A 72,089-nucleotide genomic window follows, 5' to 3' on the forward strand; every position below is an offset into this window, starting at 1 on the left:
TTGAATACCTCCCAGGGAGAAGGCAGCCACAACCTCCTCGTCTAACCCTGCTCTCCCTCACTTTAAAGCCATTCACAATAGTCCTGCCTCTAGACCCTCACGAAAAATCCCTCTACAGCATTCCTCTAGGATCCATCAGGTACTGGAAGGCAGCTTATCTAAGGTCCCTCCAGAGACTTCTCTTCTCCAGGCTGAGCAACCCCAGCTCCCTCAACCTGTCCTCACAGCAGAGGTGCTCCAGCCCTTGGATCATTTTTGTGGCCTCCTCTGGACTCATTCCAACATCTCTGTGTCCTTCTTCTGATGGGGACACCAGAACTGGACACAGTATTGGAGGTGGGGTCTCAGCAGAGGAGAGTAAAGGGGCAGAATTCCCTCTCTTGCCCTGCTGGTCACACTTCTCTGGGTGCAGCCTAGGATAGGATGATGATGTTTATTCCTTCAGAAGCCAGGCTAAAATCAAAATCAGCCGAATGGAAAATTCAAATTTGGTAACACAAAATCCAAGTTTTGGGATCTGTGCAGCAGAAATAAAGATCACTCCTTTCATCTACCCAGCCTAGCAAAACAAGGTTGTGGGTTTTGGTTTGTTTTTTTTTTTTTTTTTTTCATTGCTGCTCACAATGATTGGATCTTTGTATAAATTAATTTGACTAAATCTCCAGTGAGACCACATTTGACATTTTTTCACTAATGTGTTTCCTGCTGAGCAGGAAGACGAGCATATTAAGAACAGAATATGTCTTAAACACCACCCCATGGCTGCCAGTATTTCCTTCTTTTGTCTGAATACAAACTGGAGAGGCATTTGTAGGCTACTCAATTACTTGACATCTCTGCCTCTTGCTTCAGTGACCATTGCCTTTTTTCTTTCTTCATTCTCTCGTTTATTTTGATTGGAAAGTATGATCTTTTTGAATGCACTTTAGTGTGTCTTACAGCATAGAATAGCTGCTGCAGAGTATTGACTTCATTTCAGTCTAGGAAGGGCTCCAACTGAGCCCATTATCACAAATCCCCTCTTGATCACTGAAGTTCTGGTCAATGTAGTTAAAGGTAAGTGGGATTGTCTCTTTGCTGCAGCAGGACAGATGATTTACACCTTAGAAAAAGTATCTTTCTTTCCTGACAGTAACATTAAATGGTGATTTGTAAAGTTTTTAAGTGTCTTTAATACAATTTTCTAAAATTAGGTGAGAGGAATTCTACTCCCTTAGGCCACTCTAAGAATTCCTTGGATGAGTTATGTTAATCCATTTCCACAGTGCTTTAATCTAGAAAACGTAATTCGTAGCATGAGTTCTGTATTTCAACAGGGATGAGGAATTTTGCTCAAAATGTAAGATTTAGCACTTTCTCTATTAATTTCCTTCTGCTGATAAGCAATTAGGGTAATCCCACTACAGATATACAATTCAGCTATTAAATTTTTGGAGACCTTCAAGCTATTGACATAATGTCTGCTGTAAAATTGGATGCTCCAAAGTCTTGAATTTATATAGGTATATAGATATAGATATATAGATATATATATTTGGTTTCTCATACTTGGATTATGTACAAAATTTTATCAGAAGGCATCTTGCAGACAGCATTATAGGATGGTCATAAATCTGTCAAGGATTAGGGCTGGGCTGGCCACTAAAAAAGTGGCAGACACACTATATTAAGAGCTTCTTTCCCAAAAGGGAAAGAAAGGGATTTAAGGCAGAGAGACTTATGGTTTGGAAAAGAAAAGTAGAGCTGCTTTAATGAAGATTATAACAATAAAATGCAATCTATACAAATATATGCAAAACAAATATTGAGCTTGACCCTCTGATGGTAGTTAGTCACTGTCACCACTGATGCTGTGGCAGAAGTCCCAGACAGGACTCAGTGGCAGACAGGAATCACATTCAGGAGATGGATTCAGAAACTGATTCAGGGTGGATTGAGATCGAAGGCAGAACAGACAGAGCCCTTCTCAGATGCCTGCCTCTGAAGAAGAAGAGGCCCTCATGATCCTTCAGTTCTATACCAATATGACAGAATGGAGTCCCTTGTTGGTGAATTTAGGGTCACACCTCCTGTCTGCTCCTCCCCACAGGTGCAGCCTTTTAATCTGCACCCCCAACACAGTACACAAGATTTAGCAGTGACCTTGGTCTCCATGCCAATCCTTGGTACTACCTAAAACCATGGAATGTTATCACTGTTGGAAGCAGATCCTGTGACACTGCCTGTGGAACAATGCTATTCATTTCAGAAAGTGCAGTTCCTTAGGAGAGACTGAACTGAAAAATAAAGTCCCTGAGCAGAATTGGTGCTGTTCTCACTCAAACCAGGACATTCTAGTAGGAGTATCTGTACTTTCCAGTACCACCATTCACAGTCACAAGGGGGACTGAAGGTTTATCTTTATGCCAACTTGGAATCTGCAGATAGATTTTCTATGAAGAGAAACCCTGCAAAACTGAGACCTACAGATTTCTCTCTTAAGAGTCTTTTTCCTACATTCTTCTCAGCTTGGTCTTATCCCACTGCCATAGGATGTAGTGGGTGCAGAAGGCATAAACAGGTTTTTTGGTTGTTTGTTTGTTTTTTAATGTTAACAAAATATGGGTTTTACCAGAACAGATTGATCAAAAAGAGCATGACTGTTTATGTTACTGAATAAAGGCATAAAATTGAACTAACTGGCAGATGAAATTCTGTGTTCATTAATGCAAAGTAGTACATTTGCTAAAAAACCTAACAATATAAAAAAATACAGATAGTCTCTATATTGCAGATTGCAATGTGGGAAAAAAAGATGTCAGAGTTGTAGTTGACAGTTTTATGAAAATAACAGCTCCACACCGAACAGCAATCAAAAGAGCAAACCAAATGTTAGGAATCACTAAGAAGCACCAAACAATCATGAGCACTACACAAAACAGAAAAAGTTTTTATGCCACAATAATGCTCAATTATTTGCCCACTCTGAGTATCTCTGTACAGTTCTAGTGTTCCTAAGTATCTATGTCACTTTATTTGTTTGCAGTTTACACACTAATTTTGAAATTCACTCATCTGCTGCACTGAGCATTGAAACATGCCCACAATAAGTTCTGTTTCAGAGATCTCTCTATCATTCCTGAGTTATCCTTTGCAACGATGTTGAACCCTCCTGTTACACCTTTCCCTCTTTCCCTGCTTCCTCAATACTCTGTCTCCTTTCACAGTAATCTCTCCATTCCTGTTATTTTCTAGCCCACTCAGGACATTCCCACAGTATTACAAGTTCCAGAAGTGTGTATGCTGTCATATGCTGCCAGCTTTCTTGGTTTGGCTGCTAAGGTCTCTCCATCCATATATAAACACTTTAATAACTCTCTTCTATTCCTTTTTTTTAATGATTTTTTTTTCTTTATATTAGTGCTCATAAATCCCAGAGTTAATCTGGCCTTCCCTTTAACTCCTTTTGTGTAAACATGATTTATTTCTTCCCTTTCTATTTATTATCTTATGTTCCCCTTTTTGTTTTCTTTGTATTCTGGCACCTCTTCTGCAACCCAGTGTTCTCTCATCTCCCCTTCAGCTTTAGACTGTAATTATTTATAAAGGGAGATCAGTGATTGTCAGAGTGACTATAATAATGGTTGTTGCTTTCCAGCACTTCTCATTCAAATCTCTCCAACCCTGGGATTTCCTGAACACTGTGTTTCTTGTATGACTGCTCAGTGCTTTACGTTCAGTGTTTCAGTATTCCTAATACAATTCCTGAATTAAAGGTACAAAAGACAGGACAGCAACATTATGGTATGTTGTGAGTGAAGATGACCTTAATACTTATAGCAGAACAGCAGAAAAGACACATACTGCAACTTTCTGTCCAGCCCAAAGAGTCATGTCCTCTATTGCAGTCAGTCAAAATTAAAAGATATTGAAAAGAATTGCTGAAAAGTCAAAAAATGTTATGGGAGGGACATGAAAACCATGCAGGGATTAAGTGCTCAAGAGTGTATGGGCTACCGTATTGATTGCTAAAGTGTACTGAATCATTACATGAAAAGTCTACTCAAATTGTTGAAAAATGCCTTAGTTTGATGGAAAAAAAACCCTAGAATCACAGACACTGAGAGATGACAAATGCATGGGCAGGAATGAAGACAGAGTCTCCATGGCAGATGATCATTATTTCTTTCCCTTGGTGGCTGTTTGTCTGGCTTTAATTACCAAGAATTATTCTACCTTAGCACATTTTTAAAATTAAAGACTGACTTACACTGTCCTGAATATCTGGAAGGTCATTTCTGTTATTGTGCAGCTATGAAAAGGATTTGGATCTGAAATCGGTGTTATTTCCAGGAGCTATGAGCCCAACACAGGTTTTCAGTCATGCCAGCAGCAGGAAACATTGGGTGTCTCTTGCCTGGTGACAGTGGCAGGCAGGGCAGGTAGGAGGAGGAGGATTGTGAAGAGGAAAGGCACAGCTTTGCTAGGCCCTGAGGCCATTTCAGTGCCTCAGCTTTCTGCAGGGGTGGAAAAGACCTTTGCCATCATGTCCTCCTAGGTCTCTCTGGAGCTTTCTCTTCTCCAGGCCGAACACCCCCAGCTCCCTCAGCCTGTCCTCGTAGCAGAGATGCTCCAACCCCCTGATCATTTTCATGGCCCTCCTCTGGACCTGCTCCATCAGGTCCGTGTCCTTCTTTTGTTGAAGGCACCAGAGCTGGATGCCCTGGGGAGACCTTATAGCAGCCTTCCAGTACCTACAAGCCCTGCAAGGCCCACAAGAAGGCTGCAGAGAGCTTGTTTGCAAAGGCTTGCAATGACAGGACAAGGGGCAATGCTTTGAAATGCGAGAAGAGCAGATGTAGATTGGATGTGAGGAACAAGTTCTGCACTGTGAGGGTGATGGAACATTGAAAGAGGTTGCCCAGGGAGGTAGTTGAGGATCCATCCCTGGAGATATTCAAGGTGAGGCTCAGCAAGGCTCTGAGCAACCTGATCCAGTGGAGGATGTCCCTACTGACTGCAGATAGGGTCAGACTGGGTGATCATTGGAGGTGCCTTCCATTTTTTTCTGATGAAAATTGAGCAAGAACTGCTACCCCATGTTACCAAGGATTGTAATTTTCATTTGTTTTTTCCTGTAAGAGTTCCAGGGTTTAGTTGCGTTCGGCTCGAGTGTTTTTGTTTTAACTGATAAAACCTAGAGTCTCTTTCAGGTTTTAGAGACTTCCTGTTAAAAAACCTCAGTTAGAAATGCACATGAAACTGATATTTTCTTACAGCTATTTTTCAACTAAGTATTTTCTAACATTCTTGCTGAGAATGACAGGGAATAATTTCTCTAACCTAAGTATCACATCTCAGTACTTACTTGTCCTTCTTTCAGACTCTTCAGGAAATTGCTGCCAGGAGTAAAAAGACAGAAGCCTACACTGATCTCTTATGCAGAGAAGAAGGTTCTTCAGCTGTAATTTAGCTGAAAGCAGTATCTGTGACACTGGTAGATCTTAGAATTAATCCAAACCAAAAATTATACAGGTAAGAGAGATCAGTAATTTCTTATGATGTATGTGGATTAGGTATATGGCTTTGAGTTATTTCAGGCTTCGTATTGCTGTGGTTTGAAGAAGTGCAAGTGCAAAAATATTTAGCCTTATGTTTATTTATTGTAATGTTGTTTTCTTAGCACTCTTTATACTACTTCATTGTGTGTAAGCATTAGAATTGCTGTATGATAGGTGTGGAATCAGTATTGCATAGCTGTAAGAAAAGAAAATTCATGAAAGAAATTGCAGTTTAATGTCCAATTCACAATGGAAAATATTTCAGAGTCATTTTTCACAGAAAATTAGTAATGCCTTTATCACCCTACATTAGGCATCCTTCCTGGTAAGCCCTAATAAACATCATAAACAAAGGCTCCATACTCAGTGTCAGACAAAAAAAAACCTTTTTTTTTTTTTTTTTTTTTTTTTTTTGGGCCTCAGGAACTAAGCTGGGTATTGCTCCCAGATTGGCTGTTTTTAACAGCACCATTGCAGTTCCAGCCAACAACATTTTCTTTCCCTATCTAAACTGATACAAAGGCACCTTTCCATTCATCTATCTTTCTTTTTTTTTTTTTTTCCCTAGGCAATAACCTAAATCTGTCCTATTTACTTCTAAACAGGTTGCATTCACAAAATGGTACTCCACTAAATCTAAAAATGCCCTTCGTCCACCCTGAGGGGCTCCAACACAGAGAGCTCATTAGCAGCATTGGACATAACCCCTAACCTTAGCCCTGCAATGCTGCAGAATGCAAAACAACCTCCTTAGCTCATGGAGATTACTCTCTTGTTATAAAACCACAGATTTCTAAACTATTGACATTTTCCTGATGCATAGCTTTAAGAAAAGTCAAGAAAGATCCAGCCTTTGCTGCCAGGACCTACATTTATGTCCTACATAGTTTCATTATAAATAACTCTAACGTGTCCTTTAGCAGATAGTCCTCCTAAAACAGTCCTAAAAATTGGTAAAGACCAGGGCTACATTTTTTACCTTGTCTCCTCTGAACCCTCCTTTGTATATTTTTTCCTATTAATTTTACTGTTGTCTGGCATTGCACAAATAGAGTCAGAGCAGATAGTTGAGATTCCTCTGCTGTTACAACATGGTAGAACTCAGCTCATCCCTTCTGTGCTGATGACATCGCATCAGGCTGTGTCCATTTCTTTCAGCTGATCCCACTCTGAGGACAACAGCTTTGACACATGGGGACTGCCTCCCATCTCATAGGTGAATGTGGCATACTCTGGCAGGGGCAAGACTAAGATTGATTGTCCTAGTGAAAACTAAAAGATGCATTCACTGCAGAAGAGCTGACCATATTATATTTTCATTGTAGCCTTTAATTTTTGCTCCACATTTACCAAATACAAATGTTCACAGGCAGGTTTATGCACAATGCTAAGACAATTTGTTGTACCTCTGATGAGTGTGCCATAAAAATTATGTCACCTGTGCGTGCAACATTACCTCCAGAAATCAGTAAAAGCAAGTTGTCTCCCAGTGTGTTTCAACTAGCTAACAAGTCTTATAATAGAAAACAGTAAGTTGTGTGGTTTTTTTCCTTTCTGCACCCTAGACTTAAACTCTGTCAGAGTAAATCTTTCACATATGCTGCCGTACCCAATATCTTTTGCTAATTACTGTCTATCTTATTTCACCAGTAAAGTGAAAACAGAATGATTTGTTTTAGAAATGTTTAAAATATTTTGTCTTTGTTTATCAGAACAAGGTTATAAAAGAGCTCTTTTACATAAATGAAATGCTGCAGAACCAACTTTATCCGTTTCTCTCCTTCCGCTTTACATTACTGATGGCATATTTTTCATTATGCATTTTCCCACACTTCATAGGAATTCATAAAACATTTCTTATCTGAAAGAAACAATATGTTCTTTGCACTACTTCCACTTGCATTTTTTCTCCCCGTGATCTACATAACTAAATGCTGAGTAAACCCATAAAAAATATGTCCTCATTTCTAAGTTTATTCACCCAACTATTCTGGGAGCTCTGCATTATAAGCCTAAGTTGGAAGAAAAGATAAAAATAGTTGCTCTTCCTTTGCTGGGGTTTCTCATCTGCAAGGTGAGCATTCAGTACAATATGGTTCAGTAGGAGAGTGGTGAGGCTCTGGAACCAGCTGCCTACTCCCTGGGGGTGTTCAAGGCAAGGATGGATGAGACCTTGGGCAGCCACGTCTAGTTGAGAAGTGTCCCTGCCCATGGTAGGGAGGTTGCAGTAGTTGATCTCTGAGGTGCCTTCCAACCTGAGCCATTCTAGGATTCTATGATTGTTTAGGCACAATCCTGCCTCTTCTAAGCTCCCTCGAGATCCACACGAGCTCTGTTTAACATTTACTTGGTATTTACCAGTAAGCCGAGAACTTGCTTCCCTGCTGTAATTTCATTACATTTTACTGCTAAAACCTAATGCAATTTTTTAAATTGCTTGTTAGTAACAGGAAAAATAAAGGCTTTACTTTGTTTCCTACATCTTCATTAACAAATGATGAATTAGCTCTGGAATCACTAACTACCTCTGTTTGCTGTTGTATTGATGGAATATGTGTACCACAGACACAATTATCTCTCTTAATTAGTCTTCTAAAAGTTCACTAGTCCTAACTAGCTTTCCCTGTGCGAGGAAGAATTAACTCAAAAAAGCAATTCAGCCCCCAAATCTTTCATGCCTGTCTTCAGGTGGGATACATGGTCCTTTGGAGGTGCCTGCCTTCAGAAAACCTGACTAGTAGGGAAGATAGGACATATTCTGGGCTAGTTAGCACCCTGTTTTCACTCCATCTCTATTAAGGAAAGTGAGCTGGGGCACAATGGATGAATTTTGTAGAATATGGAACACATATCCTTGATTTTTTTTTTTTTTACACTTTCTAAACAGCATTTTAAAATTTAATTTTGATGCCAGGAGTCTCAAAGACTTGATACATGCTTCTTGATACAACAGAATGAAGTTGCAATGAGATGAGCTTTTGAAACTTGGCTTTCAAAAGATGAGAAGTAGAAATGTTTGGGGGTTTTGTCAAAAACAATTCTTAATTTAGGGAAACACTGCAATGTTTGGACTTTTAAGGAATCTGTGTTAATGGTGGTTATTTATATATTAATTTCTTCTGTTCTTTTGATTTGTTTTTTGTTTGGTTGGTTGTTTTTTCTTTTGTTTGGCTCTTTTCCCTTCTGTTCCACTCCCTCTACGCATAGCTCAAATGTTTGGGCCTTCAGAAACTGTTTGGATCTTAATCCAAAGGAAATGACTTAATCTGTCAGTTCTTGAATTTAAGGAAGCTTTTACCATCTGTCCTCAATCTATCATCACCTATTAAGTAACTCCTGCATTGTAAATCCTAGCTTGCCTTGGTAATAGATGACAGGCAGCTCTTAGCATTTAATTGAGAGGTGTCCCTGCCTGTGGCAGGGAGGTTGGAGCAGATGATCTCCAAGGTCCTTTCCAACCTATGCCACTCTATGATTCTATGATGGTGATTCTATGGATTTACCCAAGTTCAAGTAAATTTATCCACTTACCCCACCTCAGATGTGTGATACCCTAGAAAGAATAAATGCACCTGATTCACGGCTAAAATGAGAGAAAGATTACAAAATCACAAAAGCACAAAATAGGTATTAAAGTGTACTGTAAGTAGTCATTTGGGCTCAGCTCATGAACTAACTTCACATAGACATGTGTGGAACTTGACCTATATCCAGGCATGGTGTCCATTCATGCATGATGGCTTTTTGGGGGGTTGTCTATACTTTGCCACACTGTGGGCATGTGCTGGTAGAGCACTTGAAGTATTTTGCTGTCACCCTGATAAGCAAGTTTCACGCTTACTTAGACTGGCCTAACAACTGTTGTCTAACCTAACTTTGAATTGCAAGACCTTGGTGTTTGGGGTTTTTTTTAATGTTTGGGTATTTGCCTTTGCTGAGAAGAGTTCTGTGTATGCAAAAGCTGGATAGAAGGCAGGTATGGAAGGAATTAATTTCTCTCTACTTAAAAAAAAAAAAGGACAGAAAACTTCAGAGCCATTTAGTTCTGCAGGTTTTACTTGCATTGCTGGTATGACTGCAGTATCTGCTCAAGTACTGATTTCTCGCAGAGTTGTTTTTTCTTATTCTCAGTGCAGTTTTCCCTCTCTTAAAAGCCTGCCTAGCAATTTCCCTAACCTTTCTGCGTTGCCAAAGGAATTTTTGAATCTCTCTGTTGTTCTCTTTGTCCTCTTCTCAGTCCTCATTTGTGTCATTTTACTTTTAAAATACAGTGACCAGATATAGAAATGTTTGCTTGTGGTAACATTGCACTGTATGAATAATTTCTTCATATTTACATTTGCATTTGACATCTCTGTCTGCATACAGGAATTTTATTTGCCTCTACAAATTGCTCTTAGGTACTCTAGCAGAGGGCTTTCATCTACCACAACTTGCATTCAGTCACTATTTTCTTGATCAGTGCTTTCTGGTTTTTTGCTTTGTGAATGTATTTCCTTTTCGTTACTATTTTTATCTCTTAGCTTCCTACCTAGGTGTGTCTGAACTTTGAACTGCTCCTGCAATTTCATTCAATAAAAGAAATTAGATGTGGGAATAACTTTGGGACTAAGTCTAGTATCTGGTCTGTTCAAGTTACTCTGAGCAACTTACGCGTTCTGCACAGATGATGCATTTTGATCTTAGAGATATCAGAATCAGATGCCTTATGTTAAGAGGGTTGTTCTTAACTGCATGCCATAGCCCTGGACTATACATCAAAACAAAAGTACAATCCAAGGGAAATTGAGAAATGTTTCCATTTATACACCCAGACCCCCAGCTGTGCTGCCTACCTCACTGCTGTTGCTAAGAAGGGATGTTCATAAAACCATACCTGTGTTACCAGAATCAAGAGATAGTGCCTGTCTCATGTATGTGTATATATATGTAAGGAAAACCAGAGTGATTATCACAAACACAGCCCCTCACATGTACATAAATCATAAAGGCATCTATTGATCTATAACCCCCTGTCCTACATATCTGTATAGAGAAGATTTTACCTCTTGTGTCAAGAAAAAGACATGTCAGCAGGCAGCACTGCTGATACATGACAAGCCTTTACTTTGCTTAAGGCACCTTTGGAGAGTGACAGTCTTATTTTTTATAGTACCAGCATTTGCTAACATTTCCACTGGGGTATGATCAAAGTCCTGTTTTCTAAGGTATTTCTGTATCTTATATATGGGAACGTGTAGAGAAATATAACCCTTGCTCTTACCTGGCTGCTGCTTTGATGCAAACCAAATAGTCATCTCAGCAGCAAATCCCATGCACAGACCAGAAATGGGCCATGGTGTAAACCCTAAATACATTGTTGATGCTCTCCTGACTATCCTGTGGATGCTTTCTATGTTCTTCATTAATTTTAAGTGTGACTTGTACTTCCTAGGGCTCCTGAACTTCAGCAGTATAGCTGTGAGCTGGTGCACAACAGATGGAGTGCGGATTGCTGGTTCATTGTTGTTTGACTAAATAAATTGTAGATGTAGCCAAAGAGGGCAGGACACAAAACTTCAACACTGTTTGGGAATCTAACACTCATCCAAATTCCAGCTAATTTCAATAAAAATAAAAATGCCTGCAGTGTGTATTCCTGCTCTAAGCTTAGGCTATCTTTCCTCTCAGTGGAGATAAATAAGCATTTCTGAGGTGTTACACATGTGACCTCGTTGGGAGATTTTTTTGGGATAAGATGATTTGGAACCTAGTAGTGCTATTTCTACCCATTCAGTATAATGGGAAAAGGCACAAATACCTCAGATACAGATCTCAACCATTAGTCCTGCACAGCCTTTGCATGATGTAAGCCTGTACAGAGAGGCCAGACTGAGGCAAAGCTTGTGGATTTATTGCTGGCATACTCAAAGTGCTGAACTCATCTTCTAAATGAACTCCCTCCACAAACCAGTCTGTGCAGCATCTCTCATGCTGGATATCAGTGGTGTCAGAGGCCTGTAGCACTGTCACTGAGACAGAGCAGTGGCCTAAATCCTGATGTGTCACTGTCATTTCTGGGGTGATGGAGTGTGCAGTTGTGCCTTTGAAAATGATGGGCTTTGCTGCTTTAGGTGCAGCCATTCGTGATCCAGCAGAGTTCTACATTAGGTATTCTGTTTTTATAATAAGTTTAAGCTATTTCATCCTGGTATCCTGCTTCAGTGCTCTTCCTGCGTTATTTAATTTACATTTTAAGCTTTGTTAGAAGGAGAGGTAACAGACAAATTGCCACCAATAAAGATAATCTAGATGAAGGGTGCTACAAACTCCCATTTTGAACAGGATAGGAGTTAATTAAGTTCAGATATCCCATCAGGCATACATTAGGCATTGGTTTATACATCTGCTTGATGTAAATGCACTTATGCCCTGTATCCTTATCAACTTAATTGACCATTCACACTCTTTATTATTCAGATGGACTGTGAAACTGCAAGAAGTTACTCCCCATGCCCAGCAATGCAAAGACCCAAGTTTCTATATTATCTGCTTTTCCCTTATTGATGAAGATTATGCTAAATCTGGCTTTCAGTAGAAGCCTAGAATGTCTCCACACACATCTTATGGTGTAATATTGGACAGATGCCACTTCCAAGGACTTTTTGTCCTTGCTGATGCCTCACATGCTCTTTTAAGTGAAAGGACTGCCCTGTGAACAGTGCATTTATTCTATTAGTGTGATTACTTTCCCTTTAAGTGAGTTCCAGTGTAATGGATACGGGGCTGTTCACAGACAGATAAGTGGATAGTAATCTGTTATAACACATAGTAATAGTAAATCATAAATTCATCTAACACAAATACCATTCTATAACATTGCAATTAAGCAATTAACTAACCTACTCTTCACCAACCTGCTGAGAGCTCTAAGGACAGTCTGTTCAGGGTTACATGGCTGTGGACTGCACACATTATGTGCTCTATGAAAAGAACTGAGGATTCTCTTTTTTTGAAAGGTCTTTCCTGAAGGTCACCTTGCTAAAATGATGGTTCCTATTATTTCCTTTTCATATTATTTTAATAAATCCTGTAAATGGGGATGAAGGCTTAGTAGCAGCCTTTGCCTCAAAGTGCCTGTCTTTTCAAAGACTTTTTTGCTGTCATAACACATGGACCAATTCCACTGGAGTCAGTAGGAAATAGATTCCTTCAGAATCTCTTCAATTTAGATTAAGTTATATTCTATGTACCAAGCATCAGTCTCATCAGCTTTTCTAGAAGCATAATCCCTCAGAAGCTGATATGTTTTCTGAGGGACAGGATCAAGTGGCCACAGTTCTGCCAGTCTTTTTGTCTTTTGTGTAACTGTAACCCTTTTGCAGTCCCCCAGCTCAAACTGAGCCTCCTTGTCCTGTGTGACCAGTACGGCCACTGCAGATCCTCTCACCAGTGAAACTACAAACCTTGTTGGAGTGTGAAGTGGCTCCTGTCTCCTAAGGAGAGGAGAGGGACCCAGTAAGATAGTGTATGTTAATGTGGTCAAGACAGGACATTTATCTCAGACCTAAATATCATGAGTTACAGCAGAAATACCAGAACTGTTTTGCAGCACCCATATGCTTTTAATATAGTAGCACTTTAATACAGAAAGAGAAAAGGAATGAGCAAACAGGAATGAAAAGTCTCAACTTCCAATACTTGCCCAGGGCTACCCAGAATATGATTTTTTCCCTGAGTCAGCTGCTCTGGGTGGGGTATAGAAAATCCATAGTTGCACTATGTGGTCTAACAAGCCCAGATAACTCTGATCTGGGTCTGCCTGTGTGCAACCTGAACTCTCATGCAACACCTTATATACCCTAAACGTCAGTGGATTTGGTCTAGCTGACTCTTCAATATTTCCTGGAACTAGAAGAATCAGTTTGTGGGCCAGATCTGTCTCACAGGCTGTGTTAGAACAAGCTATCCTTGCACTGAATATTTATTAAATATTCAGGAAAACAAAGCTGATGTTTACAAAGAATAAATCAAACAGGTTATTCCAACAGGCCTCAATTTTTCATGTTTGTTTCACTTAAAGAGCAGCCATCATTCTGGACCAGCCTTGCCTGTGCAATGCAAGTCTGCATGGCTGTTCTTTGTGTTCTCTTTGCATTGTTTTGCATGTCTGTATAACACAACAAGAAAGTGCAGCTCCAGAACTGGTCAGGGATTACAAGATAGAGCTTTACAGTGTATAGTAGCTAAGGAAAATAACCAAATGCACAGCAGACTATTTTTCCTCCGAAAACATTTGTGGTATCTCAGTTTCAAGTGTTTCTAGAAAGCTTCAGAGTTATCTATTTTCACATAAAATATGTTTAAAGGACTGAATTCTTGGATCTTTATCATGAAAGCAGATTAGACCCCGAATATGGTGCGCAGGCCTATGAGGAGTTTCGAGCTCACCACTGTAGCCATTTTCATGGTCTTATGCTTCCTTTAAAGAGGACTGTAGTAAAGGAACCTCTTCCATCACTCCTAGAATTCACACTAAGGGAGGGAAAAAACCCCAACAACAACAACAACAAAGAGAGTTCAAATTTTCTGCTTCCAAGTTATTTAAACAAGATGATTGTTTGGCTTCATTTCTTAAATCTGATGTACATTGCTGATTGTTCCAGATCTTCAGAGCTAGAACTTTAGAAGGGAAGAAGTATATCTTTAAAGTAAAAAAAAATAGTGCCTTGTTAATCTTTGACCATTATCCCTTTCCCTCCAACCAAATGGCTCCTGCAGATGCCTGCATGCAGAGGTTATACATTCTAAAGAGAAGTGGAAGGGGTGGGCTTTCATCCCTGACAGGAAAATAAACACATAAAGCAAACCAAAAAAAGCAACAGGAAAGCAAAATTCCAGAACATAAGAGTTTTCTACAAAGAAAAGTTTGTAAATCAAATTAAGGAACAACTGCTTAAAATACTGAAGAGTCTTTACAAGTGGATGCAAAAATTATTCTTTATTTTGCTAGAACTACTTAGGCAGACCTTTGAAAAAAGCATGGAACACTTTCAGCTAATTCAAAGAAAAAAACCTTCATGTAGTACCCCATCTGTTACCTCAAACCCATCGTTTTGCTTGGTTCTATGGAGATAGCGACAAAATTACTAACGTGAAGGAAATTATTTTTAAAATAGATAGAAAACCAAATAATGACTTCAGTGGTGGCTAACAGATTGACTCCCATCTTATCATGAATCTTCTGTGTACTAAATTCTTGTAGCAGTGGTAGACCATGCTTGAGGAACACAATCTGCATGACCTTTGTATCATGGAGAGGATAGAAAATCCTTTCTCTCCTTGTTAGATCTGACAAAAAGTTCATGTACAAGGCCTGGTCCTGATGGTAATTTTAAACCACAATGGAATGAAGTTTTTGATGTATTTTACTTTGACTAAATATCAGCATATTGAAGCACAACAGTTTCCAAGAAATCCAGTCTGCTCTGAATTCAAAGAAGCTTGCTAGAGGCTGTGCTAAGCCAACCATTCTCCTAGACAGAAATTCCATTTTCTCTGCATGTATTCAGAAAATATTTAGATATAATTATGTGATCAGGACTGCCCCTGATTTAACTGGCTGCACTGTCCCTTTAAAATGTGTGCAGTGAGAACATACGGATGAAATGCTGTCACTTCACACGCTAGGTGATGGAAGCTTTGAGGAACGTTTCAGTCTCACAGCCTGTCTCTGGCTGCAGCACTGCGAGCAAGTCTCTGTCGGGCTTGGATCGTGGCACCAACGTTTTGCAAATGAAGACATTTTGGTTTCCTGTACTTGCTAGGGCAGCAGAAGTGAGGTTCTCTCTTTTGCACTCAAGATCTAGCATCAGGAGGAATGATTGACATTGGCACAAGCTTTCATGCTGCCGTTGGTAGCAGCTGTTCTGTTACCCCCACGTACTGCAGGAGGTGTGCTGCTGGGGGCAGGATTAGTCTGGTTTCATTCTGTACCTTTATCCTCCTTGGTAACCAGTTTCATAGTCAGGGCATATTTTCTGGCACTTCCATGCTGCCAGTGCCATATCACACAGCTTATCAAATGCAGATATCGTCTCCTGCCCTGTTTCATCTCAAGTATGAGAGAATCATCCACTAATTTTAGGCACAATTTCAGCCTCTATATTGGGCAATTTTTTTCTCTTTACCATGGCACGTGGTAAAATTCCATGCCATGCTTCTTTTCAAGCCAGTGGTTAAGATTTTTGTTTTCTAGTGGATTTGGTTTTCAGCTTCCTGGTGTAAACACAAAGTGAAAAGGCAGCAATGGGTGTCACAGGTAAAGTTTCAAACTGCTTCTCAGTTTTTCTGTATTTGTTCCACTTTCCTAACTAAAATCACTTTAGAGCCATAGAGCAGGGACAGATACCATGCTTTACTGCTAGAACAACAGTGCTAACTCCCATTGGTTTCACGGACCTACATTGTAGCTTTTGGACAAAAGCTGACCTCACGTTGCCTTTCAGGGTCAAGGCAATGGAATTCATGATTTTAAATGCCAAATTCTCCGTTACAAATCAAAACCGGAGTGAAAATAATCATCTTCAGGAGCTATTCAGGATGTAATTTCACTTAATAGGAGTAGGGCACAAAGCACCCCATAATGAGGTGATGGCTCTAACAAAAAAAAAAAAAATGCAAAAAATGGGGACATATTCTTCTATACCTGTAAAAACCATTTCAATCAACCTCTCATTCTGTGTTCCTTCTTCCTTACACCAAGTTCTTCTGCTGAAATTTTCACTACAGTTTTGCTCCTTGCTCACTAGCAAGTACTAGGAACAAGACCATAGAACATTGCCACAGATGAGGGAGAGTGAAGAAAACCAACTGGAGGTGTTAATGAACTGGTGAGCAGCACAAAGCCGGCTCACATCTGACTTGTTCCTTTCACCAGTGACACCTGAAAACTTGCTGTCTCTGTAACCTTATGAAACAGCACACTTCTGTAGCCACATAACCTTACAACTCCTTTTATAATTACACTTATTACATAGACTCTAAGCTTACACAAATATCCCTAGTGACATGATTAACTTCAGAGATACTAGTCAGCAGGAGTCACTCACAAAGCATAAACTAATTAAAGTTTGAGGACAAGGATAGGACAAAAGAGGTCACCCATCTGACGTGCTTTTCAGGATTGCCGAGTAAAAATGGGAAGGAAGCAGAACACAGCATCTACAGGGAGTTATTTCAACAGCAACTGGAGAATCTGTGATTGCTTTCCTGAATGCTTCTGTGTTCTTGGTTTTCAATTCTTTGGTCATATATTAAATGTGGTAAAAAGAAAGGGAAGTACAGATGAGAGAAGGTGACTGAAATCTTTATTCAAATCATTTCAGTCTACCCAGAAACATTTCCAACAAAATAAATTTACAGGAGGTACTAAATTTATAAAAGCACACCAAAATCAGGTGTTTTATCTGCTATGCTGATTTTCATTTCTGATGAAGTGCTGTGTGACAGAAGAATGAATCTGATATTTTTATCTCTTCAAATTTCTTCCATTTTTGCATAGCAGACGACTTTTCTTCTCAGGTCCAGATGCTTTATCCTAATTCTATCATGGTAAGCATCTAAACATGCATTTATACACTGACCTCTGTGAGAGTTAAAGTAAAACATCTGCCGAATACATTGCTGAACATCTATAGGTAATTAATACAAGCCCTAATGAAATAGGGCTTGTGTTGGCAATGTTCCCATTTCATACACAAGTATGGGAAGGTTGGAAATATAAAATAGTGATTTTTTAAATGGATGATTCTCTCTAGTCTGGTTTCACCTCCACGTCTGCCAAAGGACTTGTTTGTTCTGATTCTCTGTTAAATATACTGCAGCCATCTCTGAGTCTCTGTGGTGGACTAATTGTGCTGCTCATGCCTGGGTAGGAGCCTGGGAGATCCTGGTGCAAAAATCCAGCAGCAGCAGGCCAGCAACTAGTTGTTTACTCTTGTACCCAGCCAGCAGTGAAAGCAGGGCAATGGAAGTAAATGGTGACAGTGTGGTCAGCAGGGAGAACAATAATGTGAATGGGCTGGGAAAAGAGTTGGGAAACCACAGCTAGGGAAGGATACTATGAGATGAGTTTATAAAACCTGGGCAAGGAATCTGAGTACTGGAGGCTCTCAAATGATCCATGAGCAGGCTGTGGTCAGGACTGCTCTGAGGCAGATTCAGACTGTGAGTCTGGCAAGACATTAGACTTGAACAAGCTAAATGGGAAGGGTAGAAAGCTGGAATCGCTTCTTTCGGTGCCAGTCAAACGGGATGTCCGTGTGAAAGCTGGTGTCACTTGAGCAAGGAATTGAAGTGTAGAACAGTGAAGAGGTGAGTGAAGTGAGCAGTAAGAGCAAAGTGAATTTAGAAAGTGCAAGGGTAGTGCAGATCCAGTATCATGGATATGGGAAGTAAATGGTGCCACAAGAGGTACGGGAGATCTGTGACCCAGAGGCCATGCTTCTAGGAGCTGGGGCAGTTATATACCCAAGGATCTGCTGGAACACTCAGACTAATGCAGACTGAAGAGGTAGTCCACTAAGATAACTATTCCTCCACTGACTTATATGTTGGGTGGTAAATTTAAAATCTACATCACTTTTGATCCATATCATCATCAGTATTGTACAGATTGATTATTTTTTTCATGAAAGGCAAAAAGAATTTTCCCATTCACACAGCAGCAGCAGCAAACAAGGGCCAATAAACAACATCCAAATTGCCCAGTCAAGGTGTAGAAAGCTCTGAAAAAAACAGAATCGAGTTTGCCCAGGCCACCTTAATTTGATCTTAGTGTGCATATACAGGCAATAGTTTTTTCCAGACTCACTGTTTATACAGAAAAGCATCAAGTATTTTACATCTCCTTTTATCTCACCTTCCTAGTTGTTCTGTGGCAGAAAAAGGATTGTTTCAAGTGTTGTTTTGGCACCCAGTGTACATCTTTTGTCTATAGCCTCCCCGATCTTACTCTAAGCAAATGCTTCAATGGTTCCCTTGGCTTCTATATCTTCAAAATAAATAATGAGCAGGATGTTTATATAGCAATCCTGCCCATTAAATGGAATTGTTCTACCTCTTCCTAAGGCTCTTGGATAACAGAAAAACTAATAAATACAGATTTGCTAAAAGACAGGCAACGGATCTGAAAGATGCTCTAAGCACCAACTCCTGGCTGAAGTTCTACTTGAGGTGCAAAAGCTGGTTTTTTTGACAGTGTCTGAAAAGAAGACAAATTTATAGTGGATAAAATTGTTGAAGGTCAGTGAGCTGTAGAGATGTTTTTGACAGTTGTAGATGCATTTCTGTTTATTGAATTAGAAGTGACACTGAACAACATTCTGATATAGGGAAATAACCTATCCCCTTTAGCCTTAAAGTGACAGTACAGGAACAGTCAGAGAAGCCAGGTAGCTCAAGGGGATCCTGCTCTGGACTAGATGATCTTCAGAGGTCCCTTCCAACCCCTAACACTCTGTGTGTGTGTGTGTGTGTGTGTGTGTGATCTCACCCTCTCCCTACTTCCCTAGTACTCACCTGCTATTATTCTCAAGGCAGAGAAAGAGGCAAACCAGCAGACACTAGGCAAGTGTGCTCTTGTGTGCATCATTCACTGAGCAAAACAAGCTCCTTTTAAGCAGGAAGGGCTGTCATTCACATTCATTCTAATAAATGTACTGATGGGTGAGGCTTCTGTCTTTCACACCTTCTCAACACATTCCCTCTAGTGCATTACCTCACTACATGGAGCTCAGGCACTGGTACATCAGTGCAGGCTGCTAGAAGACAAACTGCCTAGGTCAGATCGTTACAGAAGCTTTAATCCTTTACAACAAGTTTTCAATACTGTTTACACCAGGGACTTCCTTGTACAAATCCTCTTTACACAAGACAAGAATAACACAGGAAGAAACTATTTGTCTCTGATCTCTGCAAAGAAGGAGAGCAAGTCCAAGTCCTCAGGGGGCTTTCTATCACTTAAACTAACCAGGAGGGGATTAATCAAAGATGTCTTTGCTACATGATGTTCTGCCAGCTTCAAAGCTACAATCACATTGATCAGTGTACAGCAGAACAACACTCACAGCATCTTATGTTTTAAGTTGAGGTGGAGCAGAGACTGAAATGCCCAGTTTGTTTCATCATTCCTTCTTTCCCATCAAAACAACAGCAGGGAACTGAGATATCTTGGAATCTAGAAGTGCACTGGTCAGGAGCTCAGCCCTGAATTGTAACAAAGAATGAGCCCTGGGTCTTCCTTGGGGATTTTGTGCACTGGATCTGCAAGCAAATCTAACCTCCTTTCACATGGCCTTTTAAAAACTGTCTTGTATGCAAGCAAGTTTCCTCTTTTTATGAGAGGATAATTACTCCTGCTCAATTACTTTTTTACCATTGTACAAATAGTGTTCTTTCCATCCTATCATAATGACTGAAATGCTGTAGTGGAAAGTAAGTCTGTTGGCATCAGTGAGAGAAAAAAAAGAGTAACCTTTCAGATACAGGTGATGAATGAAGAATTGCCCTGGATGTTTTGGAAACAGAATATTTGCAAGTTCATTACCCAAATGGAAGAAATATTTCTGAGGGAAAAACTACAAATGCATTTTCTTCATAAATCTCATTTTAAGAAACCCAAGCACAAATGTTGTATTAAAATGTAGTTTAGCTTTCTGGGTTTTTTTGCAAGTGAATACACTTTGTTACATTTGAAGGAAATATATGCATTGCAAAAAAGACCCCACCTCTAACACTGTGTCCAGTTTTGGTGTCCCCTGCAGAAGAAGGACACAGAGATGTTGGAGTGAGTCCAGAGGAGGCCACAAAGATGATCCAAGGGCTGGAACACCTCTACTGTGAGGACAGGTTGAGGGAGCTGGGGTTCAGCCTGGAGAAGAGAAGACTCTGGACGGACCTTAGACCTTCTAATACCTGAAGGATCCTAGAGGAAGGCTGCAGAGGGACTTTTCATGAGGGTGTCTAGAGCCAGGACAAGGGGGAATGGTTTGACGGTGAGGGACAGCAGGGTTAGACTGGATCTGAGGAAGAAGTTCTTTAGTTTGAGGATAGTGAGACTGCCCAGGGAAATTGTGACTCCTCCCTGGCAGTGCAGAAGGCCAGGTTGGATGAAGCCTTGAGCAGCTGAATCTAGTTGAGAGGTGTCCCTGTCCTTGGCAGGGAGGTTGGAGACATAATCTCTGAGGGCCCTTACAACCTGAGCATTCTAGGATTCTATGAAATCCATTTTCATCTGTTAGCTTTTCATAAAATCCAGCTTTCTCCACAACTGGTTAGAAATTTTTCAATAAAGACTCTTGTCATATATCCAGAAAAAAATAGAGTGTTTGCAAAATGTATCATCTCCTGGGTGATGTGTATGGTTTTGAGGGAGCATCAGGGAAGGGGTTTTACGGAGACAAAAAAGGCGACCTTCATCACAGGACACCCATAATCTGCTGCCTACAAGATTCAGTTGAGTCTTATGGATAGATCACATTTCTGATTTACATAATGAAGAAAAGGACATTTTCTGTTACCATCTTGCAGTCTAGCCAGGGCCCTTTATCATCATCCTGTAGATAGCTAATCTCCACCTTTTTAATGCAGTAAATGTTTAATTATTTATACAAACAGAAACAGAAGCAAGAAGCATTCTTGTCCCTACATGTGACCGAATTACCCAGGTTGTTGCTGCTTTTCCATCTCTATTTGCCTCTTTTTTTTTTTTTCTCATTGTAAAACTTCAAAATATTTCAGTTCTGCACCAATATTGTATGAAACCAAATGGCAACAACAGAAAACTTTTCACTTGAGAGGAGTTGCTTTTGTATAGATAATGAAGCTATTTCTGAACTCCCAGAAGAATGGGAAGGTGAAGCTGAGAACAGCATCACAGGCTTTTTGTATTCTTTCTTAAAAGTGACACCACTTCTTTTTCAATGAGATGTGCCCATTTCCTCTGCTGCTGGTCTTAGAGGATGGCAGAACAAATCTCAGCAGAGTAGCAGCTACAGCTCAGGTTGCTGTTTCCCATGAGATACAATTTCTGCCTTCTGCCCCAAAGGGTGTTTGTTGCCCATGCAGCTGTGAAAACACAAAGGGACAAGACACTGCTTGTTATTTACACTGCCGTGTTTGATTCTCTTTCTAACAAGTCTGATACTTAGTAGTCCAGTGCCAGTTCTGAGTTCTCCACAGACATTCTTGACCAGTCTTCTCTATGTCCGGTCTTTTGCTGCCCCTCACTTTGTGGAAAACCCTCCCTTTAGTATGTTTTTGTCTGTGATGATCGGAGGAAATTTTTTTCTGTGCTTTAAGAATGCCTTCGTGAAGTGAAGCCAGCCCCTGCCATCGCCCTGCTCCCTGCAGCTGCTGAGCCAGTCTCCAGAACAGGAATGAAATCAACTGAGCTACACCCTGAATAGAAGAAAAGAGTTTTTCAAGACCCCAGCAGAGTTAAACCCCTTGGGAAACGTGGAAGACAACTGGAGGAAGTTTAAAAGGAACAGAAAGCAATGGGCAGCAGCAAAAAGGAAGACAGAAGGCAGCCTTGTTTCTGACAGTGGGTGGTTTTGAACTGCTTGATGTTTTAATGGTTTTCAGTAGCTCAAGCAGAGAGACTTAGCGAGAGTGCAGTACAACATTCAAGGAGTACTTCACACTCCACATAAAAATGAAGCATGTGAAGCACAATTTTTAGACAGACTCAGGAAAAAGGTTTACAAGAATTTGAGGAGGAATTTGTACAACTTTGAGTTGTACCAAGCTATTTTTCTGTTTTAGAGTTAACTGGATCCTTAAAATCTGGCTGGGTTATGAGACTGTCTAAGGCAATGCACTCCAAAAGAGGCTACTGAAAGATTCAGAACTCACCATTGACAAAGTAAATTTTTCCAGGCCAGAGAAATTGTCTGCTGAAGTACCTGAGCTTTAGTAAGTGCTTGCACATGTTAGAGGTGATGGAAGATCTGAAGACTACAAGGCTGGATACCTGAGGCATGGGGACATCTGGAGCTGTTTTCAGTTAAGCCCACAATGGTGGTTCACAGGAGCTGGAAAACTGCAAAACCCATGTCGGTGAATTATGTCAGTGGATAAGAGCTCCTCATGCCAACAGGGGGAGCACAGCTCAGACAACAAAGGTAATGGTAATGTTTTTAGTTCAGAGGGACTCTTCCCCTACAAAGATCTCAGGTGACTTGGTACTTGAAACTGATCTTTGACCTTTTGGAAGTGGAATCACCTAGAATAATCCTGAGTCCAATGAAAGTATGTAGTGTCTTGGTCGTTGCAGAAAAATGGGGGAAACACATTGCTTGAGCAGTGCTAAAGATTTAAAATATGCAAAATATTCTTCACTGTCTTCAAGAACAGAAATGTTTTGAGAGATGTTTGATGTCATACTCTTTTTCTGTGGTTCTCCTGTTTGATACCTTCCAAGATTAGATGAGGCTGGAGTCAGTTCTAGAGCTGAAGTAGGTACTTACCTTGTGAAGAAAGGCAAGTACTCATCTTTCTTAGCTGAAAAGTGAACTGAAGCTGCTGAGAACATCCTAGACACAGATCTATTAACACAATATTGCTGAGAAAAGATGTTTGAAGGCCAAATTTTGAGTCTGGGGAATATCTCAATGTTATGCAGGACTTCTAAAAAAGATGTCAAAAAAGTAATTCCAAAGCAGCTTCCTTGTTTTCTGGTGGCACTTACTGTGATTTTCCACTGAATTTGGCCAGAAAGAATGTCAACTATTTTATAATGCCAAAATATGTGACTATGCAGCCTTTAATTTAATTTAGTAGGAAAAGTCTTGTATTATCCATGTGTCATGGTAGGGCCATGACATGGCCCAGTACAAATCCAGACAGGTCTTAAGATGTCTAGACAGGGTCCCTTTCTCTCCCCTCTTTCCTGCAGGAAAACAGGGCAACATGGGAAAAGGAACAAAGGGGACAGGACTCCTGCCTGTCTGGTAAACGAGAGGTTTATCTGGGGTGAGAGCACATAGGCTGACCACTGCTCCCCCAGATACAAGGTCCTTGCTTCTGCCTTTTATGTTTATAGCCTGGCAGAACGCTTTCCATTGGGCAGCTACATGTTAGCTTCAGTGCCTCATTGGACCAGTTGACCTCTGGCAATTTGTATATATACCAGTGGCTAGGTAGTCATAGAATCATAGAATCATAGAATCATAGAATCATAGAATTGAGAAGGCCGGAAGAGACCTCAAAGATCGAGTCCAACCTGTGACCCTAAACCTCATGACTATCTAAACCATGGCACCAAGTGCCACGTCCAATCCCCTCTTGAACACCTCCAGGGATGGTGACTCCACCACCTCCCTGGGCAGCACATCCCAATGGCCAGTGGTCACCTTTGCCTTGCCTTGCTCCAAGCTTACTTGGACCCGTCTCATAGAAGCTGCCTTGAGTTGCCCTTCCCTGCCTCAAGTTCCTGGTCCAGAGCCTGGAATAAAGCCACGAACCATACACGTGCAAGCTGGAGAAGCCACGAGCCTAGAAGCCAGAGCCACCTTAGCCTGCTTCCCCTTGCCACCAGACTTGTACCGTGCCTCAGCTGACCCAGAAACCAGGCAAGTGTCCGTCGCAAAGAGCGTCATTAACTGCCCGCTGTCCGCTGAAGCCAAATCAGCCTGGGACCACGCGGTAAACCTTTCCTGCTGGCAATCCACTGTGCTGCACCTTATGAGGGCGCCCCAAAGCTAACTCAGCAGCAGCAGCATCTCCCCATGTGGGTGAAACTAGCTGCCCTTTGGGTTTGACGGTTCTTATTGAGCCTCCCCCCTGCTGTAATCGAGCACTACCTGCTCTCGGGGACTTTCTCTTTCTAAGTTGTTGCCTCCTAATTTGCACAGAATAGTTTGTATTTTGCCCTAAGACTGCTTAATTCCATTGCAAATGTATCTTCCAATCGTACAACGATCCTTTTAATGAGTTTTGTCATATTTCATAATAAAGGGTTACTATTTTTATTAATACCCATTTGCCATATCGTTTATTGTTGTGAGGGTAATTAACAAATATTCCTCCCCTCGACCACAACACCATGCAATTATTATCCATCTTAAGTAAAAAATCCTAGGCTGTCAGAAGTGTCAGATGATAGAAAGAGTCTTTTTCCCTCTTGGCCAGTTCTGATAGTGAACGTGAGTGACTGTGTGTCATACATGACCTCTGTGTATTTATTACTTCAGAATAAGCTTTTTCCTACCCTTCCCTTACAAATTCTGTCATAGAATATGGTAATACATAAACTATATGTCATTATGTGTTGTATGCAGGTTTTGTATTAAACAGCTGTGAAAGCATAATAAATCCCGTGTGCATGGTTGGAAAATAAAATACAGGAAAACTGCACCCCAAGACTGGAAAGTTTTGCTTCCAAGATAGCCCTGGAGGTAGAGCGTGGCCCTCAGGCTGGGAGCAGCTAATGAGTGCAGACTGGAGTGCAATCCACAGCTTCCAAGCTAGATTTGAATTTGAGCTCCTGAATTTGTAACTATAAAGCTAACTACCCTGCTAACAACCCACAGAGACCAGATGGCCCTGTAATTGCTTGGGAATGTTTGTGTGCATTCATTTCCAAGGTGTGGCTGCTGATACACATTCATGTATGTGTGATTATACCTATCTAAATGTATACAGACAAAAAGGAATTTTATTAGAAGATGGGAAAATTCCTCAAGTTCCATGAAACTTTTATAAAAAAGCATCTCTGTTGTGATTTCTTGTTCTCTCCTTGAGAGACCATGTAGAGCATTAATTAGACCAAAGAAGTGATACTCAAGGAACAGGGCTTTTTTTTTTTTTTGCCTGCTTGTGGTGTGAATTTGCACAGCTCTCAGTGAGATGTGTATTTGTGAGAGCCACTGATAAGCAGTGGGGAACAGCAATGGCTTGCGGTGCAGCTAGACCTGGGTGAGGGCATCTGGTCAAATGGAGTGTGAGTAAGCAACACAGGTTAGTGTCCTCAACCATACTTCTAGGAGATGGAGCAAATTAAAACACTTTTAAGTTACAGAAATCACCTCCAGATGTCTATGCTGCTGCCTTGTGGGCCACGTTCTTTGTAGGCAGCTGCTGAATTCAGACAGGTGATCCCCAAATTGATCAGTAATAGGGAGTTATAGGAGCTGAATCAGTCCCTGGGGTTGTCTAGACTGAATAAAGGGAAAATTTAGGAAGACTACACTCCTGGTTTAATACCTTTCGGTGGGTAATAGTGGGTGAGATGAACATGAGTTCAAATGAATTTAGATGGAGAACTCACGCAGCTTTCACTTATGCAGTCCTGCAATTTGCCCACTAGTTGAATTGTCAGAAATCCATCTGCCATCTTTTCTCCATATGTAAACTTATAAAAAAATCCTGGAGTGAAAGTGATCATTTATAACACAATTTTCTGTTGATTGCAATGATTTTTGCAATGAAGGTCTATAGAAGTCTTAATTTATATTTTGTCATATGCATTGCAATGGTTGCTAGGTGCTGTTTAACACCTAAGATTACATTTAGTCTACAGCCAAAGCTGGAAAAATTTTATTTTGGGAAAGAAAAAAGGCAATAGGAGACTATTTGTTTTGCCTGTCCTCTATCTGGTTGCAGATAGAGGAAAGCTATATGCAGGGCCTTGGTAGAAAGACCAATTTTATATATATGCCCTGTATGACCTGGCCTAGGTGATCCTGCTCTGGCAGGGGGGGTTGGATTGAATGGATGATCTCTGGAGGTCCCTTCCAACCCCTAGCATTCTGTGATTCTGTGCATGGTGCATAAAGAGAGGAAGGGATAACGACTTTCATCTTAACGCTGCATTCCAGCATGAGTATCTTTACTCTGTCCGTGTTGCTCCAGACAAACAAGCTCATGTCTGTACCACTCAACTGTGAAGCTGTATGCAGTAGGCTAGTCACTTCCATACTACCTGAATGGTGCAGCCTCCTGAGTAAAACTGTCTTCTGGCTCTTTTTTGCTAAGGAAACAACTCGGTTTGCAACCCACATGCAGTGCAGATGACTTAGAGACGTGCCATGAAGTGAATGAGGCACTGAACCCACCTGGCAGTATGGAGGCACACGATGAAATCAGTGAGATTTGGTTAAGCTTCTTTTTCCAAATATAAACTTCACAGGGTTTCATTTCCAGAAATGTTCATTTTTCTGATAGCTGCAACAGAGGCAGCATGAATCTGTGCATTCATTACCTGCAGACAGAAGCTTGGCTTTTATAGAGTGACTCATTGAAGCCTGAGGTCACTGAGTAGGAAGATTTCAAAGACCTGCTATGGAAGCACAGACCCTGTCAGGAATTTTTGATACAGATTATCTCTACCTTGTGCGGTTTTGCTCCTGACAAAGTGATTTCAAAGGAGATCTTTATATATTTTTAAAAGGTGATTCACTCAGCCTTGGAGACAACAGACATTGAAGGCAGTCGACTGCAACACTGGAAAATCACTCCATGGTACTAAATACTTTTTTTGTGACTGACAGAATCATTATTTTTTGTGTGCACTGTAGTTCCTCTGTGTCATGCAAGCACTCATTAGCCTATACTTTGTCAGGTTAAAAATCTCTACTGGATAACGTGGGGAAATTGAAGCAGCCAGGGTAACAATTAATGGACCTCAAAAGGTTTTGAGGTTCCATGTGGATAAATGCAGGCGGGTTTGAAAGTTTTCACCCCTTGCCTGCAGAAGAGAAGACTACAGGGCGACCTTAGAGCTGCATTCCAATACATGAAGGGATCCTGCAGGAAGTCTGCAGAGGTACTTCTCCTTAGGGTGTCTAGTGACAGGACAAAGAGGAATGGTTTGAAGCTGAGAGAGACCAGGGTTAGATTGGATCCTAGGAAGAAATTCTTCAGTATGAGGGAGGTGAGAGTGTGGAATAGGTTGCCAAGGGAGACAGTGGCTGCCTCCTCCCTGGGGGTGTTGAAGGTCAGGCTGGATGGGGCCTTGAGCAGCTGAGTCTAGTTGAGAGGTATCCCTGCCCATGGTGGGAAGGTTGCAGTAGGTGATCTCTGAGGTCCCTTCTAACCTGAGTCAATCTAGGAATCTATGATCTAACACTCTCAGATTTTCATTTGCTGTATGAATCATTACCTTCCTACCAGCAACCTTACTTTGGAAGGGTTTCACTTCTGGTTCATATCTGAGTTGAAATCAATAAATGCTCCCAGCTGTCTCTCTCTCTCATCAATGGTTTGGAGATAGAGATGTTAAGGAATTCGCTGACAATGTCCTGACTGAAGAACGTTACTTTTTGAGATATAACATCTTAACCTGAATATTTTTTGATGTTATTGAAGCTTTGGGTGTCTTTAGGCGTTGTTCTGGCTGAACAGTGCTTTTGTGGTGGGAATCCATTTGTAATGTTTGTTTCTGCAAAATTATACAACCTATTTTTAACAATCATCCTGATTGCCAGCAAAGCTGCAACTCTCATGGTATTAGGCTGCAGCTCACTTGACAAAACAAGTCAGGGCTTTGGGGTGTTATTTGCCTGGCATGTTAAGTCAGAAATCAGGGCATAGTGACTTCTAAACTGCCATGCCTGGAGTTCAGCTGCTTTTCTGAACCACTGGGTCTGAGACAGGCTGGAACTGTGGTCTGCCAGATTTTCTTTTTCATTACAGATTTAGGCAGAGGTGAGGAACTATTGCTCCAAACTGGAGTAAAATAAATATCTGCTTTATAGATTCACTCTAAAGTATTTTGACCCTTTCTTTACACCAGATATTTTAAAAAAACCCTCAGATTTCTATTGACCTATTTTCAGTTTATGAATTACTTGCAAATCCCTTTGAAATTAATTATTTATCTTCAAGAACCTTATCCTTGTCTCTTACCTGATATTTCCTTTCAAGTGGTATATTTTAACAGAGAAATGGCTTCATTTGCAGTGACATAAGTGGAATTTTACAGAATTCACTGCATTGCCATGGGAACAAATGAGTTTCATCATGGTCAGACTAACTCACATGAAATAGGAACAAGCCCTAACCTTTGCCCATTCTTCAAGCATACATCAAAAGTGATCTGTTCTGAATGCTCAAAACATTGAGAAGGTTCTTGGGATATACACGGGGATTTTAAAAGTTATTTGTCTTACTAGAAATGATAAGAGGCACTTGCTGGTTTATTTGTACCCTTTCACACTTAAAAAATACTTGTTTCCAGGCTGCAAAGAGTAATAAACAGTTTACAGAGAAAGCCTGGAAGGAAGGATCTTCTTTTTGAAAATTGTTCCTCTGGACTTACTCCAACAGCTCTGTGTCCTTCTTCTGCTGGGGACACCAGAACTGGATGCAGTATTAGAGGTGAAGGTCTCCCAAGAGCAGAGTAAAGGGGCAGAATCAGCAAACAATACTAGGGTCCTTATCTGATGCTTGCATCACTCTTTAGATCCTCAAATGAATATAACTGTGTTAAAAGTACAGTGTTTGGATTGAGGCTCTGCAAAGTGTGAAGACTGCTGGGCCCCCTCAGAGGATAAACTGCTGCGGTCTTTAGAGATATCCACCTAGAGAGAGACATTCCCTCAAGGCCAGGTGACTTGGTAACTAATTTTAAGATACCTAAACTGGGTTTCTGTGGTCTACAGCATATCACAGCTGATGGTGTCTCATTCACACTTATTACTATCTGGCACTAGATGTATTGAGACCAATTGCCTCGAATTTCTCTCAGGAATTGCTCTTTTGCTTTATTTTGTGCAAAGAAAACTTCCTTCTATAGTTTTGTTCCTCCAACTTCACATTCATAAAAAATCAATTATATCCAACAAAGCTGACTACAATCTTAGTCTAAAATTATGTTCTCCTTTGTCTTCTGTGACTAATTTTGGGTTGCCTCTTTCATCACACATTCAGAATGCCTTTGAGGGTATCCTTCTCATTCACATTTTTCTGCATGCTCCCTTAGGTTATTCCTTTTCAAAGTCACATTTTCTGTGACTTTAAAGGACAAAACCAGGACTTCTAATGACTACACACGGTGATAAAGCACATGCTCACGGTCTACAGTTTCATTTCAGTTTTACCCTTGGATTTTGTTGCTAAATTGAGGAATTTAAGATCTTACTAAACATTGTTCCTTGTCCTGTCATCGGGCATCACCTACAAGAGCCTGGCACCTTCATCTTGACACCCACTTCTCACATATTTATAGACATTGATCAGATCCCCTCAGAACCTTCTCTTCTCCAGGCTAAATAGCCCCAGGGCTCTCAGTCTTTCTCCATAGCAGAGATGTTCAAGACCCCCAGTCAGCCTCATCTGCTGGACTCTCTCCAGCAGATCCCTGTCTCTCTTGAATTGGGGAGCCCCAAACTGGACACAGTATTACAGGTGTGGTCTCAGCAGGGCAGAGTATGATGAAATATTTAATGACTAAAACTCCACTTGGGCTTAATTCAATCACAGTAAGAATGCAGTTGTCATTAGCTATGATAATTCATCACATATCACAGTGGTCAGTTTTGTAGCCACCTCTCTCATTCTGATGCTTATAACATAAGGAATTTTAACATAAGTTCTCATGCTTTTACAACATAAGCAAGGACTTCGCCTCAGGGCTTCACTTTGGTATTTGTACAGTGATCTGTCTATATTAGAATATAATTCTTATTAGTGTTCCTAGTTCCTATCCCAAAAAGTAGTATAAGCATTACCCACTGCAGTCAGAAAACTGAGACACTACTTTTCACCGACTCCCCCAACACATTTTCTCCTCCCTTTTATCTGAGCACTTTCTTTCTCTTGCTTACAGAAGCCAGCACTTACTGTGAAGGATGCTAGCAGATGTACAGATTATACTTCAAAAACTGCTGTTCCTGTCAGCTGACAGAATTCTGTTATCATTTCAGATATTGGCATGCTTTATTTATGAAGACAGCTTTCCTATCTGCATCAGGGCCAACAGAGAAGTATCTCTGGTTTATCCTGTCTGCATAAGACAGCCTGACAGCCACAGTGCTCTGGAGCATCCAGAGGTGCAGCTTACAGGGGGTCTCACTATGTTAGGCAGACCAAGTAATAAAGTTTAGTAACATGTGTGAGCAGCACTGAGTCCCACGTGTTTTCAGAAATTGTTTTCAATAATCAGACAGTGCTCAAACAACCAAAGGCATCTCCTTGCCTTTCAGAGAAAGGAAGCCAGGCCTTGGCTACCAGCAGACTGAAAGGTGATTTTTATTGAGTACTGGTGTTTTGGTTTGGTTTTATTTTCGTTCATACTCTGCTCACCTCCAATATTGCTTGCATTTCTGGTGTCCCCAGCAGAAGAAGGACACAGAGATGTTGGAGTGAGTCCAGAGGAGGCCACAAAGATGATCCAAGGGCTGCAGTACCTCTGCTATGAGGACAGGCTGAGGGAGCTGGGGTTGTTCAGCCTGGAGTACAGAAGACTCTTGGAGGAACCTTAAAGCTGCCTTCCAATACCTGAAGGGATCCTACAGGAAGTCTGCAGAGGGACTTTTCCTTAGGGTGTCTAGAGACAGGACAAAGGGGAATGGTTTGAAGCTGAGAGAGACCAGGGTTAAATTGGATCCTAGAAAGAAGTTCTTCAGTTTGAGGGTAGTGAGACTCTGGAATAGGTTGCCAAGGGAGGCTGTGGTTGCCTCCTCCCTGGGGGTGTTGAAAGCCAGGTTGGATGAAGCCTTGTGCAGCAGAATCTAGTTAAGAGGTGTCCCTGCCCATGGCAGGGTGGTTGGAGAGATGGTCTCTGAGGTCCCTTCTAACCTGAGACATTCTAGGATTTTATGATTCTATGATTTTTGGTTTTGTTTTGTTTTTCTTCTCCAAAATATGGCATAATCACCTTTTCTTATTTTAATCTAGAAGTGCATTAATGCTAAATGTCAAGCAATCAGGAGCACTGACTTACTCATTTTAATAATCCATTTCCAGTTCTGAACAATGCAGATGCTGTCCATTAGTAAGTGAATGCAGGACATGTAAACCCTTACTGTGCATTTTGACAGCCTATGAATACAGGCTGCCTGGATGTTCTCCATCACAGCAGAAGTCACGTTATGCAAGGTTATGAAAAGCATACATATATGTGCAACTACTCTGCAATGTAGTTTTTGTATAAAATATTTTTTGGGTGGTATTTTTCAGCATTTCTCAATTCTGATTATTTTTAGTGAACATTATTCCATGACAAAATCAACACTGATTAAATAGAATCATAGAATCACAGAATATCTCAGGTCCAACCTCCTGCTCCTTACAGGGGTAACTAAAATTAAATCATATGACTAAGAGCATCCTCCATATATTCTTCCACCTTCACATGATATGTCTTCTAACTTAATTCTGTCTTCTAACTGACTTTTTCTTAAAAAAAACAAACAACAAAACAAAAACAAACAAAAAACCCTTTCCCTTCATTTAGCAAACAGATCTGCTTTGTGATGCTAAGATGTAATGACTTTGAAGAGTTATTTGCCTTTTCTCAAGTTTTAAACACACTGCCTGCTTCTTTCCTTGTTGCTTGGTAAAGGACCTGATAAAAGGCACTGATAAAAGAGCTAAAGAATACTTGAAGAATATACAGCTAATGTTCATATAGGTGACCTGGAAAACCCCAAATCTCTAAAAACAGACACTAATATTACCAAAAAAGGTAGTGAAGTGAAATATTGGACTATTAATCTCAAGATTTCTCTTAATCATAGAATCATAGCAAAAGACTTCTAGAGTCATTGAGCCCAACCATCAACCTAACACGATGATAGCCACTAAACCCCATCCTGAAGTGTCATGTCCATGGAGTTTTCCTTACATCACTGGTAAAGTACTGTGAGGACACTGCTCTATGGAGAGCACAACTGCAGGTGATTCCTGTTGCCAAGGAGTTATGAGACTTGATGCAATCTGCCAGGGAGTGTTCAAGCAGCCAAGATAGAACACGGCCTTGAGTAAGCAGGTTGTCTGGTTGGTTTACAGTGCCAGGATAAAAAGAAAGCAGCAAGAGTAGAAGCAAGAGACTAGCTTGAATTTCCAGTAATTTATTATCTTAGGTGGCATACACTGGTCAGGAAAGAAGGTTCTTATCATCTGTAAATATTTAAATGTAGTTACCTTAACAGATGCTGTTGACAGTGAAGGGATAGTCTAAGCCTCTGCCTAACTAGAGCTGCATGAGAAAGTTTGAGCCCCTCTGTTGAGGTATCTTCCTGGACTTAGCTGTAGATACTAAAATTGCCTAAGCCTGCTCTTGTCTCAGTCACTGTTGCTGTAATAAAACTCAAATCATACAGAAGCCAGCAACACAGTTCATTCCCTCATTCTGAATCTCCTGCATAAGAAATTAATGGCAGTGTGCATGAATAATGAAAAATGCTTCAAACCTGAAGATTCATCTCTTTGGACAAATGGTGTTGACTCCACAGAAGTACACTACAACATTGGGATTATATTCCAATAACTAGAGTGCTACTGTTGTTGCTCCTGCTGCTACTACAGCAGCTGAACTGAGGTCAATGAGGACAGCAAAAGACAATTCCTACTATGTAAAATTTAAAATTTGTATAGATATGACAGTGAAGGTTTTCAGTTGGGAAAAAAAAATGGCCAATATCAGAAGGATAGCAGCTCAGCTAGCAATGAAATACCCACTTCTTCACTATGATTTCTGAAATCACAAAACTGCAGAAAATGAGACTTTTATCTTTTTTTTTTATCTGCTTTTGAGAGCAAAGTACTGAAAAAAGAAATTTCATGTAAACTGCTCAACTTCTAAGCCTAAATATTAATCAGCTCATTACAGCAATTAATTGAAATTTATAGTCAGTGGATATTGATACTGTTTTCCTTTAAAGTGGTATGTTTCATGTTTAACTTCACAGAATTGCAGAACCACAGAATCACAGAATGTTAGGGGTTGGAAAGGACCTTGGAATATCATCCAGTCCAACCCCTGTATCATAGAATCCTATAACAGTTCAGGTTGGAAGGGACCTCAGAGATCATCTACTTCAACCTCCCCATCATGGGCAGGGACATCTCTCAAGTCAAGGCCTCATCCAACTTGGCCTTGAACACCCCCAGGGAGAAGGCATCCACAACTTCCCTGGGCAGCCTATTCCAGAGTCTCACCACCCTCATACTTTGTTTTTTTGGACAGTCACTTTTACAAACTGAAAAAAATAAGCAAAATCAAGAAAGAAAGAAAAAAATTAAACATACTCTTGTGAATACTAATTGGACACTGCATGCAGAAGGTGATGAACCTTTGCCCCGGAGCACAACTGAGCAATTACAAAAGCTATCTTTGACTAACAATAATCAAGCTTAACAAAAAAGGTAAAAGAAATAATGACATCATTTTTAAAAGAAAAGCAGCAAATTTGTGAAGACAATGGGAATAAATCAGTAGGTTAGAATGCAGACCATGAATGGGAATAGGGAAAGGTCAGCATGAAAGCTTGGTGATGTAAATGGCTCAGGATATGATCTGATGAAGAAGTAGAGGTAGGAGCAGTAACATGCACAGGGCTCATAAAAACAAGATGCCTTCAGTTGGCCTTAAGGACTTTATTTTTAAGTATTCTGAGGACTTTCTCTCCTTGCACCCTTTTCACTGACTTCCTCACAAATGAAGTAAGGAGGAATGTTTAAACGTATCAAGACAGCATGAAATCTCTTAAATTACGTGTCACAAGGGAAGATATCCTGAAATATTTATGAGCTACTTCTCTACAACACTGTGGAAGAAGCAAGGTAAGATACCTACTGGTTAAACATAGAAATGCTCTGGAAAAAAAAAGACTTTTGTGTTTTATACTTAACAGATTTATTCATCTCATAATTGAATCTGAGAAATTATGCTAATTAAGTGTTTTTTGTTTTGTTTTGTTTTTAAATTTTCTTCTGCCATTGGTTAAAAATAATATCAGGCCACAGCTATCATAGTTAGAGATTATATTCTCAAGAACAGAAAAAAAAGTATGTCTGACTTTCCTTGAGAAATGGCAGTGGAGTTCTTAAAGTCTTGACATTGATTTATGGGAAATATTGGAAAACAGGATATTCCAGGACACAAATAATCACTCATATATACCTAAAAAATATAGAAAGTAGGAAGAACAAAAATGAGAAAACTGGTTAAGATAAAACCAGTTCAATAGATGAAAAAGAGGGATAAAAAAAAAAAACAAACAGGCAACTTTCCATTTTGTTTTGGTTCAAATCTGGCATCAGCTGTCAGCAGCAGTCCTTTGATACATGTAGATTTCACATTTTCCTATTTCAGAACATATTACAGACATGTAGGATTGGTGCACTACTGACAGACATGGTAATACTGAGATATTAAGCAATCATTAATTAAGCTAGAAGAAAATAGCCTTCCTGAAGGCTTCTCACAGCACGTTCACCTCAGAAGCATACATACATGACATAGCATTTCTTGTATATATGTTAGAGCTACCACACCACCATTTGTCCTTCTGGGACACCTTCTGGTTTTGGGGAAGCAGAGAGGGGGAGAGAAAGAAACAGCTATCAGGCACAGCTGGGGCAGATCAATATTACATGAACATTTGAGAATCCAAAGTATTTCTTCAAGTTATGAAAACAAGTTGCAATGTTGAGATGGTGAGACAGGTGGCAAACTGAGACTGCTGTTTCATGCAAAAAATATGTCTAGTTACACAGCTAGTTCTGTTACTACCTGGTTACTCTCATGTTTTCTGCTTGTCTCTGCAGCTCATCCAACGCATCTATGTATAAGCTTTGTTTCTGGGCAAGTTTGTTCAGTAACTACCATAAAGGAATATTAATCTCTGTGGTGATGCCCGCATTGCAACAGGTGCTAATGTAATAGCAATAATAAGAATTATGGATTAAAAAAATTTGCCACAGGTGTGATTTCCATAGTTTGAAAATCATCAGGTTTTCCCTCTCGCTTTCAAAAATTGATAAAGCCATAGAAAACCTCTCAAAAGCTGCATTTGTGTTCAGATGAAGTGCCTGATAAGCACTTTATAGAGCTGTGAGACTTTAGGCAAAGCTTCAGAAGCAAGTCAGTTTGCTCATATTTGTTTTGAAAATGCACTCCACACTCACAGGCTTAGAGGGAGCTTAATTACAATCAATGGAATAATTAAGTTGAGGGAAATACGCAACCGAGAACAGAAATGAATAGCAGACATATGCACAAGTGTACCTTTGGGCAAATGCATTATAGGCACAATATTGTCATTATGCCTCTCAAATCACACCATTATTTGCTCTGGCATATGTGTGAGGAACAGACTGGATTGAACATGGGGTTCATATTCTTATCCTGATCCATATTTAAACATTTTACACAGTGGTGCAGCCTACACTCAGCCCAGGTTTAATTCTGTGGACAGCTGAACTTTCACCACCTCTTCCAGATTCTGGGACTGATGCTATTTACAAAGCTCTGCTTCTCTCCATCCACTCACAGTCTGCACGTTTCAGGGGTACTTACAGCAGTTTGTTCACCAGAGTCTGACTCCTGGTAAAGAGCTCTTCACAGATGCATTATTTACTGGTTCCAGTCTAGGTGCACTAGCCAATTGCTACTGTTTCACTGACCACAGCTCTCTGATAAATAAAAACGCACACCTGGAAAAGGTCTCCAAGAACAGATAGTTTCAGAGAGTGAAATGGTCTTAGAGAGTCTTATCATGCTCTTTTTAATTCTGAATTCTTATCTCTTGGTGCACCTTGCAGTCCCAAAGCCATAAGTCCTGTAATGGGAAACCTGCTTTTTTATCTCTTTTTCTAGCATTTGCCATGACAGACACTGAAGAGGGAGGGAGAAGAAGGAAACAAAACAAAACAAAGACCAAATCCAAATCCTGAACGTTTTCAGGTTACAATTAGAGAAGCTGAAATATTTTAAAGTGCTCACCGACATTCACATAATTCTCTCTCTGACAGGGTTAATACAGTGCTTTGTACAAATATTTAGAAATAAATATTGGTGGTGTACATTAACAGCAGAAATTCCTATAGTAGGGGGCAAAGTCCCTTCAATATACTCAGACAGATTTCAGAAAGCCCAGGGGTCATGCCAAAACTTTTGGTTGCTCAAATATGATAAAAATCTCTGATACTAGGTGGTTTGTGTGCATAGAAGGATATTGAGGAGTATAAAATCTTGAAATGGTTGATACTTCTTGTTTAAATTCTAGCAAATAAAAGCAGCAAATGATCTTTAGCCATTAAGGGGAAACTGTTAATGGCTGACTTTTGTTCAGCTGAAGTATGCAATTTGCTTTGTATTACTCTGAGTTCATGAGTACAGAAGATAGGAGTTCTGAAATGAGGAGCAGATGATCATCTATTCTTGCATGGTAAAGCTGATTAAACAGTAACAAATACAACTGCACTACCAATGCTCATAGCTACCTGAAATGCAAAAAGAAAAATCTCACACAACCCAGATGTTCATCTTGAACTCTGAGGCATCAAACACCTACACAAAAATTAGTGTGGGTGTGGAAGAAACAAGGAAGGAATTTAGGTGAGGAAAGGAAGAAAAGGCAACATATTTTTTTTCTTTGTCCAGATTCTCTGTACATTTAATGCCAAATTTCACTGAAGTAGAACTTAATAGCAATGCAAACCAGTTCTGTCCTTTTGAGTTCACTACTAATGCACAGGTAACCAGGTGGATGTAATCTGTGAGGAGATACCTGGGTGTCCCGAAGCCCCTAGGAGGGTTGAAAACCTCTCTATAGATAATTTGATCTCTGATGGCCACAGAAACTCCTTTGGGTTTGCTCCCTCTGCTCCTACCTGCACTTCCCCATTCTGCCATGTCCTTTTCTTAGAAACAATACAAATGGCTTCTGTATGAATATGGACACTATCTAAATGTGTGATATAAATGTAAATGTTGACATTTGCAACCTCTATGCGTGAATATTTGTGGCTCAGGGCTGCAAAAACCATGGTACCTCCATCTGCTTTTGCAGTCCTTTTATGGATACCCTGAATGGAACCAAGAAGGAAACAAGTGGCTGGTTGGGAAAAGCACCTGAATTTCATTTACCTGTGCAGAGGGAAAAGTTAGAAATACAGAAAAGAAGGGAAAAAAAAAAAGCAAGAGAGCAAAAGCAGAGATAGTCACCACTGCTGATCCAGATGATGTCTTGCTGGTCCTAAAGGCCTTGATCAGTGGGGAAGCTCCAAACTTCCCTGTTACCTTTGAGGTTTGATACTTGTTCCAATCTCAGATGTGGTCACAGTTCCTCGTTCTGTTGTCACGGTTATAGCACATTCAACTGGTGTCAGCCCTGGTCCCACAGTGAGTTATGTGTCAGCCCTTGTCCCATGGTAAGTTGTGTCCTCTTCCAGCTCTAAACTAGTGTGTCAATCATCTATGAGGGTCCTCTCCATCAGGGCCATAAAAACTGTCACAGTGACCCCCAGCTTGCATCCCAGCATTCTTGAACTCAGTCTGTGGCCTTGTCTGGTTATCAGCTGCTACAATCACAGAGCTTGTGGTCTTGTAGATAAGCAGCTACCTTCCTGGGACAATGGTGTGAAAACTTCTGAGGACAAACAATGTTGAGGCAGACATGAGGAAAACAAACTTAACTACTTGCACATGGGCAGCAAAGAATAATGGGAACAAAACAAGAGGTGGGAAACAATATAGACAGAGACAAAAAAAGTAAGATGTACCTGTGTTAGCAGAGGGGTTGGAGCAGATGATCTCCAGAGGTCCCTTCCAACCCTTACCATTCTGTGATTGTTTCATTTAGGAGGAAGGAAATTAGAAACTTCATATAATATATATATATATAATGATAATAAGAAGTTTAGAGGAGGTCAACTGGGAGTTTGTTTTCACCCAGTCTAGTAATCCAAGGACAGGAAAGCATACAGTTGACATAGAAGCTGGCAAACTCCAAATGGCTGGATGGAAACTGCGTGTTTTGTTTTGTATGCTGCTACTGATACTATGGATTTTAGTAGGACTCTTAAATATGACTTTTCAACAGCTAACAAAATGACCAAGAACTACAAGAGCAAGAACAGTAAATTTCAACAGAGCTTTTCATTGATTGCAGTTTCAACATACTTCAAGGCATGAACCTGTCTTTAGACAGCAAGGGCTGCAATAAACTTACTCTAGCAGCTTTAAAGACTCATTATTTTGTGACTGGTTTGTGCACGTCTTCTGAAACATCTAATAGTGGCTGTTATCAGAATAAGACAGGGTGATGGACTGTGAGAAGAACTGGTCTGACCAAGAAACTTCCCTTATGCACATATATGAGACATGGAAACAGATAAATCTGGGCTTTCTGCTTTTCCTCATTACCTCTGAAATTAGTATCACAACAATGTGTGCAGACTCTCAGCACAGATGGGATGAAGATGAATGTGTTCACAAGGCAGCATTGCACCCTCTCACTACAATGGACTTCTGTGAGATTTTTTCATCCATCAAATCAGCTGTTTGAAAGAGCCTGCTCCCACCTGCTCCTCAGAGTCAGTGTATTTTCCAAGGTCACATGGGAACAATCTGTCAGAGCAACCATGTCATAAAACCAGCACAGAGCTGGAGTCTGCCACTTTGATAAAAGCTGCAATAGGATTGACTAACAAACTGACATAACAAACTTAATAACTGGTGAAGATCTTAGGAAGAAACAGAAGGTAAGAAGCCAGACAAAAGTAGCTTAACTGAAGAGAAAAAGCAACCCAGCCTTTAAACAATACTCTCTAGCATTAATTCTCAATTTAGTCTTTCAGCTACAGCTAAATAACTCATTCTCTGGTCCTTGTATTTTGGCCTGTCAGGCTTCTACCTGCGTCTGCATCACAAGTGTTATTTCTGACTGCATGATGTGAGCAGTAAAGAGTGTAGGTGGCCTTCAGGAATACTTTGTTTTGTCAAGATCCCCTATTACACATGCAAATGCAGGTGAATATGGTTAGTTATTCAGGCTGGCTACATGACACTGGACATGCAGAATATTCCTCTCCTGAGTCCAGGAGAAATAATGAGCTTTGTCACCCCAGAATTGACTGAATAGCAACAAGAATGACTTAGTGGAAAGACAACAGACTGGGGAAAGAAAAGTGAAATGAAACAGAGCAAGTGAGTAACCTTTGAAAATGGATGTGTTGACTTGAAATTTCCCAGGTAAAAGATGCAGTCAGACTACTAAATCTTGTCCTCTACATGTAGCAGGGTGGTCAATTTTTTTGGTCAAATTCAATGAGTGTTAAAGCCTTGTAAAGCTTCTGTGCAGAAGGATTGGAGGTGACATCAAGGCAGGTAATAAAGTTACCCAGAGCACAGACCTGTGGCAATTTAGCAATTAGCTTTGTCAGCAGCTCTGGAAGATCTGTAACAAATCATAAGTTTTTAGTTAGCCAATATAATAAAAAATTTTAATAGTGAAGGAAAAGTAACAGAGGCGATAAATGTGTTTCTGCATGGAATATTGCCTTCTTGTGACAACTGCATGAACTGGAGGAAAAATGTGGTTTATGATATATGATGTTCTTCTTGATGCGGAATATTAATATTCTGGCAAGTGAAGAAATATTTATCTTTTTAACTTTCCTGAAGTCTCACAGATCATAACACCACCGGTTTCAGACTGAGGTTGAAGAAAAGTCATTATGCAAATTGCACTAACATCAGACTGAGGGGGAATAGAAACAATTACTATAGGCTGAGAAATCCAACAGAAGTATGAAGGACAGAAATAAAGCAATAGGGAAGGGCAATTTATTTCAGAAGTAAAAGGGGCTAGCTCTTCACTACAAAAGTACAGTTCAGGTGAGCAAGTCTGAAAAGAAAGGAAGAAGGTTTGGTAATTGTCACCTTGTAAACCCAAATTTGTCAAGTAATGTGATACACAGCACATCCATCAGAGATATAAGATAGTCAAGTCACAGAGTAGGGCATTCATGTCCACAAAGTTTAGGTATCTCACTGAAGCACCAAAATGAGCTCCCTAAACACCCTGTATATTTAGTGGGAAAAGCAGGCTCCTCTAGAGAGCAATATGAAGCACTTCAGTTAGGTGCCTACCTTTTGCCAGTGACTATTCAGGCCAGCTGCAGTCAGATGGTGTGGATACCTCCTGGAGTGCCTTATTACAGCATATCCAGGAATACACCTAGGTGTAAGGCAAGGGCATTGCAGGGCACCAATTATGTATTTTAACAGCACATGCATCACTTCTAACAAAGTGCTATTTATATGTAACAGTCACTGATTGCTCTCACTACCCTGAGGCTATACACAGCTGTAATGGAAAGGTGGATATCCTCCATAAAAAGTCAAGTTAATGCTCTGATCAGCTTTTTGAAGCAACATCCATTCAGTGTGGCAGAGGAGGCTACGGCAGAAGTGAAGGGGGAATCTCTATCTCTTGAGATGTTTAAAAATGAGCTGGGCTACAGGAAAGAAAAATGTTGTATTGGGCAAAGGTTGAGAGGACTGCATGATCTGAAAATTGTTTTCAAGGACTTTCTCACTGAGAGGTAACCTCATTCATGTTAAAGGTGTGATGGGTAGTGTCAGGAGGACAGAGGTGGGCTCTGCTCAGTGATGTCCAATGACAGGACAAGGGGCAATGGGTGCAAGCTGGAGCAGAGGAGGTTCCATGGGAACAGAAGGGAAAACTTTTTCACTATGAGGGTGGCAGAGCCACGGAGCAGACTACCCAGAGAGGCTATAGAGTCTCCTTTTCTGGAGACAGTCAAAACCCTTCTGGATGTGTTCCCGTGTGACCTGCCCTGGATGATCCTGCTCTGGCAGGGGGGTTGGACTGGATGACTTTTTGAGGTCCCTTCCAACCCCTAATGTTCTGTGATTCTGTGATCTAACTCCACTTCTAGCTTGCACAGCTATTGACATGTCTGACATTTCAGAAAAAACGGGAACCAGCAAAGGGCTCAAGTTTTCACTCTTGTAAATGCAATACTTGTCCTTTGAGAGTATTATGAGACCAGAGATCACAAAAAGAGAAGGAATACGTAGGAAAAGAGTAGTATATAGGAGAAGGATTAACAGGGAAAAGTAACTAAAGTAGCACGTAGCAAAATTGCAAAGCACAGTGAGACTAACCTCAGGTCTGGCAGAAGTGTCCAACCAAAGCTAACCAGCAGCTTCTTTTCGTTGGTACAGCATCACTGTTTGCACACAGCATTCTCTCTCACTTCCTCTCTAGCCAATCTAGCCAGTTCAGCAGCAAACCCACTGAAATTTCTGCTGGTTTAAATCACTGAAATGGTTAAATAACAGACATGCAAGAACTCAAACTGTTACAAAATAATTTGACAGCAAGCCTGAAGTGACAGCTTCAGCAATCTCACAAGACCTAAACAAGAGCAGAATCACATGAGCACTTAAGAGTGATCAATTATTTGCCTGGTACAATTTGTCTTGAAGCTGGTCTAAAGGAGTAGGTAACACAATTGGCTTTGAGCACATGCAGGAATCTCCATCAGCCTCTTTGCTCCTTGAAGGATTCATTCCAACTGCAGAGATGCATAAAAAATGTACACAGAATATTATTTTTTCAGCTGCTTGAATATATAGAAAAACATTAATGGAAGTAAAATCTGTCTGAATGAATACAATAAATCTAATTAGAATTTATTGTGTTTGAGCTACCAAGACCAACTTTTTTTCTTCCTCAATCTTCTTTCTTTCTTTTTTTTGGATAGGATGAAGGGTTCTGTGCAGACAGCCAGGATGTAGCTATTCTCTTTTAGAGAGGACAGGTCCACAGCTCACTAGGAGTGTTTATCAGGCATTAGCTGGGCCTAGGTTAAACTGAGCAAGGTCCACATCCTTGCCTCACTAGCATCTTCCCCTTGCTTACCCCAGACTCTCCACACCTACACTTCCAGCAAGCTAAGAGTGGGGTAAACCTGCCATGTTATGATATCAGTTGCAGCTGTTCTGGGTGGCTGGTGACGAGGTAAAACCCCTCAAAACATGTCTGCTTGCACACAGTATCAGTGGTAAAATGAGGATGTGTGCACAGGGTCATGTCATGTGGGTATTGCAGGGAGCAGAGGTGTAGCAGATTAAAAAGTGTCCAATGATGTTCCTGAGTACCTGGCACTGACTGCTGATATTAAATTTTAGAATGGCACTGGTGTTATTTTTGGCCAGGATAATGGTGTTTTCCCCAGACTAATTCTAGGTCAGCCCTGGGAGCTAACATTGGCTGGAGACCATTTTCAATGGGCGGTCAGAATTTAGCAGCACAAACAGGCCCATTGGGACAGCTGGTTGGCATGCCAGGGAATTCCTGGGCATGTGTCCTTGCTGGGGCGTGTGGAGTCTTCCCAGCTTCTTCTGCATGCTCAGCCCCTCTGCTATGTGCTTGGGCTGTGTGGTGTGCCCACTCATAGCCACTTCGAGAAGCTGCAAAAGGTATTTCACTGCACACCAGTGGTGCAGTACCACATTGTCAAATGAGGATTGGCACCTCAGCCTGAGAGCAAACACTAGGATTTCTGAGCAGGAACAAGCAGTGTCTTCTAATGCTTTATCATTAGCTTCAGGAATGTTTCACAGCAGGAAAGTGACAGTAGCAAATGGCTGTCTTTTTGTGCAGTACAACTCCTGTAGCCACATCCTCGCAGAGGCTGCTCCTCCTGGTAGCCTCCCTCTGCTGCTGCAGACTGCTTTACACCCACATGAGGCAGACACTAACGATCTTCCCTCTCTCCCTCGTTTCTGTGTTTATGGGTTGGAGGAGGAGGGAATAGCAAAGATTAGGGAAGCAGTGAATCTGCTGGGGAGAAGAAACACATCACTGGGGAGCGGAGGCAGGGCCTATTAGAGTGCAAGCTCTGCAGTCACCTCTCCTTGATTCTCCCTTATTAATATATAGCCCACACAGCTCTTGAACAAAAGTTCTTCGGATAACTCATAGGTTAAGCATGTGAAAAATCAGTATTTTTAGCACTATATGTGTACATAGCAATTGTTTTTAAAGGTTGCATAACCAGAGTGTTTCAAGATATGCATCAAGAGTATCAGCAAAGAGAGACCTTTAGCTGGTGCAAATCAGTGTCACTTGTGCCAGTCATCCACCTTTTTTCAGTAGTTCTGAATTCTAATAATGTTCTCTTTTTCCACAAAGTGTTTATGTGCAACGTTATCTTTTGTGATGATCTGACATCTCCGAAGGCTGCAGCACTCTTGGTTGAACATGAATCAAATGACAAATGTTCTTTATGCAGGTTCACTTCTTATGGTTTTGTCTTTGCTCAATCCTGTCAGAGCAGAGCCTAAGAAAGGGCATCTAGAAAGGTCACTATCCCAACAGTGTTTACATTGTAGGAATACTTCTCTCAATGAGAGGCTGGCTGGAAAACTGAAGATCGTTTCTGCCTAGGAGTTCAGAGGAGGGCCACAAAGATAATCCAAGGGCTGGAGCACCTCTGATATGAGGATAGGCTGAGGCAACTGGGGTTGTTCAGCCTGGAGAGGAGAAGACTCTGGGGGAACCTTAGAGCTGCCTTCTAATACCTGGAGGGATCCTAGGTAGGATCCTAGGTAGCCTTCCAGTGGAAGGCTGCAGATGGACTTTTCATGAGGGTGTCCAGCAATAGGACAAGGGGGAATGGTTTGAAGCTGAGGGAGAGCAGGGTTAGATTGGATCTTAGGAAGAATTCTTCAGTATGAGGGTGGTGAAACTCTGGAATAGGTTGCCCAGGGAAGTTGTGGCTGCCTCCTCCCTGGGGGACAGGGTGGAAAGCCTACAGTTAGTTATTTCCTTTCCTCAAGGTAAATGGCTAAACTTGATGTTTACATCTTGAGATTTCACTGGTCCAGAAGAATAGCAGGATATTAGAGCTCTATCAGTGACAGATTTTTAAGCACTCTGTTGGGACTTACAAAAACGTGGACAAATACTGTACTGTGTCCTTCCGAATCCGTACAGATGGAAAAGGAAATTATAGACTTCAGTATTTGGAGCACATAGCTGTTTTTATAAAGGTAGCATATGCTATGATATAAAAAAGATCTTTAGGACAATGCCTGGCATCTTTCTGCACAGTTCCTCTTGGCTGGGGCAGCTAGGTCCCAGCAACCTGGCACCTAGCTTCTAGCAGCTCTCTTGCATGGTAGAGTGGAGGATAGCTGCAGATTCACCATTTGATGAAAACATGTGGCCAGCCCAAGGTCTCTGGCTGTTTGCCAGGGTAAGCCTGAGCTGGGCAAAGCTTGGGCTTCCCTGCTGTGGTTGCAATTAAAGAGCAGCACTAAGTCCAGGTCACTCTTGTTTGATGAGCGTGTGGGTGTCAGAGCTGCTATGGCAAAGCCCTTTGTATTTTATTCCCTTACACCCTGGGCTTTCTTCAATGAGAATAAAAACCATCACATTGAAATTCTGTTTTTGAGAGACATGCTGTGATACACACATACATTAATTGTGCCACAGACTGAAAGCTTCATGTTCAGGTGAACAACCCTTTACAGCACTTGGCAGCAATAACAAGTACCTCAAGGTTATGCCCTATCTCCTTTTTTCTTTATGTCATCTGTAACAACTGTGGACTCTGACATTTAGTTAATTAAATTTGCCCACACTATCTGACTTAGTTGTGCAATTCCTCTTGAGAACATAATTTTTGAAGGTAGTAGGCAAGAAGAATGGTTAACCTTGATGAGTCAGTTTGCCACGGTAGTGTGTTATTCAAAGAAAAAACTTAGAAGCTTTCATCTATCGTATAAATAAAAGTCCTCAAGACAGTGAATAGACAGAAAATACAGAATAGCAAAACATCTTTGAGGCCAGATATCAGAATAAAATAAAATTATCACATGATTGCAACTCTGCTGCACTTCATCTACAAGTCTCTTCTTACTGCAGTTTTCTTGCAGTAAGTGATGTTTCTCAGATAATTTTAGTCTAAATGATTCCTGTCAAATCTGTCTGAAAGGGCTTTTACTGTCTCTGACAGTTTATATTTCAATGTGGATATGCAAAGCTGCTTTTGAAAGTTTATTCTGATACAGTCTTTTAGTACTAGTCCATAGCTGGATCCATGTCTTTGCTTAATTGACCCTCATATCTGTTATTGATAGCACAATTTGAAGCTAGCCCTATTTATGTCTAGGTAGCCTTCTGTTCCAAGAGCTGCCTTGCAGACATCCCATGGACACCCACTAGTCTTTTCCTGATCATCTCCCTGAGCAGGCTTGGTGTGCTCCCTGAACACTGTGTGGGTAGATGGGGCATGCATGCACTGAAGATGGGCCTCTAGTTGGGCTCCCAAGCTCATAGGCTGTGGGAGAAACTGATGTTCTTTTATCCTCGGAGCCAGAACTGACAGAAAGGGCAGAAGAAGCTTTTGAACCAATTTTTGTTTCACTTTAGCATCTATTTCATCTTATTACTTGAGATTATACAGATGCCCTTTTTCCATAAAGGAAGAATAAACTGATATAACAACAACAACTAGTAATGATAATAATAACAACAGCACCAACAATAATGCTGCCATGAATAACACTAACTATTTCTCATAATACAGTGATATTATAAATTCATTTCAGGGAACAGAAACTCTGTGTAATTTAAACTCCCAGAATCTCCCTCACTACAAGTTTTAGCATACAGATCAGGATGAACTCATTCATGGCACTAGCAGTCAGTGTTAGTAAATTTTCCCCTGTACTTTACTCTTGCCACCCTTCAAGTAGCACAGTTTGATCTTCAGAACTTCACCTTGGAGGAAGAGATGGATGCCATGGCACAGAGAATAATTAATTGCAGGATGGACAAGGGAACACAGGGCCAAATTTGTTCCAGCCTAGCATGAAGTGCAGCACATCTGAAGACACTTGGAAGTGGTTGTAAATCAAGTAATATTTGGCCTCTGGAAGATAGCTGTAAAATAAGATGCAGCTGATAAAATGTGTGTCAAACCACACTAGAAATTTAAAGCCAACCTGTAAGAATCTCCTGTTAATCAGTGTGTGCCAGTTAAATGTATGCAGGCAAGCAGTCATTCTAAGGCTGAGATTAGGCAGATTGATACCAGCTGTCTGACAAATCTCTAGCACTAGATAAGGCTGGATGTGGAGGGGAGAGTTATAAATTGCATGCACTTGTTAATACACTCATTTAAACATACAATTTAAATGCTAATTGATGTTAATTCAGCCCAGGCAGCAATAGTGCTGTTGTGTTCAACTGTTAGTCAAATACATTAACCTGGCTGAAGGAATAGTGGTAAGGGGCTCAGGAGAACAGTATAACTAAAGCCAGGGAGCAATTGCTCCCTCCCTGGAGGTGTCCAAGGCCAGGCTGGGTGAGGCCTTGAGCAATCTGCTCTAGTGGAATGTCTCCCTGACATCTCCAGGGGGGTTGGAACTGGATGATCTTTAGGGTCCCTTCCAAACCCAACCATTCCATGAATCTCTGAATTCAATGTGTGATACTTGTTTGTTTCTTTTCACATATTATTATACCTCCTGTGTAATTAGAATTAGCTAAACAGAGGCAAGTTAAAGAATTGAACCCATTCTGCCACTGCATACTGACCACTCCTCTAATGAAGGACATTTTTAATCTTGTACCCTGCAATCATTCCGTCTCAAAAATACCACGACATTCCTTAGTAAAATGCTTAGACTTCATGACAGAAACAGCTATGAAGCCCCAAGGGAAATGAGATATTTTCAGTCTGAAGGGAATCATAGAATGGTCCAGACCAGAAGGGACCTCCAAAGGTCATTCAGTCCAACCTCCCTGCAGTCAGCAGGGGCATCCCAGTGTAGATCAGGCTGCCCAGGGCCTCTTTGAGCCTCACCTTGAATATCTCCAGGGAAGGGACCTCAACCACCTCCCTGGGCAACCTGTTCCAGTGTTCCACCACTCTCACAGTAAAGAACTTCTTCCTGATACCCAATCTAAATCTGCCCTTCTCTAGTTTGAAGCCATTTCCCCTTGTTCTGTCACTGCAGGCCTTTGTAAACAGTCTTTCTCCATCCTTCTTGTAGCCCCCTTCAGGTACTGGCAGGCTGCTATTAGGTCTCCCCGGAGCCTCCTCTTCTCCAGGATGAACACCCCCAGCTCCCTCAGCCTGTCCTCATAGCAGAGGTGCTCCAACCCCCTGATGATTTTCGTGGCCCTCCTCTGCACCCTCTCCACCGGGTCCATGCCCTTCCTATACCGTGGCTGACTTTTAAAAACTCGTATTGCATGGTATTTTAGCCTCATAGGTGAGCAAAAAAAAAAAAAGACCAATTCACAAAGATTTCTCTGTAACAAAAATGATAATCATGATGATGAAACCCCATTGTTTTACTATGATGTCTACCCCTTGCATTAGCGTAAAGTGAAAATTACCCTCTGATTATATTTGCATCTACAACCATATGGCCACTTTAATAAGCACTAAATATATAGGAAAATGTTGCGGATCCACCTGTTACTCCTCAGTCCCTGTTACTCAAAAAAAATTATTACTAGTTCAAAAAAGGTTGCAACATGCAAATTGTGTGTGGCTGATAAATGGCAAATTTTTGTGGGTTAACTTGCTCTTAGTGAGCAGTTTGGCCTGCTTTAGTGTTAATGTAGGAGGTTAAATGTAACCATAGAAGTGGCAGCGTTTTTATGAATCAGCCAGAGTGCAGACCTGGCTCATGATGTGTGTCAATATCATCTCTATACACCATAAACTTGCTGGGTCAAATTGTGGGCTTTCTGCCAGATGCTGTGCTCAGTTACAGTGGCCTGAACCTCTGTCAGGATTATAGTTTTAGGGGTGAAACAAGGGGCAAAATGTTGCCCAGTTTGTCAGAGGCTCATAAAAGCTGGACGTGATGGAAGGCCCAGTTCTTCACTGTTTGCACCTAGGAACAATAAGTGTAAAATGCCCACAGGTTGATTGCTGGGGTTGGATCACTCGAAACAGTGATATAAAGCTGTTGTCAGTAGGATACAGGCACTGCAGTGTGTAACTTTCCATGAAGGGCTTGATTTGAGTCCGTCGTGTGAACAGACTCTTAACCACTCCAGCAGCTTTTGATAAGGACACAATTCATGTAAAGCTGAAGGGTTCAAGGAAATGACAGAGTAGCCTCCTGGAGAACTTCATATGGGGACAGTTCTGGGATTTAAGAGGTGCTGCATATAGGTCCACTGAAAGGAAATTAAAGAGGGGAACTGTGAGGCAAAGGAAGCAGACGACCCTGCAGAATGGTAGAGCTGTGTATTTATCTAAAATCATATCTTCAGTTCATTGTCTGCATTGTGGTTTCTGCAACTTGTTTGCTGTGGTACAGTGATGTTATAGATCAAATATCTCAGCCAACTGTTTTACTACTGAATGGCAGTATACTTTCAAATTATTTTAAAGGCACATTGCTGAGTTACCTTTTTCCCCCCCTCTCTTTTATTTATTTTATTTTATTTTTTTTAAATCCAGGAAGGTTGAGAGGAATTGTAAGTTGGGGGGATTTGTTCAAAGGTGAAGGGGATATGAGATTTTAAATTGCTTGGCTTATTGGTAGTGGTTTATCTTAAATTGTGCTGCTACACTGTATTTTTAAATTATGTCAAGGGCACCTAGACCATATGGAATGAAAGGAAAATAATGATTTAGGAGTGTATCTATCTACTGCAAGAACACTCTCACGATGTGTCAGCAGAACCACATGGTCCACAGTATCCAAGGGAGATGATAGGTCTGAAATAAGCAGTGTGAAGTGGTGGTTAAAGTTGTCATGTGTCTGCATTTGGGCACCAAAAGCCAGCTTCTAAAACGTGTGAAAGGAATCTCTGTTTCTTCCTGATTTCTGACTCCTCAGCACCTCTAGTGCCATTCTGATATTGAAAAAGGATTTTAGTGATAGCGAAGGTTGTGTGAAGAAGTAAAACAGCTGGCTTGGTCATACATTTAAAAATATATATTCTCCTGCCTGGAGTCAGTGGCTGTTTTTTCACAGTACTCTTGTAAATCTTTCTCAACAACGTGAGATTACAAAAACTGGAGAACGATTTAGATTACCTATATAAAAAGGGAGTTTTTCAGACAAACTTTCATAACTGATTCTTGAGAATATGAATCTGGATTGAGGGCTCTAATAGATTATTTATTCTGCTTTGATTTATACATAAGTCTTAGAGAAGAGTTCTGCAGTACTTGCTGACTCTCTTGGCAATATGCTAATACACCAAATGGCTCCTGATGCTTTCCTTCCTTCAACCAGTGGTTTTTTCAGCTGAAATTTTAATGAAAGTTAGCAGAATTATTGCTTTGCTTTATCTGAGGCTGTGCATATGAGGTATATACACTGAAAGAATGCAGTGGAATGCGTCTCATAGCAGTAGTGAAATGGCTCTCAGTGGCACAGCTCCCATTGAAAGCAGCTCCATGGAAGTCATCAGTAGCACAGGACATATCAAAGATAGCATCTGAGCCCTGAGCCCTCCCTCCACAAGGAATCATAGAATTGTCAGGGTTGGAAGGGACATCAAAGATCATCCAGTTAGAACCCCCCTGCCATGGGCAGGGACACCTCACACTAGATCAGGTTGCTCAGAGCCACAACCAGCCTGGCCTTAAAAACCTTCAGGGATGGGGCTTCTACCACCTCCCTGAGCAACTTATTACAGTGTCTCACCACACTCATGGTGAAGAATAGAATTTCTTCCTAACACCCAATTGAAATCAACCTATTTCCATTTTTGCTCCATTTCCCCCAGTCCTATCACTACCTGACACCCTAAAAAGTCCCTTACCAGCTTTCTTGTGGGCCCCCTTCGGATACTGGAAGGCCACAATAAGGTCTCCTCAGAGCCTTCTCTTCTCCAGACTGAATAGCTCCAACTCTCTCAGTCTGTCTCCGTAGGAGAGGTGCTCAAAGGAAATCAAAGCCCAGTGGCTCCACCACTGTTTGCTATTTCAACAGAAAGCAGGCAGGTTTACAAATGATCCACAGATATTGAAATGGTAGAATAAAAAGTAGTCAACCATCACAGGTAGATGTAATTTCTGACCTAGGAGTTGGGCAATGGGTTTGACCTGGATGGGAGTGATTTTTAAACAGTCCTCATTATTTTTTCCTACATTTTTCTTGTGGGGAAATAGTGATGATGCAAATAAAATGAAAATCTCAAATGTATGTGGCTGTGAACTTGGTGCATAGCTGCAGAGTGGTGAAATCAGCTGCTGTGAAACCAAAAAAATCTGCCTTCCTTCTTAATTCCTGCTTCAGTAATCTTCCTTCTCTAATCCTGTCTGGAAGTCACACATGACCTGCTGCAGACTCTTCTTTCTAAGCAAGCTCCTAACTGCCATCTCTAGCTGTTAGACTCTGTGACTGAAAGCTGACATACTCCATGGAAGTCAAAGCACCTGGATGTGTCTCACAGTGACTATAACACTCTGATAGACACTCTCTGGATTCCTGTGAGGAATCTCTGCACTATTTGTTATACTGAAATCTGTAGTGGAAAACCAAACAGTAGCTAAAGAAAAATGTTCAAAGCAAAAGCTCAGAAGAAGCCAGCATAGACTGAGAAAATGCTCCTGGATTTAATCTCGTACATGATGTTCTCAGTGAGGCCAGGCTTCTTAGCAGGGGCTTGAGCTGTTTTACAGAAGGGCTGAGATTTCAGACAGAGACAAGTGGTTCTTTTTGTGGCTCTTGACTGTGCTCAAACAACACATTTGCTGTGCCACATATTTAAATATTTTAATTTCCGAAAGACAACTTCAGGTTCTCTTCCGATAGGAAATAATGTTCAGTTCTTCCCTGAGGAAAGGATCTTATACCTGCAAGCCTACCACCAACACAGAGCTTTACTCAACCACAAAAGCTTTCAGTTAAGCAGAAAGTACTGAAGTCAGTAAGTGGAAGGGAAAATAGAAAGGTGAAATTTGAAAGCAGAAAGGAACAAGTGTCCTCACAAAAGAGAAGTGCAATTGAGAGTCAGTTGTCTGGAATAGTACCTTGGGCATCCTCACTTCCAAAAATAATGGAGAGAAGCAAAAGGCTTTTAGCACTCCAGGGAGGGATCACACCACTGCTTACATGGTGCATTTATCAGTATTAGTATTGTGAGAGTGTCTAGAGCAGGAACAGGGGATCTCTGGTGGACAGTGCCACAGGCTGGTGCATTTTGAACAGTGAGAGGCTGGGTCAGCACAGGACTGGAGCTGAGGAATGTAAGCTCTTGTGAAAGACCAGGGAGAAAGAGATTCCTCCCCACAAAGTCCAAGTTTGGCAGAAGTTAGGGGTGGCTGCTCAGCAGGGGCTTGCTTCTTTAAGAGGCAGCCACTCCTTGTACATGATGGGCTGCTCCCAACAGGCTCAGGTTCTTATTTGAGAAAGAAAAAGCCAGCCTTGCATGCCACCTGGAAATTGTGATAGTTTGCTGATGGGGCTGGATCCCTGACCCAAGGCAGCTGGTCCACAGTGGACAGCTTTAGTTGGGGCATTGGCATTCTCCACACGGTGGGAAACTCACACTTCACTCGAAATGGGCCCTGGAAACTTAGACTGAAAGAGACAAAGGCCCAGAACTACTAAGCAGGTGTCCTGCTGCCAGGGGTTTTGAAAGCTGTGTAAGATTTGCCAAAGGTTTTTACAAGTGTATCATTCTGATGGGGCTGGTCAAAATAAGAACCCAGCTTTCCAGCCCTAAAATGAGAGTATTAACTCCAGCTCCATGTATTGGTAACTCTGTGGAAGATTTGTTCTGAACTGACCTTTTGAACAAAGCAACTTTCCACAGACTCTACATTTTGGTGAAAATAAGTAAAATAAAACAAGTTTCTCACCAGCTGTCATGCTTCAGGAATTATTAAAACAAGACACTGAATCCTTTCTAAAATGTATTTTTCTCCTACCTGAAAGCCAAAGCTAATAGCAGACAAGAATTCAATGTGGCTCATTGTTAGCTGTCTTGCTAAAAGCTGTTCCATTTGCCCTCCAATCATTTCTTTAATCACACTTGGGAGAAAATTGCTCATAGCTGGGTTCATTGAAACATCCTGTAATGCTTTGTTAATTATGTCACATACAACACAGCAGGCCACCTTTTGGAAAGGAATAATAGGTGAATAATCTTCCTGTCTGAATTCTCCTAAATAAATGGAATAATACATGACTTTAGAAGTGCTTGCACAGGGGTTAATCCCCTTTCTGGGCCAAATTCTCATCTCTTCTACTTGCCAGTATAAAGGAAACAGCTATATCCTTCCTTTCTTGCTAAACTGTATCCTTCCTTTCCTGCTATGCAGTTCATTTTCAGGTAGACCAGTGTTCCCACTACTGCTGCATATCATTTTATACAATAAAAGCTGCTTTCATTTTATGGATTCTTGAAAATGTCCATACCACAAGATCTAGAAATTTAGAAGTGCAAATCTGCCACAAAATGCCATCTGTGTTTTAGAACATGACTAGAGAATACCTGAGGTGAAACTCTTCTCCATGGTAAAACCAAATCTAGAAAGGCAGAAGATTGTGATATGGGGCCTGCTCTGCTTGACTTTTTATCTTCAGTGCTGAGTGGAATTAGGACATGCCAAAATGAGGGCCATGCAGCACTGGACTTTCTGGTTAAGGTGTTTCTGCTAGCAGAGATCAGCTCATTACAGTAAGGACCTGCCTTGTCAGTAAGCACATGGCTTCCCTTCAGCAAGCTAGACAAGCACTTTTCTCTTACTGCATTGGCTTCAGTGAGTTTTTCCTCGTTACCCTTGTCCTCACAAAAGATAGTTCTACTCTTTGTTTACTGAGCTCATTCTGTTTTCTAGTTCCCTGCATTGCTAAATTGCTGTGGTGCATCCTGGCTGCAGAAAAAGGCAATGAGATCCCACCTGATGTGCTGGCCAAAAGCTGCATGAGCAGCTCTTGCTGACACCAATGTTAGGATTGCACATCTGGTGGCTCACATTACCCTGCCACCCAGCTGAGCAGACACTCTTTGGGAAATAAACAGACTGTGAAGTGCTATCTGGTTTGCATTTCTGTCTTTCCTCAGCTGTTCCACTCCCATTTCTCCCACCTTCACTCCTCTTCCCATCTTGCTTCTGGCTCTGTCCACAAACCTAAATCCAAGAAGGATCAGAGTGATATTAAAGTTTCTTTGTCTCACTTATAATTGCACTATCAATCTGCTGAAGGGGGTGTGGTAATACCACAAGGCACTAAAGAATATGTGATGGTGAGTGCAAGCAGGATTAGCAAGGAATGGGAACAAAGGAATTTGAAAAGGAGGAAAAAATCCTGGGAATGAGGTTCAGGGAAAAGAAATCAGTTGGAGTAGTACTGCCTTGGGAGGGAAAGTTCCATTAGCCAGCAGACACAAGCTCAGGAAAAAGATGTGTAGAAAGAAGGAAGATCAAAGGAGTTTGATAGGGAAGAGAAATATGGAAAAATAATTATAGTAATTATTATGTAGTAATAATTATGTGAGTAGTTCAAATATGCAGAATAAAACAAAGACATAGAAAAGAAGTATTTGGGATGCCTATACTGGGAGATAGACAGTCAGTATGAGGACACAACCCAGGGAATGTAAGGGAGAAATAATGGAGTTATAAAAGAGGAAGGAAAAGAGGAACAGGTAAAGAATTTCTCTTTACAGAAGCCACCCTGCAAGATGGTTTTACACACTCCATTATGTATTTAAATATCCTTTGACACTGGGGGGGAAAAAAGGCAACAATGCAAATCAAATTCTTACAAATCTTAAACTCAATGTAGAATAAAAACTGAAATACTGTAGAGAACACCAGTGTTAGAAAATAACAGGAGATGCTGAGCAGAACTTTCCTTCCTAAGTCAGCTCCTGCAGAGAGTATTTACAAAGAAGCATAGATGGCTTTGAAAATAATTTTAATGTCTATTTTGATATCTAATTGAAGCAATTCCTTACATAACAGTTTGAATTCTCTATCATAGAACAGTTACCAAAGTTTAAGCAGGGCAATTTGAAATGTCAGGATAATAAACTATGAAAAATAGCAATAAATATTCAGAATCTCAGGTTTTATTACAGACTTACATGACTAGATGCATTAGAAAAAGTAGTATGAACAGTAGCCAAGAGAAGAATATGGAGGTTGATAACCAGATCTGGAACAATCTGCTGATTTGGATGTGAGATAAATGCCTAAGCACTAATACATAACACTAAACAAAAACTTACTGAGTTCTGAACATTGCATTTATGAGTTTAAGCAGGTCAGACATGAACAGAGATGTTCTTGCTGGCTGGAGAGCATTTCACAGAGCAGAAGGGAACAGAGGAGTACATGGAGCAGAGAGAGCATGCTTCTTCAGAGAGTGATGCTGGTTGGTTGTGATTAGCTAAGGACTAACACTGAGTTTTTAATGTTATTTAACTAAAACTTCTATAAGTTTACCCATGATTAAATTGAAGCCATGTGAGAAATCAGAAGTGCTATTTCTTTGCTAGAGTTTTACCTTGAGTTCTGTAACTCAGATGGCGGTGGTTATTTTTGACTTAAAATTGTTGCTTAAAATGGAACAAAATAAAGGTTGAAAAAAGGTTCTATTTGAAATCCCAGACCCTAATTATGCATAGTATGCTGATATTCTTCTCACCCTAGCTCTTGTTACCTTTCTACACCCCCTCTCCCCTCCAGTATTTCCTAAATGTGTCCCTTCTACCTGTCAAACTTCTACTTTGTTCTCCCCATGTCTTGAGGTATAACTGAAACTTTTTGGGTTCCAAAATCAATGGATCTTTCCCCATTCCATAGATCCCTGTGCCCTGCTAGCTTCTCACCAGTTGGGATCTGCAGAGGAAAACAGATACACAACATCTTAGGCTGGAGGTAACAGAGAGAGAATGAAGCTTCCTACTTTGCTTTTATCCCACGGGATGCTTTCTTGTATCAAACTGCCCTTCAAATGGGGCAAGTGCCCTCTTTTGAAAAGACACCACATTGAAGTTTGTAATCAGAAGACTGATTTGCAATTAGTAAAATTCAGTGTAGATCTATAATTGAGAAAGCAGGGCTAAGCTTCTGCTTTTCTCTCCTTCTTGACTTTTGGTAGCACACTGAGGCTGGTTCAGATCACACAGAGTCACATTGAATTAGGAGTATTAGCAGAAGCTTTCAATTGAAGATTAGGCATCTGGCTATAAGCCTGTATATGGAGATCAAGCTATACAGATTAGAAAGCAATTAGCTTATCCTAAAATATGTGCTTTTATCTGCTTACTGAATAACTCTCCAGACTCTCTTTGTGCCAGCTAGGACCTTGGAGCTGCCTGGTGCCATATGAGATGCCTGCCTGTATTTCATCAGATGTCACATTGCAGAAATCTGCAATGGTTCCTCCCATCCCCATCTCCCTAGGGCATCTCAGATGCCACCAAACATCTATATCTAGTCAGCAACCGAATCAAGGAATTGAGACACCGCACAGTTAAATCTGTATCTTAATTGCAACCTGAGTCTGCACTTTTAGTCAGTAATGGGACCCATCACTGCTTATCAGTGCATCACCACTGCAGAAGCATCTGTCCACTACATTCAATGATTTTCAGATGTATTTCGTGCTGCAGAAATGAGTTCAGTGTATTTATCAGTCTTTTCCTTGGTCAGAAGGCATTAATTTCACAGCAAAATAGAACAAAAAGCAAAAACAATTAGAATTCTCCCAGGAGGAGATGTGAGAATTTAAAGTAATAGAGAGTGTAGCATTAGAACAAATGGGTGTTAATTGGGCTGTTTTTAATATTAGCCTGGAAATGAGAAGCTTTATTATGGTGAAGTAAAAGAGGGCTTGGAAAAAAACTAATTGAAATGTTGGGAGCATAATTAAGATTTACGATGAGGCTGGATGTGTTTGGGGAAGACATTCTCTGGGCTCAGCAACTCTATACCCAAAGAGTCTCAACCATCCCCACAAAAGCTCTGCTTGCAGGCAGATCCTTCCTAGCAACTAGATGTGGCTAGTATATCTGCTAGTAGGTATACTAGCAACAGGCCCAGAAACTTGTTGCTAAATACAAAGACATTAAAGAACAAACCACATAGGCAATTCCCATCGCCCCTAAACAGTTTGTTATTTATCCCAGTTGATTCTAGTGCTGTGGTGAAGCGGGTGAGCTACTTGTGATACAGCAGAAAAACTGGCAAGCTGGTGAAAGAGGACACATATTAAAGCATGAGATGTGAAAGCTGCTCCAAACAGCAGAAGAAAATAGGCTTTCTTGCAGATAACATTGAATGTAGATGACAAGTTTGACAGTGTGTCACAAACCAAGGTTATTATTATCATTCTACATTTTGTTTACCTAGTAAACAAATTAGTCTGCTGTGACCCAAATGGGTAAGAGCTATGTACCTGTAATAAAAACCGATTTGTGTTTTCGGTGCAAAAGAGAACAAAACAGCTCTTTGCTGAATTTTAAATGAAGTTTTTATTGGTAAATCAGCTGTGCCACAGGCCTGAATCTATATCAGTCTGAACCCATCCAGCAATAGCCCCTGTCTCAAACAACTGTGGAACAGGGGAGATCGATATGACAACCACTGCATTCCAACTAAATAAATCATACAGAATAGGATGTGTGAAAAGAAACAAACCAGTGCCATAATATCTACCTCTTCCATTCACAGGGAAAAAAAAAACTCCACAAGGGGCTTCATTCCTCTAAATCTCAATTTTGGTTCCTCTCATGCTAGCTTTTAAATGACTCCCTCACTGCATACAAGCTGCCCATGAACATTTACAATGTTTAAACTCCTCTCATATTTATTTTTTTTTTTTTTACATATGTGGGTGCCTAATAAAGATGGAGTAGGAGAATACTCCAAATATTTTTCTATTTTCCTGCCACTCTTTTTCCTTTAAACTCACTATTTATTTTTTAAATCTGCTTATGAGTTTGTAACAGTATTAGAAAATATTTTTCCCTTTCAATAAATAAGGGAGGGACAAAGCCCCAAAATTTCCCTGATCAGAAATTTTGGAATATCGTTTTGTGTTTAAGGATGAACTTCTTGAAGCAGCCTTTCTGGTTATGTGGGAATGAATGGGGAAAAAAAAAAAAGATGTTGCATGATAATAATCAGTGATGTATAGGAAAAAATAGCATTGATAATTAGCATTTGGTTAGCATTTATCTGTCAGTTTCATCTCTCCTATGGCTCTTCAGTTTATATGTCACTGTCTTGTTCCAATAAATGTAAAAGGCTTTTTTTCTAGGATGACTACAACCCTTGATGAGCTGATTATTGCTATGCTGAAATCATTATCCTTTAATATTATCTCATTTCCCTCCTGTGTTCCTCTACCTGAGGCAAACTGATAAACAAGTAAAAGCCTCTTCTTACACCATCTTTCATTAAAACTGTAAAAGTCTTTGTTATGGAAAGTGAGGAAACTACAGTTTTGCCTGCGTTGGGAAAGACGTCACCTTATAGCCATAGGGGTATTAAGAACAAGAGGTTGTGGCATCTTAGCAAATGACATCTGAGCCAACCACCTGAATATCCTTCACAACTGATGGAGAGAAACAGGCCAGATAGGGCTCAATTTATCTCATCTTAAAATAAATGTCTGAAATAGGTCAGGAGAACCACAGCGTGCAAAGACAACCCAGAGTGGATAGCTCAGGTACAGACCTCTGCAGAGCAATGAGGTTAATTTTACCCTACAGAGTACTCACTCAGGAGCTCCCTTAAGCACAGGTCAATGGAAAACTGATAACATACTGGTGAAATATCACCACCTGTCTGTCTCATCTTTATATTCTTCTCTCAGCATTCATTTTTGGGCACTGTTTGATGCAGGATACTACCTCCTCTAGCAGAAATATTGATCTGGCTTTGGTTTGTGCAAGGCAGTAGTTGCATTCACGAAGCTCAAATTTAATTTTGATTGAGAGATCAACTTTTATGACATTTGGATGAAATTAGCTAATCGTTTCCAAGCTCTTGAGGGCAGGTGGATGGATGGATGTACAACATAAGCCTAGTTTCTTATCTATTTATCCATAAATAGATAGTATCCTATCTATTTATAATCCAGACTGTTCAAAGAGCTAAGAAGCTGATGTACCATTTGGTCCTAAGAAGTCACTCCACATAGTACATCTTGTGCCTCCTGCCAATTCCCGCAGGAGAGAGCTTTGTTGGGAAAGTTGTGAAGTGATCTCAACACTTCATGAGAAATCTCACTCTCTTTCCCCAGAATGCCCCATTCCCTGTGCTGTGCTTGCACAGAAAAGCTGTGTATTTTCAGCTCAGCTACTTCTAATAACTCCACATTAGCAGGATCTGACCTGACAATGTGAAAATAAACTGCTCCAAGTTTGTGGCTCAGTCACTGTTTTAATCTCAGTGCACAAAATTAAAATTAAGTTGATCTATCAAAAATAGAGTACAATTGCTCATTTGGTTTTTTTGTTTGTTTTTTTTTTTTTTTTCCCCTTAAAACACTAGAACTCTACCTCCAAGTCCTGATGACATTTTGGTCCTAAATTCTTTGCTCCCTTCTTTCACAGCTTCTTTGGGAGTTGCCTCTCCTGTCTGAGAAATAAAAGAAAGGAAGAGTAGGCACACTTTCTTTGACACTACAGGAGCGGGACATGAATCATCTCTGCAGGGTTATTTTTTTTCCTAAATCATGTTCTGTTCATTTCCCACTTTCGTTAGCTTTCTGTTTTCCAGGTGTAAAGAAGAATCCTTAAATATACTCAGGATAAATTATTTTCTGTAGAGATCTTTGGAACCTGCTGTACTCTTCTCCTGTTATTTGAAAAATAACTAGTTTTCATCTCCTTTTTCCTTGTAACACTAATTCTAATTACTGTAAAATACTCAAAAGTTATCTTGTGGTGATTAAAATCATGCAGCCATCTGAAGTTTAAATGAACAAATCTACCCATGTCATTTATTATGGCAGATTTTATTGTCATTTTTAGAGATAAACAAAAATCAATTCGTATTATCTGATATTCAGCTCTTCACTTCTTGTTCTCAAAATGCCCTTTAACTTGACAAACTTAGAAGACTAATGTAACTAAGGTATGAATAATAGTAATAAAGAGCAATGAGCAAGCTTAATTGTAGTCTCAAAGTTACAGCAAGTCTCTTGTTAGTTGTATGGAGAAGATGCAATCCTGATTGCTGGCAAAACTTGCTGTTCAACAACATTTGCACAAATAGCAGACATTTCTTCTTCCAGTATCTGTTTCCACTTCACCAGAAAATATAAAATGCAGGATATGACAGTTCCATAAAGTTAAACATCTAGTATGGTAAGTAAGAGAAATGGATGGATAGGTGTATGTGCTATATAAATAGAATCTGTTGTGGGGTAATTGTAGAAGAGGTTCTGTACATAAATCCCTGTGTTCAATAAATGTGTTGCTATGGATTCCAGATACATCTTCTGAGCTCTTTCAAAAGATAGAATTTCTCCCACATCAGGGCCAGGAAGATGATCAGAGGACTGAAGCACCTGTCCTATGGGGACAGCCTGCAAGAGTTGGGGCTTCTCAGCCAGGAGAAGAAAATGGTCTGGGGAAATGTTACAGCAGCCCTCCAGTACCTGAAGGAGGCTTACAAGAAAGCTGAGTAGGGACTGTTTATAAGGACTTGTAGTGACAGGACAAGGGGCAAATGCTTTGAGCTGGAACAGGAAAGATTTAAACTGGAGATTAGGAAGAAATTCTTTACAGTGAGGGTGGTGAGACACTGGACTAGGTTGCCCAGGGAGGTTGTGACTGCCTCCTCCCTGGGGGTGTTGAAGGCCAGGCTGGATGAGGCCTTGAGCAGCCAAGTTTGGTTGAGAGTTGTCCCTGCCCATGGTGGGGAGGTTGCAGTAGATGATCTCTGAGGTCCCTTCCAACCTGACCCTTTCCAGTTACTTTGTTTGACCTAGGCTGGGAAAAAAACCAAACAGTTGTTTTCTGCAGACAATTTAGCAATACTCTGAAACAATGGGGCTTATATGTTACTTATCTCTGGTATTTAAAAGTCATACATCTGAATCACAGAAGTCATTCGCTGCTCTCAGAATGATGAGATTTTAAAACACGCAGCACGTGGTGGCTGTGGTCCCTTCTCCACTCCAGAGAGGAGGTAAGACACATGCATGAGGTGTGAGTCAAGGACCTTGCTGAAGAAAATCGTTTTAACTGCGGAGTGGGAGGGAAACTCCAGCTCCTTGCTGAACAGCTGAGATCCACTCCTTGTCCGTCTACATTTCCTACAACACTGCCAATATCTTGGGCTCAAACCACCTTCCCTGAAACAAATTTTCTCTTCAGGTCTTAACATTGATTCTGCTTCATCTTCTTGGGTCTTCTTATATGAGGAAAAATACAAGGTTAAAAAGGACACAAGCTTGATATGATCTGCTTTGAGGAACAGTTGAAAGTCATGTATGAAAGCATACATACAGCAGCTCTGCTGTAAGGTAGAGGATTATGGAATAAAGAGATTACTATATATTGTATTCCTGCCATCTCCAGAGATTTGAGGAGGAGGATGGTCTTAATGCCCAAGTTTTCAGACCTGTTCTCACTTGGGCTGTCCTGAGAGATGCAGAGGCTAAATCAGCATTTCTCCTTTGGCACAACCAGAAGTGGACAAATGCACAGCCCAGACTCTTATCTTTGTGAAGGGTAATGGTTCTGAAAATAAACTCAAAGTCAGCAAGTTCCAAATCCTCTCACTGTGTTTGTAGATAGCTGCTATTTTGCTACTTCTGTTTGATTCCATCCTCCAGATAGAGATCTCACCTTCACCTGGCATCTGCAGGATCTGTCCTCTAGGACAGGAACTTCTGGTGCCTTCTGGAAAAGGAAGCAGTGGCCTCAGACTCAGACCAAATTTGACATGGTTGACATTTTCTAGAGGAGTTCTGGGGATGCTGATGTTTGGCTGTTATAAACTGTTCTTATATGGTCTTTGAAGATATTTTTTATTCTGACAAAGTTGCCCAGCTCTGCACCAAACACTTTCCAGGCAAAGGCTACAGAATGGAAAGGGGCTCTCCTTGCAATTTTGCCTTTCCTCAGGTAAACAGTAGGAAGTACAAAATAAGAAAAATCATCTTGCTCCTACTCTTGTCCTGGCTCCTGTCAAGAAGCAAGAGAAAATCTTCCAATTGGTACAGATTTTTCTAGAGCCTACCATCTCCTGCACAGCTAGAAGCAGAGTACACAGGAGTATTCAGACTGGTGAACACAGAGGGAGTAGAAGTCTCAGCCTCCTGCTCTCTGGTCTAGACTTCCTCCGGGTTTCAGTTGTTCCTCTGGGCCTCACAAAGACAGGACAGCACCACCTGATGATCCGATATTTGATTTTCCTGCAACCATCAGTTGACTTTTCTTTCACCTTAGACTGAGAAATCCACTTCTGCTCAAAACATGGAGCATCCATCAGAGAAGAAGTCTCATACTTGCCGTCAGAAAAGATGCCTCAGCTTTGATTACAAGGGCACTTGTGTGTGAATAAAATCACTTAAGTACAGAAGTATTAACCAAAGTCTTGTATACCATTTAAATGGCTGATTGATGGTGATGACTGATGATTGCTGTGCATTGATGCCTGAGGCTCTATCAGGCACAAAAGAAGGATTCTATCTGGCAGATAAGAAAGGGGTTTTGCAGGTATAGGCAGGACCCAGTGAGGGCACATGAGGCCTTTTCACTGTCTTTAGTTCGTATTTTGTCCTGAGACTAAAATGTACAGACATTCTGTCTCCTCAAGTGCAACAGGACTGCATTTAGCACCATGTAAAACATGAAGAATCTGCTTCCTGAAAATTAATCTGTAGGCCACAGAGCTGTTTTCCCCATGTATGTGAATTTAAGTTGTCCCTCTAATCACTCTAAATCTCTATAAATTCCCTTGGCCAGATCTTTCATTTCCCTTATACTGGCTAAAAAGGCATGGTCTTTAATTCAGTGGGTTCTCAGACAAAATGTGGTTTGAATTGATGAGATGTTGAAAAGCTGCTTAGTTCAAAGTACAGACCAGATAGAAACCTCTTATGGTAAATGTAGGAAGAAATGCTTTGAGTGAAATAAATGTTTCCCTTTGGAAAACTCAGTTAAGACCTAATGGCTTCTACCTGCTGCCTTGCTAGCACAGTAACATATTCAAATGGAAGGGGAGACTCTAGATATTTGATGATAAATTGCTGAATGAACCCTTTATAAGTGCATTGTTTCACTCTTTTTGTCAAAGATTGTTTGAGCTATATTTTATTTATAGTTTTACAGTGCTGGTGAAGCATTACCACCTTAAACAGAGGGTGCTGCTAACAGATAATTCACCTGACCCAGGAAAAGTTAGGAAAAAAGATTAAAAAAATTGTCCCATTTCCACTGTGGTCACTGGATGTTGCAGTCAGACAGCCTGGGTATAGAGTATGTGATGTACTCTGACCTAGACACCAGTGACTACAACTGAAGCCTGCTCTTTGTAGAGCCTGGCCCACAAACCTGCTCCAAGAATAATTTAGAAGTGGCACATGAAAAGAATAATCAGCAGATCCAACATATTGCTTTAAAGGCAGTCAGGCTCTTATAAATAACTGCAGAAGTTCAGTCTGTGGGTTCATCTGATGAAATAACCCAAATGTTAGATGGTTCTGTTGGGACCTAGATGTTTACATTCTGTGGCCGTTGACACTTTCAACAGCTATAGTGGGCAATCTTTTGAAAGACAAGTGGCTGTCAAACCCTGCTGTGAATCCTGCAGTGACTTTTTTTCCCAGCAAATTGTTTACTGTTAGTGGGATCTAAAATACAGAGATTTTCATGAAGACTGACAGATGCTATCATTTTTGGTCACTGCTAAAACAGCAAGACCAATTCATTTCAGTAAAGAGAGTCGGGGAGCTATTTCCTTAGAAAATGAGGTTAATATTCTCCCCATAGAGGAGCAAGTTCACACACAGAGATATGGCTGCAGGCTGCTGTACAACCCACGGCTCTTGTGTTGATATCTAAATTATTTATGGGAATGGAAATGTTAACTTTTTATGTAAATACAAAGGATGAGGAGTTCTTGCAAAGTAAATTATGTTAATGCTCCTGCTCTTCACCCATTACTTTTACTCTCAGAATGACTTTGTTGGAGTCTTTTGAATCAACAGGAGCTTTGCAGGTGAAATTAGCAGTAGTCTCAGTTATCAGACAAGCCATCCAAACATTTTACCTTTTGGAAACAAAATATTTTGGAGCCTAATTGCCTGTCTCAAAGACTATAAATTGAGGCTTTCTTTCTGCATATTCTTTAAAAGCTAGTCTGCCTTCAGGAGACAAGGTCTTCCCACCTCTCTGCAGATTCATCTGCTCAGTTGTGGGGTGAGCCAGGCAATGACACCACAGCAAGGACCTCACAGCTCAAACTATTTTTACCTCAGCTGGGAAAGTGATGCCTCTGCAAGGGAGTAGTCCCTACAAGAAGGAACCATGAACTGCTTATTGGTTCAATTTTCCCATGTGTGTGTGCACCACAGAAACCTTTCAATCTTTAAAACCCTGGAAAATCACTCTGTGTAAGGAAAAGCAGGAGAAAGGGTTAACACAGCCCTCGTCTGACAGAACTGGATAATTTATTCTTTGAATTTTGCTCCCCTTTCTCTTTTGCAAATTGCCTGCAAACAGTTTACCCTTTTCTTTTACTTAGTATTATTCAAAATGATTTGCTGAATAATTTCTGAAGTTAATTCCTGATCTGCATATCATTCATAAGCAGTTGGATAGCAAGTCCTGTTAAACATTCAGGCTGCCTCAACTAATTACAGTGCAATATGCAAGCCACACTGTACCATAAGCTGAGCTGAACAAATGTTTCTCAACATAGCTGAAGACTGGTTTTGCTGTATAACAAGGATCTCCTCATACATGAACAAGATTAATTTATTTAGGTACTGAAAAAAAAATCTAGACTGGAAGCTTTAAAAAGAAAGAATAATGAAGGGATGAAAGGTAGAATTGCCTTGTGAGCTACAGCCTGATGGAATGATAGAAAGACAGAAAATGGTAGTATTCAAGTGACATCTCTAAGGTGAGATCCACAGACATGCACCTCTCTTAAAGTCCTATTTTCTTTAGTGTATCCTCTATCTCTGACCAGTCCTGGGAATATCTTGTCTTAGACTGCTATTCAGTATAGTTAAGTCTAGGCTTTGCTTTTCCTACCTAAAGATTCCCTTCAGGCTTTCCCTTGCATTCTTTGTTGATTGTAGACAGCATTGCCAACCCGGTGTATGTCACTTGCAGCACCTCCTGGCTGGTGTCGTTTCTCATATTGTCTCAAACTTGCCAATTCATTCTTCATAGCCTATGAGAAAATGCTCCCAGTAAAAGAATCTCACCAGGCTTTTGCTGTCTCCCATCTTGCTGTAAACTTTTATTTTGGGATTAACAAATTTGGACTCATCTGGTAATACCAATTCAGAGTTTTGCCATGAGTGTTGTTCCTGTAGTCTGTTCCATTTCCCCCTTCCACTGAAAGGCTGAACTTTCTGTCTCATTAAGCACAAATAATGGCTGCTTCTACCCCACCTACCATTTCTCAGTCATTTGGATTGACCATGGTGCCAACCTTCTTCAACAACTGTGGTAAATCTTTGAAACAATCTTCTCCATCTTCTTGTGTTGTTCACTGCTGTTCTTTCCTAAATCTTGTAAGCTTCCCTTCACTACCTACAAAACCAAGTTTTCACCATCCTACAAAACCATTCTTAACACATATCTTATGACTGACAATCTTTTGATTTATTTTCTAGCCTCATTCTTCTCTCTTAACAATACTCATTTGCTTAGTCTTAAGTTTGGAAATTCTGAGAGCCAGTCATCTATTTGTTTTTTATTCATACTGCATTCTTGAGCTCTCAGATTAGGATTACATTCTTGGGGTCATAACAGGTGGGAAGACCATAAAGCTCTACTACACAGAAGGCCATTTCCACTACTTTCATCAAAGATCAAATGTGAGTTGCTTTATCCCAACATTTAAAATCAGTATTTTAAGGTTCATCACATTCCAGGAAATTCCTGTGTTTCTGAATTGGCTGTGGACATTTTCAGGGTAAATATCCAAAGACTGGCAAAACCACTCATAGCTTTCTTACATATACATATCTATGAAAATGAAAGAGTCTTAAATACAGTTAATGCTCTAAGGCCGTGAGGTCAAGCAAAACATGATCTCATTAACACGGACACAGACATTGTTCTGTAGCACTTCATAACCTATGTTTTGCCCTCATTATGAATCTTGCATGCAAGTAAAATGGCAACAAACCAAGTGAAAATTGGAGAATTTGTATATCCATTGCAAACACTGATCTTTATGAGCACAGCGTGGTGCTTCTCAACCATCAGTGTTCAAACATTTGAAAAGCAATTACACACAGGAAACTGAGGATTTCAATACAAGATCAGACTCCTAATCAGAGCTTCCTTTGAGACCTGAATGCTTTCCCTAACTGGTTTTATTTCATTCCAGAATCAGACAGGTATATCATCACTTTAACAATTATTTCAAGATGTTGTCATCTGCTGACCAATTCACTCAGTTTTCCACTTTACTTTTTAGGGGCCTACAGTGTTCTTAAACCTACCTCATTAACGAAGCAATACCAATTAAGATTTCACAGTCTCCTCATGAAAATTGTTGCTAATTAAATTAAATAACAGAATCACAGATTGTCAGGGCAGTACTGGAAAGGACCTCAAAAAATCATCCAGCCCAGCCCCCCTGCTAGAACAGGGTCACCTAGGGCAGGCCACACAGAAACCCATCCAGAAGGGTTTTGAACGTCTCCAGAGAAGGAGACTCCACAACCTTTCTGTGCAGGCTGCTCCAGGGCTCTGGCCTCACAGTGAAAAAGTTTTTCCTTCTGTTCCTGTGGAGCCTCCTCTGCTCCAGCTTGCCCTCGTTGCCCCTTGTCTTATCATTTGACATCACTGAGCAGAGCCTGGCTCCATCCTCCCCACACTGCCCTTCACATCTTTATAAACTTTATAAGGGCACTGCTCAGGTTCCTCTGCTCCAAACTAGAGACCCAGATGCCTCAGCCTTTCCTCAGTATGGGTATGTTCCACTGCCTTCAGCATCTTTGTGGCTCTGCACTGGACCCTGTAGGTCAAAAGATGTAGAGGTTTAGGTTCTGGACACAGGTAGATAATGTCAGTATTAATTTGCTGCTTTGATAACCACAATTCTCATGGTTTCATCTATCTCACTGCATTAATGCAACAATTCATGGTGTTTACTTTAAATTAACATTTCTGATTTATGCATCCGTCTCTTTCATGATTGATATAAGATGTACACCTTGTGAAGTGCTGTGGGATGTATAACATGAAAGCTTCTGTACAGGAACAACAGTTTTTCTTATTAGCATGAATTGCATCGAGACTGATTAAACATTCAATTAAACAAGAAACTTGCCTGGGTAAAAAGCTCACAAGAAGGGTCTTAACAATGTCCATTTTTATGAGGTGCTAAAATTTTTTGGAATCAGTTATTCTGAAGGTTCATCTACTTTGCTCACAGGTAAAATAATAACTCAGATATTTCAGAAAAAGGGCCATGTATTGTTTACATAAAGTTCTGCTGTAAAAATCTGGGTGCAATTCCTTGCTAAGGTTTAAAACACTTCTGTGAGAGAAATGAAAATACTCATTAAAGGGAACCACAGCATGTTATAAACCACCTTTATGGTTCATTATAGGTTTGGTTTAATGCTGTTAGATTAACACTAAAGGTTAATGTTTGCATAAAAAATGCATGATTAGTTTAATACTCTGGAACTGTGATCAGGTTCTCTAATGTTATGAAAAGGAGTGACATGATACATGGTTATAGCTAATACAGTCATGGAATGGTTTGACTTGGAAAGGACCTTAAAGATCATCTAGTTTCAACCTTCCTGCCATGGGCAGGGACACCTTCCATTAGACCAGTGGCATGGATTGAGTTGAACCTGCTGCTGTTATTCATGTCATGCTGCAGTCATGCCCAAAGCCCTATCCAACGCAGCCTTGAATAGAAGGACAGATTATAAAATGTATAGACGGAATAGATCACACAAGATAGAATCTATTGACAACAAAATTGGGCAAGGGTATTTTCAAATCCTCCCTTCTGTGATAACACTTCAAAGCCAATACATTTCAGTGGAAGGTTTTGTGTTCAGCCCTCATAATTAAACTCTTTTCTGGCTGCAGGAAGTGCAGAGTCAGGAGCAGAACTCACTTTTCAGGGCAGTGTTTTATCAAACAGTTATTTGCAGGCCTGATTTGGGCATGTTTGTCTGAGAATGGCAAAGGTTATACAGCTCTGACATCAACACCTGCCACAGAGGAGGAACCTCTTTCAGAGGACCAGACCACCCAATGAACTTAAATTAGAAGACATCATGGGATTGCCCATCAAGGACAAAGATAACTCTTTACCCAGTTGGATTTTGGCAATAATTGTAACATATTGGTTACTTCCAAAATCAGGAAAAACTACCCCAGCAAAGATAATCTCATTTCACTTCACTTGTGGAGCTGTAGCCTAGCAAACTGAAATTTGGATAAGCAAAGTAAAGAGGTTATAAGCAGGGACACATTTTTAATGGACACTACTATCAGTCTGGTTTAATCACAATGTAATTTTTATGTAGCCACAGTCCCTAAAGATCAACAAATGTAAAGACTGAATATTCATTTATCCTTTTCACATAAGCTTGGCTCTGCAAAAATTCAAAAGTGCAGATTCACTGAGAATGGATCTCCACAGAGAGCTTGTTTTAGAGGCTGTGTGACATCACTCATGTAAAGAACAATTTCTCCAACCCAGAGATTGCTAATCTGTTTTGATTACCAAATATGGAACGCTGAAATCAAACATTTGTGCAACATTTATTAATGCCTGTAAAATGCAGGCAGCTCATGGTGCAGAGGCAATCAAGCATTTTGGAGAGATGAGGTAACATTCTTCTGCTGTGTGATATCAATCTTAATGTAATTAGTTTTAAAAGCATTTTTTTTTTTTTGGTTTTCTATTTTTACCAGTTATCTTCATTTTCTCTTCATCAGCAATGTCTCTTCATCTGTCAGAGCAGCAAGAACCTTCTCAAAGACAAATGATGCTAATGACTCAGAGATGGATATCAATCAATGTCTGTTCCTTCCCCATCTCCATGGGAATTGTACACAACTGTTAATTTTGCATTAGTTTTTTTTCTTTCTGTCCTCCATTCTTGGCCTTAGAGGCATGGAAGAAAAGTGGTTTCAGCACTTATCAAATATTTTTTTATCAGGCTGACTGGCGGGCATTCAGTGGCATGGTTGATTGCTCCCAGGAAGCAAGTTTCAGCCAGAACAAGCTGACAAAGGTCACTGAAAAACAATTCATTCACATTATGGTGGAAAACACCAGAGTCATAGGGAGCTGGACGAGATGTGCACAAACGTTGGGCTACCAAGGCTGACTCCCAGTGATCTTGAATTTAAATGTTAATAAATTCTGAGAGTAGCAACTGGTAACAGAGATAGGCTGGAAAATAGTTGTGCAAAGTGTCACTGAATTCTTGTAAATTGTATTTCTACGGGAATTTCATGAGTTCAACTGCAAAGTCATCATTAACAAATGCATCATCTTACTTGAGACAGCAGAGTCCTGCTATTACTTGCAGTATACAACTCTGAATTATTAAAATGGGAAAATGAAATAATCTGGACAAGAGGAAGTTTAAGATCCTGAATCTTTTGCTACATTTTTTTGACGTAGAAGGAAAAAATTTCGTTTTACAAAATTCTACCCTTTGTTCCATACTGTGTTAGAATTAAGTAATCCATAACAGGCTGGATGGATAAAATCAGAATATTCACTACATTGATGTAAATCTTAACAGTTTAGTGCCTACTTGACCTTACTTGTAGTTGCTTGAAGAGCTGTGGTGGTTCACAAATCAAGTGCCATTTCCAAGCAGGACCTCTCTTTCCCATGCTGCATATTTCTTGGTGGAGTTTCACAGAATCATGGAACAGTTTGGGTTGGAAGTGACCTCCAAAAGTCATCCAGTCCAACCTTCTCTGCAGTCAGCAGGGGCATCCTCAACTAGATCCTCAACTAGGCTGCCCAGAGCCCTGTCGAGCCTCACCTTGAATATCTTCAGGGATGGGGCCTCAACTACCTCCCTGGGCAACCTGTTCCAGTGTTCTCCCACCCTCTTGGTGCAGAACTTGTTCCTAAAAAGTTTCTTCTTTTGCTGCACCAGTTAATTGCATCCATGAAGCTGAATGGCCAGAATGAATGACAAGAGTTGTGATGAGGCTGCCCCAGAGCCTGTGAGAGAGGGCACAATGGTCTGCACTTACTGGAAGGCACTGCAGCACCTCACAGGTCAGTGGTGAAGACTGGAAATGAAATTATGTTTACTGAGTGGTGTTCAGGAAGGTAATGCTGTAGCCATTCTTTTAGCAAGGAAAAGGCAAAGAAAGTTGAAATACCTTAAAAAAAAAATCCCAGAGCAACAACCAAAGAAATCTTTATTGCTAGGTGTATTTCAGGCCAACAGGAAGAAATTTAGAAGTCTTCCAGAAGTTAAAGATGTTATTGAAATAGCAAATGGCTGTTTCCAGATGAAAATCTAAGACCACTAGTGACATAAAAGACCACAGTTTGGAATTTATTTTCTTCTTCTATTTTACGTTTGCATGGAAATGCAAAACATTACAAGAAGATAATTAATTACTTTCTACTCTATTAGCAACCAAGGGTGTATAAATAAACATCTGTGAAGGACAGATTTATGTTAAAATCCCACCAAAGATTAGAAGAGTTAACTGAGGGGAACTTTATCCTTCTCTCATAATTGCTAATAATTCTTGCAGTAGGGAGAAAAATCAGAAAAAGGAGAGAATGTCAATATTGTGCTAATAATAAAAAAGGTTAAAGAGGTTGAGCTAAGTGATTGGAGGCTGGTTTGTTTGACCTAAATGTCATAGCTTGGGAAAAGAAAAAAAAAGGGAAAAAATATATGGAAGACTCAGTCAGCAAGAGCAGAATGTTGATTTAATTACTATAATTCAACACAGTTTTGTGAAAAAGGTCATGTTGATAAAGCTGTGAGACTTTTAATTAAGTTCTACCTGATAAGCTGGGACATCTATGTTAGTTCTATACAATAGCTAACAAAAAATATCAGAAACACAATAAATACTGATATATAATGGACTATCTGACAGACTCCTCGTGGGATTATGTGGTGGAAAAAATTCTTCTTGCTTTAAAAGTAGTTATCCTGAGATCTAATGAATATCTTTAACTTCAGCATGGTGATAAAATTTGGGGCTGAAAAATATTTCCAAGAGCAACACAAGTAATGGAGAATGTAAATGGTTTTACAGATGCTCACTCAATGAGTGAGCCTAGAGGATTTTTGTGCAAAAAGGACCTAAGGACATCTGTAGTGGGATTTTGACTTCCTTTTTGATGCTTCCTTGTGAATTCTGTGCTAGCTGTGCTCCCTTCTGACTGGGACACATGGAGTCAGCAAGCTCAAGGAAATTATTCTCTAGACTCTGCAGAAAATGTTGACTTGCCTCCCATTACCATAATGGGAACATAAACCCTGAAGCAGTCAAGTATTCGACAGCTACACATGACTCGTGGAATCTCAACAGTCCCTGGGTGCTGGCCTCAGGTATCTATGGAGCAACAAGATAGCACATGAGTTACCATGCAGATCTAACTCTTGGTAATATAATTCTCTGATTCTGTGAAGTCCATGACTAGCTGTGCCTCCATTATTTCCAAAGTGGGTGGCAAAGGTGAGGAAGGGAAATAAAAAATAATAACAAAACGGAGTGGCTCAAAACTCAGCCTAAGCTACATTTTTCCAGATGCTTGAGGGTTGCTGAAAGTAAACATTTGGACAAGCTAGAACCAGACACTTAGAAACCTGCAGGGCTGTAACAGTTTTTAAAAGAGCAGAGTCTGAAGAGCTGGGTAATGATTCTTCAGTAGCAAGAACCCAGCCTGATGGTCAATGACCTCCTGAGGGCCTCCAAACAAAACAGGCCTCCTGAGCAGACTGTAACATCTTCTCCAGCAGTTCATGTAAACCAGGCATATGTTTACAACACTGCCTGTTTTGAAATGCTTTTGTTCCAGCTCATACTTTGTTCTCTGTGCTTATATCAACAATGCCTTTGTTCCAAGAAGGCTTTCATTTATTTATTTATTTATTTATTTAGTTAGTTAGTTAGTTAGTTAGTTAGTTAGTTAGTTAGTTATTTTAAATGCCTTGCTGAACATCTCCAGTTACTGACTCTCAAAGAAAAGAAGTCTTGGTGTCAACTATGATAAATAAAGCAGTAGTCAAGGTAGTGTGACCCACCATCAGGAGACCATGTGGCAGAAAGAAAAGGGAAAGCATGGGGTAAAGATGCTGCTGAATTTCTGATAACTCTTTTTTTTTCAGGATAACTCTTTTGTTTTTTTTCCTTATTTTTTCTTTAACTATTATGCACCTCTAAGCCT

Source organism: Indicator indicator, chromosome 20 (assembly GCF_027791375.1).
Source record: "Indicator indicator isolate 239-I01 chromosome 20, UM_Iind_1.1, whole genome shotgun sequence".
NCBI lineage: Eukaryota > Metazoa > Chordata > Aves > Piciformes > Indicatoridae > Indicator > Indicator indicator.